At 42.5% G+C, this 72,089-nt stretch overlaps 3 protein-coding genes and 1 pseudogene across 3 annotated transcripts in view; all 4 read right to left on the bottom strand.

Annotated features, from left to right (window-relative positions):
* The window catches only part of LOC109875682 (SH3 and multiple ankyrin repeat domains protein 1), a 59,452-nt gene extending 58,230 nt beyond the window's left edge, over positions 1–1,222 (bottom strand). The window contains exon 1 of the mRNA XM_031805106.1: positions 647–1,222. The gene's annotated coding sequence lies outside the window, so the exon portion shown is untranslated. The remainder of the gene's footprint in view (positions 1–646) is intronic.
* Positions 1,223–14,465: 13,243 nt separating this feature from the next.
* LOC109875703 (vesicular glutamate transporter 1-like) lies at positions 14,466–42,174 on the bottom strand. Its single transcript, XM_031804535.1, has 13 exons — positions 41,634–42,174; positions 31,481–31,733; positions 30,752–30,870; positions 30,544–30,658; positions 30,093–30,180; positions 29,675–29,761; positions 26,328–26,470; positions 21,976–22,125; positions 20,173–20,305; positions 18,368–18,478; positions 17,924–18,051; positions 17,508–17,577; positions 14,466–17,101 (listed from the first exon to the last, which is right to left on the bottom strand). Exons 1-13 carry the CDS (start codon positions 41,693–41,695, stop codon positions 16,806–16,808), a joined length of 1,755 nt encoding a protein of 584 aa, XP_031660395.1. The 5' UTR covers positions 41,696–42,174; the 3' UTR covers positions 14,466–16,805.
* Positions 42,175–42,654: 480 nt separating this feature from the next.
* LOC116352869 (uncharacterized) lies at positions 42,655–44,461 on the bottom strand. The gene is made up of 4 exons (XM_031804594.1): positions 44,357–44,461; positions 43,692–43,916; positions 43,196–43,345; positions 42,655–43,028 (listed from the first exon to the last, which is right to left on the bottom strand). The coding sequence occupies exons 2-4, from the start codon at positions 43,900–43,902 to the stop codon at positions 42,784–42,786; spliced, it is 606 nt and encodes a 201-aa protein (XP_031660454.1). The 5' UTR covers positions 43,903–43,916; positions 44,357–44,461; the 3' UTR covers positions 42,655–42,783.
* Positions 44,462–46,363: 1,902 nt separating this feature from the next.
* On the bottom strand, positions 46,364–70,290 carry LOC109875683 (sodium-dependent neutral amino acid transporter B(0)AT2-like; annotated as a pseudogene).
* Between the last annotated feature and the right edge of the window lie 1,799 nt (positions 70,291–72,089).

Raw genomic sequence — 72,089 nt, 5'->3', positions numbered from 1 at the left:
CAGGGTATAGAAGTCACAATTTATCTATGACAAATCTGTTCTATTGTCTATTTCTTGAGGAATACTAATCTACTCTTAAGTGATGTGCCCAATTACACGAGTGTTGGCTTTGAAGAAGCCTCTGTGATCGTGTAATCCCTGTACTGTCCCACTTTGCACCTATCCCCCTCCCCATCTACATAAAACATGTGAATTAGACCTCTTCACCATCATACACACCCCTCTGCTCTCTACAACACGGATACCAGCGCTGTTCTCTCTCACTTTCTTCTCTGAAGAACACTGCGACTTTCCAGCTCACACCCCTCTCTGTATGAAACATGCATCGCTGAGACTGAGACCGATTTGATTTGATTGCTGAGACGACACCTCTCGTATATATCCAAGCTTGCTTCTAGATGTTATCTTATCTTTGTCTTCTTGCACAGTGGGTCTCTGTCACCAAACGATCGCCCTTTTCCTATTGGTTACTGTGCCTTTGACTTTCAGACACCTTTTCTGTCACTTATCATGGTCGGTCCCCAAACACCAAAACCTGCTCTCCATTCAGTTACTCTTCTGAGTTAACTACTAATGTTACTCTATTAAACATTCTTTAAAACAATACATCAGTATATAACAAACACAAAAACTAAAGAATAAATACCTTCTACAGTGTTGTTTGGACTGTGCTCCGTTACTTTGTATCCGCAGTGACCTCCTTCATACAACCACAAAGAGAGCAAGGAGGACCAGATTGGAGATGAGTAAAGATCCAGAAGGAAAAATAAGGAGAGAGAAAAAAAAGAAAACATGTTTTTTTTCTCCTTTCAAAATTACATTTTCAGCTCTTCCCACTCTACAAATGGGTATCAATGGGACCCAGAGCAACTGCACTGAGCAGCAGCCTCTACTTCGATGGGGGTCTGACAACCTCTCTCTCTCTCAGACACACACCCTTTCACCTACCCTACCCCCTCAACAGCTCTATCTATCTATCCCTCGCACACACACACACACACACTCTCCTTCGCCACTGTGGCTCATTCAAACAACCCTGCTCGCTCTCTCTACAGCTGGTAGGTTGATCTTACTCCATCACTCTCCTCCCTTTCTCTTTATGTTCCACTTACTTACTCTAGCTACTCCTGTGACTCTCCATTCTGTCTTTCTATCCCACTCCCTCTCACTCACATACACTCTCATATTCCCTCGTCCCCCAATATTCAACCTCCCTCTTAACACACTCTCCTTCTCCTTGTCGCTTGCCATTCTCCCTCCCTGCCTCCACCCCTCTCTCACACACATTCTTCTCTCATGATATTATGCCACCCTTCTCCCCTCCTGTGGTCTATCTACCACTGACACTGTCTAACACTGACAGCAGCCAGATTCAGGTCATCTCTCTCCTGGTCTCTTTGATGTTCAGTGGGGATCAAAATCACAGCCTGCAAGACCTCTCTCCATTGACCAAATTCAAAGGTTATTCTCTCTCATCACATTGGTGGGGAATCGGAAGCTTCAAGTGATCGCCGCAGTGCAAGGTGTTGGGAGAGGTACACTGTCGTAATTAACGTTCACTTCCCAATGGGACAGGGTTTATGGAGCTATGTAAGGATGTGTCACATACTGCTGATCCCCACTTCCTATTTGGGTTGACCCAGAGTGTAAGACAGGCTGGCAGCTGGAAGAAAGGTCGCTGGAAAAAGCAGGTACCAATTTACTGATGCATCCTACTAGAAACATGACATGTAAATCATCTGCATGATTGGCCTTCAAGCCATAAGCGACAACAGATAAACAATTTATAATTGATTACCCTCAATATGATTGATTGTGGTAGTACTGAATATTTAATTACTTTGGAAGCCGGGTTGTGTCTGTAAGAACCACTAATGCCATGTTTACAGTCTTAATAAAAGGTCAATGTATTTTTTGTTGAAACGGAACTCCAGCAGGATTTATGTACTGAATTATTTCCTTTGATCTTGAGAAAGAGGGCCTGTCCACAGGAAGCTGGACAACAGACCATGAGCAGCACACTAACGAGTCGGCTGGATCTGCGTTGGATGTGTTTCCATTAACATGAAAGGAAAGATTCACCCATTTTGAATGTTATATCATATCACTGTGCGATGTTCTATTGATTCCCAGGGTCATTTCATCTTTATCTGAGCTATGAAACAGGTAAAAATACAAAACGGGAAGAAATACTAAACACTATATTTCTGTATGCTTGAACAGTGAACAGCTCAGATACACATGAAAACATGAAATGACCCCGGAGAATCAACAGAACATCACTCAGAGATGCACAAATACAATATAAGAGGGGTCTTCAATCTTTTCTTGCCCAGGGACCCCCTCCTACAAAATCCAGCGACCTATGGACTAGCTCAGATAAACATGAAATGATCCTGGGAATCGATAGAACATCGCACAGTGATATGATACTTGTGGTTGTGCTTTTACTTAATTCTCTGTGCTGGCAAACGATTATAACCGCGATTCTAATCCAACAATTAATTTATACAATGTTGTGCCTGTCACCTGAGAGGATGGAAGTTTAATATGTACAGTCAAAAGTTTGGACACACCTACTCATTCCGGGGTTTTTATAGATTTTTTACTATTTTCTACATTGTAGAATAATAGTGAAGAAATCAAAACTATGAAATCACACATATGGAATAATTTAGTAACCAAAAGTGTTAAACTAATTCAAATATATTTAATATCTTGGCATTCTCTCAACTAGCTTCATGAGGTAGTCACCTGGAAAGCATTTCAATTAACAGGTGAGTCAAGATGTTTTTCGACTTGCACGAATGCGCACACAAGAACACAGAAATCCGAACCATAGACAGCCACATCATATTTAGCTTTTTTACCCACGTACCGCGATGGCACACTTCTTCTCTTTAATACACTATACTCCAGGCCTATATTGGTGTGCTCTCTGGTTTTGCTGTCCTATGTCCTGATTCTGAAAGACAAGCTTTCCTCTTGCCTTCCGAGTTAACCATTCACATCCCAATGGGAAGGAGAAAAAGTGGGTCATGGGCAGATGGAGGAGAGAGTAGGGATTTTGTGTGTGTGTGTGTGTGTGTGTGTGTGTGTGTGTGTGTGTGTGTGTGTGTGTGTGTGTGTGTGTGTGTGTGTGTGTGTGTGTGTGTGTGTGTGTGTGTGTGTGTGTGTGTGTGTGTGTGTGTGTGTGTGTGCGTGCGTGTGTGCGCGTGTGCGTGCGTGCGTAAAGGGGAGGAGAAAATGATTTAATGAATGGGATGAAAGGAAGAGTGCGCTTATATAGTGCTGTATATACAGTGCCTTTGGAAAGTATTCAGGCCCCTTGACTTTTTTCACATTTTGTTACGTTCCAGCCTTATTCTAAAAGGGATTAAATGTATATTTGAATCCACAGCAATCTACACTCAATATCCAATAATGACAATGCGTGAACAGGTTTTTGAACTTTTTGCAAATGTATTCAAATTAAAAAACAGAAATACCTTATTTACTTAAGTATTCAGACTCTTTGCTATGAGACTTGAAATTGATGCAGATGCATCCTGTTTCCATTGATCATCCTTGAGATGTTTCTACAACTTGATTGGAGTCCACCTGTGATAAATTAAATTGATGATTTGGAAAGGCACACACCTGTCTATATAAGGTACCACAGTTGACAGTGCATGTCAGAGCAAAAACCAAGCCATGAGGTCGAAGGAATTGTCCGTAGAGCTTAGGGACAAAATTGTGCCAAGACACAGATCTGGGGAAGGATACCAAAACGTTTCTGCAGCATTGAAGGTCCCCAAGAACACAGTGGCCTCCATCATTCTAAAATGGAAGAAGTTTGGAACCACCAAGACTCTTCCTAGAGCTGGCCGCCCGACCAACCTGAGCAATCGGGGGAGAAGGGCCTTGGTCAGGGAGGTGACCAAGAACCCGATGGTCACTCTGATAGAGCTCTAAAGTTCCTCTGTGGAGATGGGAGAACCTTCCAGAACGACAATCATCTCTGCAGCACTCCTACAATCAGTCCTTTATGGTAGAGTGACCAGACGGAAGCCACTCCTCTGTAAAGGGCCCACTGGGAGTTTGCCAAATGGCACCTAAAGTCACTCAGACCATGAGTAACAAGATTCTCTGGCCTGATGAAACCAAGATTGAACTCTTTGACCTGAACGCCAAGCATCACGTCTGGAGGAAACCTGGCACTATCCCTAAGGTGAAGCATGGTGGTGGCAGCATCATGCTGTGGGGATGTTTTTCAGTGGCAGGGACTGGGAGACTAGTCAGGATCGAGGGAAAGATGGACAGAGCAAAGTTCAGAGAGATCCTTGATGAAAACCTGCTCCAGAGCGATCAGGACAATAACCGTAAGCACACAGCCAAGACAATGCAGGAGTGGCTCTGGGACAAGTCTCTGAATGTCATTGAGAGGCCCAGCCAGAGCCCGGACATGAACCCGATCGAACATCTCTGGAGAGAACTGAAAATAGCTGTGCAGCAACGATCCCCATCCAACCTGACAGAGATTGAGAGGATCTGCAGAGAAGAATGGGAGAAACTCCCCAAATACAAGTGTGTCAAGCTTGTAGCGTCATACCGAAGAAGACTTGAGGCTGTAATCGCTGCCGAAGGTACTTCAACAAAGGACTGAGTAAAGGGTCTGTGTTCTTATGTAAATGTGATATTTAAGTTTTTGCTTTGTCATTATGGGGTATTGTGATGTCATTATGGGGTATTGTGTGTGGATTGATGAGTAAAAAAAAACGATTTGATCAATTTTAGAATAAAGTTGTAACTTAACAAAATGTGGAAAAAGACAAGGGGTCTGAACACTTTCCGACGGCACTGTATAGCTCATGGAACGAAATGGAAAGAATAGCATTCATTATGTGGGCACAATACATAGTACGTTATAATATAAAAGTGCTTTTGACTATCTATCAATTCATTACAAACACATGTCATGGAAGCAATTGCCACCATACTGTTTAATTAAATTTCTTCAGTGACAAAGGAGAGCAGAAAAGATACATGTGTCCAGGTTGGTCATTTCTACACCTAACCTTGACCTCAGATCACAGTGCCATCTGGTTTATGGAAGAAACTACACAACTTATTTAGTGATAAATAACACAGTAGTGAACTCTAGTGACAGTTATGAGTAATTGAAAGAACATTAGCTGCGTGTCCGCCAATGGACTGGGGGTAATAATTTATCATGACTGAATAACTGAGAAGCATACAACTTGCTTACAGGCACTTAAGTTACTAAATTCCTGTCATCTAGGTGAGTAAGCGCATGACAACATCTTTCATTGACTGCCTTTCTATTTCTCCCCAAGACATTGGGTTATACTAACCAGTATAATACTACTACTAACCAGTATAACCCAATGTCCAGTGCCCTAAAATAAATGACACTGAATGGCTGTGAAAAGCTTTTATCACTTCCATCAATGATTACAGTAGGTCATCAGATGATAAGCTAATGCTTTTCACATGCAGAATATATAAAATAATTCAATAAGATGAGAAGATTTTTTAAAAATATGATTAATGACAAGCGCGTAAAACATTATCCTAAAACATTATCCTAAAACATTATCCTAAAACATTATCCTAAAACATTATCCTAAAACATTATCCTAAAACATTATCCTAGAACATTATCCTAAAACAATATCCTAAAACATTATCCTAAAACATTATCCTAAAACATTATCCTAAAACATTATCCTAAAACATTATCCTAAAACATTATCCTAAAACATTACCCTAAAACATTATCCTAAAACATTATCCTAGAACATTATCATAAACCATTATCCTAAAACATTACCATAAAGCATTATCCTAAACATTATCCTAAAACATTATCCTAAAACATTATCCTAAAACATTATCCTAAAACATTACCCTAAAACATTATCCTAAAACATTATCCTAAAACATTATCCTAGAACATTATCCTAAACCATTATCCTAAAACATTACCCTAAAGCATTATCCTAAACATTATCCTAAAACATTATCCTAAAACATTATCCTAAAACATTATCCTAAACATTACCCTAAAACATTATCCTAAACATTATCCTAAAACATTATCCTAAAACATTACCCTAAAGCATTATCCTAAAACATTATCCTAAAACATTATCCTAAACATTATCCTAAAACATTATCCTAAAACATTACCCTAAAACATTATCCTAAATGATTATCCTAAATGATTATCCTAAATATGAACCATTAACTTGAATACCTGTTTAATATGAGAGTTTCAGCATGAAAAAGGCTTTATATGTATTTGTTTTCAACGTTTTGGCATCAAACTGGTAGCAGTTGTGAAAAACATAAATAGTTGGAAGAGTTTGCAGAGTTAACAGAAACTAATAATGTCATTAGATGCTTTTTTCATTAACTAGGCTATTTTCTTTCCGACCATATGGTCTATCTACTAAAAACACATGGAAAATATGGAAACTGATATAATAAATGAATACTAAATAAGAAGAAAAATATATATTCAGGTATAAATTACCAACTTTATGATAGATTTTCTGTTAATTAAATGGTAGTAAACCCAAAATGGCTTTGTAAATAAAAGTATACCAGTGACTGAGCCTACGAGTGACTAGAGAAGGCCAGCCAACCCTGGTATACAAAGTGCAGTGGTGCGTAAGGGCGCAGTTTAAAATACATCTCAAGGTGCCATGGTAAAGGGTGTCAATTGATCTCAAACACTGAGGGGGAGCATTCATATATAAAATATCCCCATAATCTAGTAAAGGCATAAATATAGCTGATACTAGCCTCCTTCTGGCTTCAAAAGAAAAACAGGCCTTATTCCTAAAATAAAATCCCAATTTCAGCTTCAATTTTTTTGTAAATTGTTGAATATGCAATTTAAAAGAGAGGCCGTCATCAATTAAAATTCCAAGATATTTATATGAGGTTACAGTCTCAATCTCAATGCCCTGACGGGTAATAATAGGTGAAAAGTTCAGAGGTCTATTTCTTGCTTTAGAAAACACCATTAGTTTTGTCAGTATTGAGGATAAGCTTCAATTGACACAAGGTATGTGGAACAGTATAAAAAGCAGTTTGCAAGTTCTGGAAAGCTTTTGTAAGAGACGAGCTAGGGACAATGTGCTGGGGACAATAAAAGGCCACTCTAAAATGTGCAGTTTTGTCACATAATACAATGCCACAGATGTCTCAAGTTGAGGGAGCGTGCAATTGGCATGCTGACTGCAAGAATGGTCACCAGAGCTGTTGCCAGATAATTTAATGTTCATTTCTTTACTATAAGCCACCTTCGTTTTAGAGAATTTGGCAGTACGTCCAACAGGCCTCGCAAACGAAGACCATGTGTATGGCGTCGTGTGGGCGAGCGGTTTGCTGGTGTCAATATTGTAAACAGAGTACCCCATGGTGGCAGTGGGATGATGGTATGGGCAGGCATAAGCTACGGACAACGAACACAATTGCATTGGAATGCACAGAGATACCGTGAAGAGATCCTGAAGCCCATTGTCATGCCTTTCATCCGCCGCCATCACCTCATGTTTCAGCAGGATTTTGTTTATTATCTATGCATAGTCACTTTACCCTTACCTTCATGTACAAATTAGCTAGACTAACCTGTACCCCCGCACATTGACTAGGTACTGGTTCCCCCTGTATATAGCCTTGTTATTGTTATTTTATTGTGTTACTTTTTATTTTATTTTTTTAGTTTATTAGTTTATTTAGTAAATATTTTTTAAACTCTATTTCTTGAACTTCAGTGTTGGTTAAGGGCTTGTAAGTAAGCATTTTACGGTAAGGTTGTATTCGTTGCATGTGACAAATACAATTGAATTTGATTTGTGATAATGCACAGCCTCATGTCGCAAGGATCTGTAAACAATTCCCGGAAGCTGAAAATGTCCCAGTTCTTCCATTGCCTGCATACTCACCAGACATGTCACCCACTGAACATATTTGGGATGCTCTGGGTCGACATGTAAGACAGCGTGTTCCAGTTCCCGTCAATATCCAGCAACTTCTCACAGCAATTGAAGAGGAGTGGGACAACATTCTACAGGCCACAATCAACAGCCTGATCAACTCTGTGCGAAGGAGATGTGTTGCGCTACATGAGGTAAATGGTGGTCACACCAGATACTGACTGGTTTTCTGATCCACGCCCCTACCTTTTTTTAATGTGAATTCCATAGATTAGGGCCTAATGAATTTAAATTGACTGATTTCCTTATATGAACTGAAACTCATCTTTGAAATTGTTGCATGTTGTGTTTATATTTTTGTTCAGTATAGACATCAATAATAAGTGATATCTGTATTGCCTCGCCCATAGGCTACACCACTGCTGTCATCCTTACCTCCAAGTGTTTATTCAAGTTGGATCATCTTTAAATACCGACTACAGTCACACCAGTGGAAGATATAGCTAGCCTACAAAATTCCTATTCCTGCTCTTTTCCAGTGATCTATCAAACACATTTGGATGTTGGCCAGGTCACATGACCATATAGGTCATATGAATGTCTGCACCATAAACGCCTAGTTGCTTACTGTACTGCAGGACAAGGATTGTCCTGACTATCAAGAATGTCTGAATTGCTTCGCCTTGCATTTCTGGTTGTCTGCAGTGTTGCCCCTGTATTAATTTAACAGAAGTGAATGAGTAGAAAGGTAAGAAGAAAAAGGGTTTAATTGACAGAAATCTCGAACTATCCCTTTAAAATCAGATTAACAACGAATATTTCTAGCAAATAAGAGCCAGGAGCAAACAGACATTGCTTGCTCCTCCTCATCTCCCTGGCGCTTATCAGTTTATTTATTTTGACGTCATTACGTCCAGGTGTTTTTATCTACACAAGAGATCTACATGGAAACGCACCTTAGCAGGCAAATGTCGCAACTCTTTTCTATGCGAACTTTCTAAATGTCAATAACAACAACAAAAAATCGCTACAAAAGTGAATGGAATCATAGCTACTCTTAACCTGTACAATACATCAACGCTAGAGTGTTGGACAGAGTTCTTTGTGCAGAGGGACAATACATGACTTGAACCAATTACGGAATGACTCGGAATGTTCCTCTCTTGCCTTAATTAATGCATCTTTAAAATAGCCTTTTAATTAGGCTACTTCTTGAGTAATCTTGGTGAGCCCAGAACTAAAATCTTATGTAATTTGGGAAAATGTTTTACGTAGTCTGTCCACGAGATAATTGTACCTTAGTTGATTCCCCGTCACTAAGTGAAATCCCACAGATAACAATTTAACCACCATAGCAATTTTCATATCACTTATCAAGTGTGACGTCTCAAATGCCGCTGTTTGCAATCTACCGCTAGATGGCAGCATAAACCTAACCTCTGAGACTGCAGTTGGCCACTTCAGCCAAATATTGTGAGAATTCCTATTTACACTAAGAGACAAAAGCCTCTCTAATTGTTCTCTCTCCTTTTTTTCAATCTCTTTTCAGTTTCCATGTCCCCCTCAGTCAAGCAAGTATACTCTGGGGATACAATTAAGCTGAGTGGTGACAACAGCGCAGGTACTATAAAATATTTATTTAACAAAAATGAGATTCAAGAGCAAGTCTTGCTGCATGTCTGGCTGTCTTGCTCTTGAACCATTTTATCGTACCTGTGCTGTTGTCACAGCTCAGCTTAAATGTATCCCCAGAGTAGAGACTCTGTGAGAGCAATGGACAGAAGAGTAACAGCTACACCATCTCAGTTCTGGGTAAATATAACATGCCAATTTCCAAATGCATAAGCTTCATTGACATATAATTTCAATTTAGTGGCAAAAAATGTGGGTAGTTTAAATCAAGGGGGTTAGGTAGGACTGACCTTCATGTCTGAAAGTAATGATGGTAATAAGTTTTCATGTACCAAATTGAAATCTACATTTCAATGTGTTTCCATCGCATTTTCAAATCGACCTATAGTTTTGCCCCCAAAGTATGGTACAGATTCTGTCCCCCCCCCCCACCCATCTTTGGACTTTTTCTAAACGTCATACAACATAATCTCCCCATCCCTATCTTTAGCCCCCTCGTCACCTAAGGTGACGTACACCTCTCTTCCTTCACCTTCAGGGTGTCTCCCCCACTTTTCTCTCCCCCTGCTGCTGCTGCTGGAGTTGTGTTCCGGGTGTCGTACTCTCCCTCTCTCTCAGCTCCTCATACCGTCCGTCTCCTCCACCCTGAGGCTTATTGAAGAATATAACTTAGAAATGCCTCGTGGGCTTAGCGCAACTATTTAACCCCATCAAAACCAAAAATATAAGCTTGTTTTACTATATTGTAATAAAATAAAAACAACTATAATTTTGATCTCATGGATGGTTAGTTATTGCATCTAGTCCTGTCTATGAATTTGAGAGTGGTTACATTTCTCCAGTCCCACCCCTAAGCTGTTTACCTAAGACCGTGGCTGGCTGGCCACTTTCTTGTGTTTGAACTGCAGATTGCCCCTTCAATCAAATTCAAATTACAGTGCGTTTGGAAAGTATTCAGAGGCATTTGGAAAGTATTCAGAGGCATTTGGAAAGTATTCAGAGGCATTTGGAAAGTATTCAGAGGCATTTGGAAAGTATTCAGAGGCATTTGGAAAGTATTCAGAGGCATTTGGAAAGTATTCAGAGGCGTTTGGAAAGTATTCAGAGGCATTTGGAAAGTATTCAGATGCATTTGGAAAGTATTCAGAGGCATTTGGAAAGTATTCAGAGGCATTTGGAAAGTATTCAGAGGCATTTGGAAAGTATTCAGATGCATTTGGAAAGTATTCAGAGGCATTTGGAAAGTATTCAGAGGAATTTGGAAAGTATTCAGATGCATTAGGAAAGTATTCAGAGGCATTTGGAAAGTATTCAGAGGCATTTGGAAAGTATTCAGAGGCATTTGGAAAGTATTCAGAGGCATTTGGAAAGTATTCAGAGGCATTTGAAAAGTATTCAGAGGCATTTGGAAAGTATTCAGATGCATTTGGAAAGTATTCAGAGGCATTTGAAAAGTATTCAGAGGCATTTGGAAAGTATTCAGATGCATTTGGAAAGTATTCAGAGGCATTTGGAAAGTATTCAGAGGCATTTGGAAAGTATTCAGATGCATTTGGAAAGTATTCAGAGGCATTTGAAAAGTATTCAGAGGCATTTGGAAAGTATTCAGATGCATTTGGAAAGTATTCAGAGGCATTTGAAAAGTATTCAGATGCATTTGGAAAGTATTCAGAGGCATTTGAAAAGTATTCAGACCCATTTACTTTTTTTTCTTCTAATGTTGTTACGTTAGACTTATTCTAAAATGTATTTCAAAAATAATATAATCAATCTACACACAATACCTCATGACGAAGCAAGAACAGTTTAGACATTTTTACAAACATTTAAATGTACATTTGCGTAAGTATTCAGACTCTTTACTCCGTACTCTGTTGAAGCACCTTTGGCAGAGATTACAGCCTTGACTCTACGTGGGTATGGGGCTACAAGCTTGGCACACCTGTATTTGGAGAGTTTCTCCCATTATTCTCTGCAGGATAAACTTAAACTCCCCACTCAAACTTGGATGGTGCTGCTGCACAGCGATTTTCAGGTCTCTCTAGAAATGTTAGATCGGGTTCAAGACCAGGCTCTGGCTGAGCCACTCAAGGACATTGAGACTTCTTCCAAAGCCACTCCACATTGTATTGGCTGTGTACGTAGGGTTGTGGTCCTTCTGAAAGGTTCTCCCGCTTCCAGAGTTCCTATGTGGAGCTATCAGAGTGACCAACAGATTCTTGGTCACCTCCCTGGTTGGCAGGGCTGCCAACTCTAGGAAGAGTCTTGGTGGTTCCAAACTTCTTCCATTTAAGAATGATGGAGGCCACGGTGTTCTTGGGGACCTTCAATTCTGCAGAAATCTTTTGGTACCCTTCCCCAGATCTGTGCCTTGACACAATCCTGTCTGAGCTCTACGGACAATTCCGTCGACCTCGTGGCTTGGTTTTTGCTATGACATGCACTGTCAACTGTGGGACGTTATATAGACCGGTGTGTGCCTTTTCAAATCATGTCCAATTGAATCAACCAATCAAGTTGTAGAGGAGGGATGATCTCAAGGATGATCAATGGAAACGGGATGCATCCTAGCTCAATTTCAAGTCTCATAGCAAAGAGTCTGAATACTTATGGAAATAAGGTATGTTTATTTAATACATTTGCAAAAAATAGAATAAAACCTGTGGTGTGTATATTGATGAGGATTTTGTTTATTTAATACATTTTAGAATAAGGCAGTAATGTAACAATGTGGAAAAAGTCAAGGGGTCTGAATATTTTCCAGATGCACTGTATACAGAGCCTGCATTGAGATATCAATATGTTTACTATACATTATATCCCAAAGCGATACTCCAGACTGTATATTGTGGCGGTTTCGGCACTATGATCTTGGTAAGGCAGGGTTTACACATAGAAACGCACACCACCAGTCCACGTGAAGGGTTAACATGGTTTATTTATCTATCAGGTACCGGCAGTGTTCCTGATATATACAGAACTCAAATAAAGTAAATATGTCTTTGGGGTTATTCCGGTAAACCTCCTTCATATGACTTTTAGCCTAATTACAACTGGAGACAGGTGTGGCTGTTTTGCTGTAGTCTGGTATTTTCCCTTGAGCTGTCCATGGTCCTGCCTCTAGGGAATACTGGCAGCCAGAAAACACAGAAACCTTGCAGGCACATACCGTCCATCCACCACACAACCCCTGAAACTGCTACAATATATATATTAGTTATAGTGGGCAGCAGTGGAATATGGGTATTATCATTATGATCATTTAGTTTGCTGAAATAAAGTATTTGCATAATAAATTGTTTTATGGAAACTATGGCTCCCGAGTGGCGCAGCAGTCTCAGGCACTGCATCTTAGTGCTAGATGCATCATTACAGACCCTGGTTCGATTCCAGGCTGTATCACAACCGGCATGATTGGGAGTCCCATAGAGCGACACACAATTGGCCCAGCATCGTGAGGGTTTGACCAGGGTAGGCTGTCATTGTAAATAAGAATTTGTTCTTAACTGACTTGCCTAGTTAAATAAAGGTTTAAAAAGATATAAAATTTAGATCAGTTTAATCAGTTTAATCAGTTTAATCAGTTTAATCAGTTGTTTGGGCCCCAAACAACTGATTGAGTGGGTCCCACACTCAACCAGACACAGATTGAGTCAATATTATTATACCATTGCACTTTGGTGTACCTTGGTGCGGGATCACCCTGTGCTGGAATAATTATATTAAAATGAGGTCTGAGAACAATAGTATGAGCAGCAGGGTTTAATATTACCATAGGGATGGGTGATTAACACTGTCTACAACTGGTTACTGTTCTGGGGCTGTATTCACACAGCGCTCCTACAGTAAGATTGCTGATCTAAGTTCCTCTGTCCATGTAATCTTATTCATAAAGATCTAAGGCAAAACTGATCCTAGAGCAGCGTCTCGCTTTGTGAATACGCACCTTGGTCTTTACAACATTGAAGCCATTATCTTTGAACCAAGAAATACCTTTGAGTGGTCAGAGAAGAGGGAAGCTGTGGGAGGAGTCCCAGGGCTGGCAGAGGAGGAGGGGTGGAATCCTCCTGCACTACACTCATCCATCTCGACTATAATTACCTGAACCTGCTGTTCCCACCAGGAATCTCCTCAGCCCAGCCAAGTGTGTCAGAAAGACTTCAGCTAACCTGACAGCTTCTCTTTCCTCCATTTCCCTCCCTCTTTCCTTCCCTCCTTGTCTCTCTCCTTCACCCCCTCACAGAACAATGCCAAGAGAATGCACAGTGCACAGCTAGAAATCAGGTGTCATAATATAATACCATTATCAAATATCACTTACCAATGTCTCTCCCTTCCCCCTTCCTTTTCGCTCTCTCTCAGGCAGATGGATGCAGGATTATTAATGATTAGAGAGGGCAGAGAAAGAGAGTGTTTTCTACACTGGTCATAAGGACTATCTCTGTCTGACATGATGACATAGACCCTCCACGTGCTCCCTGGACAGTGACAAAGCCCATCAAAATCTCTATTTCTCTCTCCCATTTTCTCTAGGGTGATATCTGAAGCCCAGTGATCAATAGATGGGAAAGGGATATGGCAGAGAAATATGACACCTCGTATCTGGAGAGAAGGGTTCTTTGCCCATTAGCAGCCCAACCAGAGGCAGAGGGAAGAATGGGGTGTTCGAAGGGAAAGATGTGGGCAGATAAAGTGGGAACCAGACAAGCAGGAGGCTTTGTGTATTATACAGTTTGTTCACAATTCACATACCATCCACAAGTATAGAAAACTGAACAGGTTCATAGACAAAAATAGAATGTGATGTTCCAAAATAATGTTGAATAATTTGTAATAATGTTGATAATAGCAGTAGTAATGATAATAGTAATAATATAGTGATAATAATATTGTCCTCCAGCTTTTATTACACAATATTATTTTCACATGTACATGTTTTTTTACATACACAATTTTACATTTTACAGTAAAGAAGAAAACAAAAGTGTTAAAGAATGAAAGCAGCTGACAGTCTATAAAAAAGAAACAAAAACACAACCACAGCAAAAACCCAAACAGTAAATATTCATCCTTTCCAGGACTGTGAAAGACTAATATTGTTTATCGCCAATGACTGAAACAAACTCGTCAGTCAAAGTGATCAGACCTGGGTGAAATATGTAGGTAAAAACGTTTAAATACTTAAGCTGCACTTGATTTAGTTTGCCTGGTACAGAAGAGCCAATGGAATTGTCCCAAAAGTGCAAAATCAAGTGTACCTCAAAATACGTTTTTGCCATATTTGATCTAAGTCTGAAAGTGAGACACCACTCTGCTTTAGCAAAGAAAACATGGGTTTTATCTTAGGGCTCTAAGGCTAACTTAACAACTCAAAAAGCTTACCAGTAAAGTTATTATTTATGTACAGAAATTCAACATTTTCAGTGACATACATAATTCATTAGTTATTGCTTTTTGACTAAGTGCGTAAAAATATAGCCTACCGACGTTTCTAAGTATATCCAGAGTTACACTTCAGTGCAGACTATATAAGTAAAGGGAGGGGTTGGTGAGAGGGATATTCCTCCATAGGAGAGAGAGAGAGATCTCCGGTTCCCCTTCTCTGCTCTGTATGGACACCAGGGTCGTGTATTTCATAAGTCGAGGTAGTCCCTCCCTGTTTCAGTCAGTTTTTCTTCTTCTGGTGCTTAATGAACACGACCCTGCATTGGAGGGAGCCAGCGGCTACATCAATATCATGTTTGAAATGTACTGTCAACCATTGACTGGTATATAGCTTCATGCACCATTTTGCCCTTCAAAGCAGTCACTATTTGACTGGTTTGGATGAGTGATTGATAGGGTCGTGGTGGGCGCTCTTTGGGATCATGACCCCACAGCCTCTCTCCCTCCGTGTGTTATTGCTTAGTCACTGTGACGGTGGGCACAGGCTGGCGTGTGTTGGTTTTTTTGGGACTCCTTGGTGCCTGCAAACTGGTTCTTCGGGCACGAGCGCACTGACATCACAATATATCAAGCGTGACCGGCAAGACAAACAGTGGAAATCAATACAAAGCTACAATAACATAGGTACGAGTCTATTGGAGGTGGAGAATACAGTGTATATACGGAATCCAGACTTGTTACAGAACAATACTATTATGTTTTATGCGATTCTCCATTTTCCTTTCCCAAAACACCTTCATACATACAGTCTTATATAAAGTAAAACCGAAGAGTCTAACAACTGTATGTGAAATATATACCAGTATACCTGTCAAATACCAGTATTACCTGTCAATAAACGTCACTATATTTTGCAGAACTTGGATTGGGTGATGTTTCTGAGTTGGTCTTTGGCGCAACTATTTTTCTCATCCTTCTGACTGTTTTTCTAAAACCACATCCCTTGTAATTATTTCCAAGGCAACATCGCAACAGACAATCCTTTTCAACCAGGCAGACAGGTTCGAGGCCTAATGTATACATTTCGTTGACATGCTAGAATTGAAAATTGTACTCATTGAACTGATACTGTAGAAGGAATAGTGAACAGACTACAGATAAACTGGTAGTCACAATGCTGTAAGTCAATAACTTCTGAATTTTTGGACTGCATCTCTCCAGATTAAGCCAACCAATACTACTTATTGGCACAAGTAAGATGCTTTTTCTTAAAAGTGTGAACGTTATCATGGATTGAATTAACATGTTGATGTTAGCCACCAGACTGTGATATAGTATATGGCATTCAGTTGTAGATCTACAGGTAGTCTTGTGACAAACATGGTAACAAAAATCAGGCTCATCCTCATGATGGAATATATTCAAACAACCCATATGGTGGGTTATAATAAACGCACTGTTAATGAAAGCAACCAAACTAGGCCTAAAAATATCCCTCTTCATTAAGAGGTGTACCTGTATCGACAAAGAAGCTTTGGTGTCCTAAAATACTCTTAGTGAGAATGTCTCACACACGGTACACAAATGCAAAAACACACTCACATACACACGCTTAGTACAGCTATGGCTCATCCTCTTTCCACTTTTGTACAATCATTTTCAGTTCCCCATAAATAATACTATGGACATGCTGGCTTTTCTTCCTCCTCCTCCCCCTCTTCCGCTCCTTGCCCTCATCCCATCTACCTAATCCACCCCTTTCCAAGATCCTGTGCCACAAGGAAACTTTTCACTCTTTTACGTACTCGTTCTGTCTGCTACCCCACCCTGTAACTTCCTCTATGTTAGCTCCCTGTCTTCCTCTCCTCCATGTAGGTAACTATTGGTTCCTGGTGGTTGTACTAGCTCTTCAGTCTTGTCCCAGTCTGAAACCCAGGTTCCTGCACCTCCTCCTCCTCCTCCTCCTCCATTGGGATCCGGGGCTTGGCTCGTTGCTCCGTAGCCTCCTCCTCCACTAGTACGGTACAACTCCTCCGTCTCGTTGGCCAGCTCATCCTCATCCAGAATTCCACACTTGTCATCGCTAAGTTGCTCAGGCTCTGCCCACCACTGCTTTTCTCCGGAGGCAAAAAGTCCTGGAATACAAAAGACAAACAAAAACATTCTGCCCAAAGCTGTACTTACTTGGCTTGGATCTAGATGATTTAGTTCTACACTAAAGGGTTGCATTAACACACGGAAAGTAGGACCAAAATGATCAAAATGATATCAGATATAATCATATCTGAATATTATTACGAAAGGCAATGCAATAGTGCAAAAGGGGAGAGCGATATGAGAATGCATGTTTGATTTTCAATGAAGGATCTAGCTTGTGTGGCATGAAATGAGTTTGATACAAATGAAACCCGTTTATTTACTTCAGGGTCAATTCAAGAGTAAATGGCAAACAATTGTTGTGAAACGGAGCATCATTATACAGCTTCATTAGGATGTGCGAAGAAGAGGGATGGGGGGAGGGGATTGAGAGAGAATACACACCATAGAATATAACACCGCCGTAATGAACAAGTGCAGCAATGAGAAACACATACTGCCACTCTTCCCGCGTCTAAGGCGAGAGAGGGAGGGAGAAAGATAAAGATGAGAGTGATTGTTAGACCGAGTGAAAGAGAGATTGTGTGTCCGTGTGTGTGAGAGAGAGGGAGGGAGAGAGAGAGAGAGAGAGAGAAAGTAAAAAAGAGAGAGAATGGGGTGAGAAAAATCGATTAAAACAAGTGATAAAAGAAGAAAGTCCTGAAAGGATGAATTTTGAGTAAGAATCTGTCTCTTACTCCTCCATCAGTGTCTTGCTGTGTTATGATAGATAATGGTTTATATGATGTGTAGAAGTCAGTAATGAATGCAATAAGCAGTGTGATGTTACTATATTGTGTAGAAGTAGAGTCATTTTGTACCTTATGTTTGGTCATGGCTCCAACAATGAGTGGGCACACCATGCCAGACAAAGTGCCCACACCGTTGGAGATGCCCATGAGGATACTGGCATAGCGGGGAGCAATGTCCAGATGGTTCACATTAAAGCCTAATGGGGAAACAGAGAGAAAGGTCACCATGTTGTTGTTGTAAACTACACAGACGATCCATTTCCAAGAATATTATATATTAGTAGCCAAACTCTATGCCAGATACGGACAATCCCCTAAATAACTGAGCTTGAGAGATTATGCAATTCTCTATGGACAGATCAGGTTTAGTTGTTCTGCTGACAGAGCTTATTCGTTTCTGTGAGGTGCTGCAGTGAACTCTTTTTCTTCTGCTGTGTGAGAATGCCAAAAAGTGTCTTGAGGAGAGAATAGCAGAGGTATGAGAGACATAAAATATAACAAACCAAGTCTCACCTGAAATAGCGAACCCACTGAAGCCCACAGCCAAAACCAAAAAGGTGATAGCCACAGCTTTCGTATGAGAAAACCCGACCACTAGCAGTAGGGTGGCTTCCATTCCGAAACCTAATACAAGGAAATAAAGACCCATAAACATATATGGAGGAGGTCAAGAATCAAATGAGCTTTGAATACACAGGTAAATGAATGGGGATTGATTTCTGTTGCAGATAAAACAGAATATTTTTCTTTAAGACATTATTTCCTTTGTTTCCTTCTAGTTAAAGGGTATTGAGGAAAGTATAACCTAACTGTGGCTCTACATGGTGCAGCTTCACACAGTGAGATATAGATATATATACACGCTTCTCATTCCCCTCACTCCTCTATCGATTTCTCTGCAGTTCAAAAATAGTCTACAGTGGCAAGCAATGCTGCGTTACGGTGAGTCATCGTTTGCCTTATGCAGTGATCATTTTCTCACGCATCGACTGGACTCCGTGGTTACCACAAAACAAGGTGTTGTATTTTCCAGGTCAATATCTTTCCTGAATCTTTTAGTTCAGATTAGTTTTTTTACCTGCTATTTCTCCTTGTAGTTGTAGTTTTTCTCATGTAAAAGTAGAGGTCATGTATGACAAAACTGGCACAAGCTGACTGATAGCTCAGTACAGGTGCATCAAAGTTGGGACCGAGAGACTGAAAAACAGCTTCTATCTCAAGGCCATCAGACTGTTAAATAGCCATCACTAACACAGAGAGACTGCTGCTTACATACAGACTTGAAATCATTGGCACCCAGTACCCTGCCCTTAACTTAGTCACTGTCAATAGCCGGCCTCCACCCAGTACCCTGCCCTGAACTTAGTCACTGTCACTAGCCGGCCTCCACCCAGTACCATGCCCTGAACTTAGTCACCGTCAATAGCCGGCCTCCACCCAGTACCCTGCCCTGAACTTAGTCACTGTCACTAGCCGGCCTCCACCCAGTACCCTGCCCTGAACTTAGTCACTGTCACTAGCCGGCTACAACCCGGTTACTCAACCCTGCACCTTAGATGCTGCTGCACTATGAACATAGACATGGAAAACGGGTCACTTTAATAATGGAACACTAGTCACTTTAATAATGTGTACATACTGTTTTACTCATTTCGTATGTATAATACTGTATTCTAGTCAATAGCATCCTATTCAACTATTGCTGTACATATACTATTATATCCTACTTATTCTACAGATATACTACATATTCTATCCACATTCTGTCCATAATGTCTATACATCCCATAACACGCACGCACTCACTCACTCACTCAACTCACTCACTCACTCAACTCACTCACTCAATTCACTCACTCAACTCACTCACTCACTCAACTCTCTCAACTCACTCAACTCTCTCTCCGGACTCTGACATTGCTTGTCCTAATATTTCTTAATTCCATTATTTTACTTTTAGATTTGTGTGTACTGATTTGTGTATTGTTAGATACTACTGCACTGTTGGAGCTAGGAACACAAGCATTTCGCTACACCTGCAATTACGTCTGTATGTGTATGCGTCCATAAAAATGTAGTTTGATTTGATACAAATCAACCAATAATCTTTTATGATTCATGGATACAAACACTTGTTAGCAAATCTCTAAATCAATGACACCTCTTGCCCTTCCGCCTGCTCCCGCTCTGCCCCTAAACAAGGCAGTTAACCCCGCTGTTCCTAGGCCGTCATTGTAAATAAGAATTTGTTCTTAACTGACTTGCCTAGTTAAGGTAAAATATATTTCCTACCTCCCCTTTTCACCCTCCTCACTTACCTCCACAGTTCATCATCTTCCTGACATTGGTGGTGCTCATGATTTTGTTTGTGCGCAGGTAGTCAGCCAGCTGGCCCCCGATCGGCACGATGATGGTCATCACTAGATGGGGGAGCGCCGACACCAAGCCCACCTGTGATGAGGGGTGGAGGGGTGGATATGTGAGCAGAAGTTTGGAAAAAGGAGAGGGAAGATATTTTTGAGTACTGTACGACAAATAAGACAATATTTAGACTAGCATAACTTGTTTGAAGTCCTCAAAAGAAAAGATACAAATACAATTTGTGTACCCCGGGATCACACGACCCCGGGATCACACAACCCCGGGATCACACAACCCTGGGATCACACAACCCCGGGATCACACAACCCCGGGATCACACAACCCCGGGATCACACAACCCTGGGATCACACAACCCCGGGATCACACAACCCCGGGATCACACAACCCCGGGATCACACAACCCCGGGATCACACAACCCTGGGATCACACAACCCTGGGATCACACAACCCTGGGATCACACAACCCTGGGATCACACAACCCTGGGATCACACAACCCTGGGATCACACAACCCTGGGATCACACAACCCTGGGATCACACAACCCTGGGATCACACAACCCCGGGATCACACAACCCCGGGATCACACAACCCCGGGATCACACAACCCCGGGATCACACAACTCCGGGATCACACAACCCCAGGATCAAACAACCCTGGGATCACACAACCCTGGGATCACACAACCCTGGGATCGCACAACCCTGGGATCGCACAACCCTGGGATCGCACAACCCCGGGATCGCACAACCCCGGGATCACACAACCCCGGGATCACACAACCCCGGGATCACACAACCCCGGGATCACACAACCCCGGGATCAAACAACCCTGGGATCACACAACCCTGGGATCACACAACCCTGGGATCAAACAACCCTGGGATCACACAACCCTGGGATCACACAACCCTGGGATCACACAACCCTGGGATCACACAACCCTGGGATCGCACAACCCTGGGATCGCACAACCCTGGGATCGCACAACCCCGGGATCGCACAACCCCGGGATCACACAACCCCGGGATCACACAACCCCGGGATCACACAACCCCGGGATCACACAACCCCGGGATCAAACAACCCTGGGATCACACAACCCTGGGATCACACAACCCTGGGATCAAACAACCCTGGGATCACACAACCCTGGGATCACACAACCCTGGGATCAAACAACCCCGGGATCACACAACCCCGGGATCACACAACCCCGGGATCACACAACCCCGGGATCACACAACCCTGGGATCACACAACCCCGGGATCACACAACCCCGGGATCACACAACCCCGGGATCACACAACCCCGGGATCACACAACCCCGGGATCACACAACCCTGGGATCACACAACCCCGGGATCACACAACCCCGGGATCACACAACCCCGGGATCACACAAAGCCAGATAAACCTGTACTAGTACAGCACTACACTCTTAGCAAAAAAGGTGCTATCTAGAACCTAAAAGGGTTCTTCGGCTGTCCCCATAGGAGAACCCTTTAAATAACTATTTTTGGCTCCAAGTAGAACCCTTTTGTGTTCCATGAAGAACCCTTTCCACAGAGGGTTTTACATGGAACCGAAAAGGGATCTACCTGGAACCATAAAAGGTTCTACCTGGAACCAAAAATGGTTATCCTATGGGGACAGCAGAAGAACCCTTTTGGAACCCTTTTTTCTGAATGTGGCTCTATGCCAGCTCTACATGGATATTCCTCGTCTTAGACACCTTGCTGATCTCGAACCCGAACACTTCCTCAAAATATGCAGGTTGGCTGATGAGGAGCAAGTAGAAGGTCCAGCTTCTACAGAAATTGGCCACGATGATGGCGTAGACCGGCATCGAAGTGAAAAAGGCTCTCCAAGGCGTGTTCCATTTCTAGAGGAAAACATCCAGTGTCAGGTTGCAGGCAAATGTGCACAGTAAAATAAAACCAAAAACCTACTGAATAGATTTGAATAGAGTTGTTTAAAAATGACACAGATTTAGAGCTTTTGTAACAGCCACCACATGGAGACCTGGGTTGATCATGTTATCATGACTCTATTGTGTGCTCTAAAAGACACTGCTTTTGGCCCGAGCAGTGTTCATTTTGGCACTTTTTTGTTGTTGATTTAGGCTAGTCTTAGTCATTTGGACTCAAATATTCTTATGTTTTAGTCACACTTTTGTCATTATTGTAGTCTAGTTATTGTAAAAATTACGAAAACAGTAGGCCATTTTAGTCAACTAAATGCCCTTTCATTTTAGTCACATCACATTTGTATTGCCTCATTAACCTATAGTAAACATACAGTAACATCCTATTCTCTTCCCAAAAGCAGAAATATAACAAATATATATAAGAATTATCTGGCCATGTAAATTCGAAATTCAGCCTACATAGATACAACACAAAACTACACAAAACAGACAAGCTGAGAGAGGCAGAGAGAGAGAGAGAGGCAGAGAGAGAGAGTGACAGAGAGACACAGACAGAGACTGAGACAGAGACTGAGAGACACAGACAGAGACACAGAGAGACAGAGACAGAGAGACAGAGACTGACAGAGACAGAGACACACAGAGACACAGGCACACAGGCGGAGAGACAGAGATACACAGACAGAGAGACAGAGATACACAGACACAGAGACTGAGAGACACAGACAGAAACTGAGAGACACAGACAGACTGAGAGACACAGACACAGACTGAGAGACACAGACAGAGACTGAGAGACACAGACAGAGACAGAGACAGACAGAGAGACACAGACAGAGATAGAGACTGAGAGACACAGACAGAGAGACAGAGAGAGATAGAAGCACAACCACCAGATGGTGCTGCAAAGTAGTATAGGTTGCACCTCTGTCACTCTGTCATTGTTATCAAAGTTCTACAGACGCCGCAGCCACATTGGTGTCCAAACGTAGAACGGGTTCTAATGACTTTGAACAGAAGCTAATGACCGTTTCACCCAGTGATGTGACTTAAATCTCGAGTCCAAATCGAGACCAAAGTCCAATGGTCGCGTCTAGGGTCGAGTCACGAGTCCCTATTGCTGAAGTCCGAGTCCCAGTGCTCGAGTCCTGGTCCAAGTGCTCAATTCTGAGTCACTGGATTCCCATTAACTCAAAAAGTTATTTAACCAGACAGATATAGTGTAGTGGCAAGATGAATTTAGTAAATACATTTTTGCTATTCCTTTCCCTTTATTTCTGTGCCACCAAATGTTTGCATATACAGTAAGCTGCTGGTAATGTTACCAGGGCCACGTTCAGTTGCAAAACGTTCTCGGACATTGCAGATAGAAATTCCATGAATGTGCCATGATTAGAGTAGGCTGACTTTGAATTTGTAGTCACATTCAACTCTCCCACTTTCCACTCTCCGCTTGTCCTCAGAGAAAACGGCTTGATTCTAGCCCATACCATTCAAAAAGCTAACAACCTGGTGGAGCGTTCAGTAGGACGCATTATTCCTTATTCAACATGTCAGAGGGGCATGTTTGTTCCATCTGAACATTCCAAAACAAATCATTAAAATCCAGACAGAAAATATTTACACAAGAAGCAATCTAATATCACACAGTCAAAACTCTCCATCGTTTTTAGTTAAGTTCACCATTCTGCGATTCTCACTGTTAATAAACATCAGGCGATTCAACACAACGGCTCTCCTGCTGAATGCGCCCCAGGTTTTTACCTCAAAAATCCTGTTATACCCACTGACAAACCATCAAACAGGCAAAGCGTCAATAAAGGACTAAGACTGAATCCTACTACACCGGCTCCGACGATCGTCGGATGTTGCAGAGCTTGAAAAATATTACGGACTGGAAATGGAAACCCAGCTGCGAGCTGCCCAGTGATGCGAGCCTACCAGAGCCTTTTATGCTCACTTCGAGGCAAGCAACACTGAAGCATGCATGAGAGCACCAGCTGTTCTGGACAACTGTGCTACGCGCTCCGTAGCAGATGTAAGCAAGACCTTTAAACAGGTCAACATTCACAAAGTAGCAGGGCCCGACGGATTACCAGGACGTGTACTCAACGCAACGCGGACAAACTGGCAAGTGTCTTCACTGACATTTTCAACCTCTCCCTGACGGAGTCTGTAATACCTACATGTTTCAAACAGACCACCATAGACCCTGTGCCCAAGAAAGCTCACATCGGTAGTCATGAAGTGCTTTAAAAGGCTGGTCATGGCTCACGACACCATCGGGCAGGAAACTGGAGACCCATTACAATTCGCATACTGCCCCAACAGATACACAGATGTGAGATTGAGTCTCCACACTGCCCTTTCCCACCTGGACAAAAGGAACACCTACAGTGCCTTGCGAAAGTATTCGGCCCCCTTGAACTTTGCGACCTTTTGCCACATTTCAGGCTTCAAACAAAAATATATAAAACTGTATTTTTTGGTGAAGAATCAACAACAAGTGGGACACAATCATGAAGTGGAACGACATTTATTGGATATTTCAAACTTTTTTAACAAATCAAAAACTGAAAAATTGGGCGTGCAAAATTATTCAGCCCCTTTACTTTCAGTGCAGCAAACTCTCTCCAGAAGTTCAGTGAGGATCTCTGAATGATCCAATGTTGACCTAAATGACTAATGATGATAAATACAATCCACCTGTGTGTAATCAAGTCTCCGTATTTGGATACAAAAAGAATTCCCAAGCTTTAAACATCCCAAGGAGCACTGTGCAAGCGATAATATTGAAATGGAAGGAGTATCAGACCACTGCAAATCTACCAAGACCTGGCCGTCCCTCTAAACTTTCAGCTCATACAAGGAGAAGACTGATCAGAGATGCAGCCAAGAGGCCCATGATCACTCTGGATGAACTGCAGAGATCTACAGCTGAGGTGGGAGACTCTGTCCATAGGACAACAATCAGTCGTATATTGCACAAATCTGTCCTTTATGGAAGAGTGGCAAGAAGAAAGCCATTTCTTAAAGATATCCATAAAAAGTGTCGTTTAAGTATGCCACAAGCCACCTGGGAGACACACCAAACATGTGGAAGAAGGTGCTCTGGTCAGATGAAACCAAAATTGAACTTTTTGGCAACAATGCAAAACATTATGTTTGGCGTAAAAGCAACACAGCGCATCACCCTGAACACACCATCCCCACTGTCAAACATGGTGGTGGCAGCATCATGGTTTGGGCCTGCTTTTCTTCAAATTGATGGGAAGATGGATGGAGCCAAATACAGGACCATTCTGGAAGAAAACCTGATGGAGTCTGCAAAAGACCTGAGACTGGGACGGAGATTTGTCTTCCAACAAGACAATGATCCAAAACATAAAGCAAAATCTACAATGGAATGGTTCAAAAATAAACATATCCAGGTGTTAGAATGGCCAAGTCAAAGTCCAGACCTGAATCCAATCGAGAATCTGTGGAAAGAACTGAAAACTGCTGTTCACAAATGCTCTCCATCCAACCTCACTGAGCTCGAGCTGTTCTGCAAGGAGGAATGGGAAAAGAAATTGGTCTCTCGATGTGCAAAACTGATAGAGACATACCCCAAGTGACTTACAGCTGTAATCGCAGCAAAAGGTGGCGCTACAAAGTATTAACTTAAGGGGGCTGAATAATTTTGCACGCCCAATTTTTCTGTTTTTGATTTGTTAAAAAAGTTTGAAATATCCAATAAATGTCGTTCCACTTCATGATTGTGTCCCACTTGTTGATTCTTCACAAAAAAATACAGTTTTATATCTTTATGTTTGAAGCCATTGACTACAGCTCAGCGTTCAACACCATAGTGCCCACGAAGCTAATCAATAAGCTAAGGACCCTGGGTCTAAACACCTCCCTCTACAACTGGATCCTGGACTTCGAGCACCTGTTGTATTCTGTGCATGTGACAAATAACATTTGATATAGGGAAAAGTGTGCCAATTTCAGACGCAGGCACTTAACTAAAAAAATAAATGTCAAAGGATCAAAAACGCTAAATTACACCATAAGAACACGACAAGGAGGGCCATGAAAAGTGGATCTGGAGAAGAAGTGAAGGTTAATTCAGAAGTGAGTGAGTGAATAGAGGAATTGGTGTATTGTTGACTAACCGTAACAGGTGTGGCATTAGCGGCTGACATTCCGATTGCCTCCTCAATGTATTTCTGCTCCTCTTCTGTGATGGTAGGGTGGGCTGCCGGACTCTCGTATGACACCAGGATCCAGAAGAGATACCAGAAGATCCCAAAGCTGCCTGGGAGGTGGAAGGAAGAGTGAAAAGAGTGGGGAGAAAATAGGAAGAATAGAGGAAGTGTAAAAGTGGGGAACTGATGGAAGATGAGGAAAAGGGAAAAGGATATTTTTAAAACAAGGACAGACTAAGAGTCAGAGCTACAGTACATACGTTTGACAGCCAATTCATAAGCCTTTTTTGAATTTGCATACTTGAAGTGAACTGAGGGATTGTTCACTTTTGCTAACAGATTGATAAGGGAATTTATATGTTTAAGGTAATGACTAAAGAATTCCACCCTGAAATGTAATTATTAGATTTTGTAACACGTATAAGAATAATTAGACCAACGTAATTATTAGACTATGTAAACTGTATTAAGGATAATTCAACTAAAGTCCAATAAGGTTTGGTCGAGACAAGTAAGGGAGAGAAATGTGTGTGTGTGACTAAGAAAACACAGAGGACAATTAAACTATACATGATCTGACCTGGTTGGAACTTTGAAAAACTTACGACAGGAAAGAGACACTGTCAAGTTCCCTCCTAATCTCAGGAGGGAGGGAGGGAATGGTATGGAACTGCCTGCTTGGTAGTGATATACGAGGAATGTGGACTGTGGGGAGAGATACAGCCCATCTACTGTTTGTGTGTGTGTATGTGCAGGAAAGTAGGTGGGGGGGAGAGTTATAAAATTACATTTCTTTGCATTTTTTTACTTTAGAATGTTCTCTGAATAAACTTTATGGACCTCTTGCAGAAGTGGAGTCTTTGCCTAATTATTATTCAACCCAGGGTCTTACAAACCTCGGGGATTGGTCAAAGCCTAAATAATTGTTTAGTTATCATCATTCGGATTGAAAATTCTTGTGACACAGAGACAGTAGCATTGCTACATTCTCAAAAAAATCTAGCCAGGTGATTCTGGACTTTGCTAAATAACCAGCAAACACATTTTTTTTAAAGATTTGGAATAAACTACAATACCCTAGGGAAGTCGTAAAAAATAACTCAAATTTTGCATGAATGTGAACTATCACCAGAGCCGGCGCCAGAACGAATCTGTCAGACGGGCCTTTGATTTCCAAAGGCGGGCACGTTTCTTTTCACGGGACCTCTTGTGTGTGCATGCGCTTGTGTGTTCACAATTTTTTTTTAATGAGTAAAGACCATAGGCAGCTCATAAGTTTCAAGTTTGGGGAAGCTTTTCATTTCTACTGATCTGAGAGACAGTTATGATTATTCTTTATATGAGCCTTCTAGTTGAACAGTTTAATTTCAACAATAACGTTTTTGTTTCTCAAAATCATTGTCACGAGGTTAATCATAAAAAAGTAGTAAAATGTAAAGTAAAATGATAAAAATGCAAAAGTTCAAATGAAACTAAGGCGAGAGCACCAGCCTCAGCTCTGCCATATGGAGCACCACACCGTGGTGCATTGGAGGCTAAAGACATGAGCGCATAGAACTCAGAGATAGCCTATAGGCCAATGCAGCAGTAGGCCACGTCAACTAAGTAAAATACATAGGCCTAAACCCGAAAAATAAAAACAGCAGAAAATATCCTGATGAAAATTCTGCTTCTTTCAATCACATTAATCTCTATACTCTGCCTCCCTTTCTATATGTCTTGACTTGAGCTATTGAATTGCAACATTGTATCAACTAGCCTATTCCAGGCCCTCAGCGTTTCCTGCGCCAGTGAGCTTGGGACAGACAGCTGCTTTTTATGACGTTTCCAGTAGATACTATATATGGAATCATCAGATCATGATATTTTGCTCTTTCACACCAAAGCCTGGTGATTATGGAGGCCGGGAGTGTTGGAAACATTTTCATGATATTGCTTTCAAATCATTCGAAATGGATGTTTAAAAAAACAGACTGACTTAGTGTGAGGTGAAGAAAAAATTACTGAAAAGCTCAGCTTATTAGTGGTGGACGTGGTGAGTTAAGACAATCAGAAATCAGACATTGCCAAATGGGCACTTTTCTACATGAACTTGTTTCTCACAAGTGTAGCAGGTTGTAGACTTTACAAACAACGTTTCCACTCCAAGAATGAGACCGGTAAATAACTGTAATCAATAGATGCATTAACAGAAATGAATGTAATAAAATGATTGGGGAATAATGGTACATTTACTAGACCTACTGGTGACATATGTAATGGGGAATTGATCAAAGGGTAAACAATTCACATAATGAAACAATGAATGTGCAAGAATTGTCAGGAGACCACTGAGCGCATTCTGGAAAGCTGAGTGCGTGCATTCTGGAGAGAGACATGCCATATCTTCGCCACACATCCCTCCCCTCCTTCTTGTTGCAACATTTTATAATATATTCAGACATCATCTTCACACATATTTTAGATGCTTTTCACTGACAGCTGCAATTCAAATCAGCTAAACATATTGCAATTCACGCTGCCAAAATTTGCAGGATTCCCAAATAAGCATAGGCTCGCACACTTGTGATTTGCAATAATCCACGACAAAAAAATGTGAACAAGCTCTGTGGCCAAGTCATGCTCTCTGGTGAAGTATTTTAATATTTTTATTCAGACAGTAGTAAGTATATCATTTTGGCAAAAAACATAAATTGACTATAGGGGAAGCCATTATCTTAACAGTGCACTGTGCACCCACCAACTTTCCTTTCCAATTCGCAAGAGTCTGAAATCAGAGATCTGTATATAATGACGAGAGGCTCTTGTTTCCACCCCAACAATGGTAATCGTTGTCCCAAGCCAGGAAGGCAGGCGACAAGCTTAGGTCTGCATATTAGCATTGGGCTTATTCTGGACAGATTTTGGCGAGAGTGAGCCCTCTTGCATCGCCTTTTCCGCTCTGCTGAAACTCTCTCACAGGACAGAGCATCCGAGTGAGCGAAACAGCGCCCCTCTGCCTTACTATATGTAGCCCATGTATCTGATTCTGTCTGGCTAGAAATAGTATGACATGCCATACTCTTTTGGTCCATACAGAATCAGATACATGGTCCACGCATTCTGAGACAGAAGGGCACTGTTTCGCTCGCTCGGATGCATTGAAGCGTCTTTCGCGCCTCTTGGTCAAATAAATTATCAATATTATTTGGATGTTATTTGGATGGGCAAGGAGGTACGGCAGGGCGGGCCAGGCCCCCTAACGGCCGCCCATAACGCCGGCCCTGACTATCACTTTAAGTTGGGAACATTTATGACAAACAGATGTCACTAACCGTAGACATAGAAGACAGACGACCACCCTGAGTACTGGACTAGCACTCCAGCCAGTGGCATGGCTATCACGGCTCCTGCATAGGACCCTGAGATACAGAGGCAGACACACTCAAACATGAGGGAGACCGAAAGGTCATTAATATGGAAATCAACAGCATTAAACACATTGCTGTGGAACTAGAACTACGATCTTAAGCAATCACAGTATGATTATTAATTATTATAATGGTCAAAATAGTCACAGTAGATGATGAAATGGTTCTAGTCATGTAGAAAACATCAGTTTTACAAGAAGAATTATGGAGAAATACGTCATCACAATAAGTTATATTAATTGTAGTCTAAACTTTGTCCCTTTATAGTGTCCAGACAAAGACGGGAGACAGAGAGGATGACAGAAAAGAAAGATGACCTCACCACAAAAGGCTGTTGTGGCCAATCGACTTCTTTCAAGAGGCGGGGCCCATTTTGCCCAGATGCCGTGGCATGCTGGGTATGAAACACCCTATGAGAGAAAGAGATACATTAGGAGAACAACAACTTTTTATATTTGCAGTTGTACTGAAAGGTTGCTGACAGCTGTTTTCTCTATGGTGGACTGGCCATGTGTCATACTTGACGAGAACGTTTTCTTTCTCATATGAAAAGTTGATCTCCTAAAATCAATGACGTAACTTCCTGGTGTAACTCTTTCTCTCATAGGGTGTTTCAGGTGAAATGCATTTTACACTTTAGAAAGAAAACATTCTAGTCAAAGAATGACACATGGCCGGGCAGTGGCCAGTTCGCCATAGAGAAAACAATCCGTTATCAGCATAGTGCCAGTGTGAACTCTGATGTATGCTAGGGATTGGATGTAGCCAAGCACCTCCACGAGTCCTTGACATATCCTGACAAGGATAACGCATCCAATGTGAGTTCGTGCTGCCGATGGGATCAACATATTCAGGCATGAGGTGGCCACTATGGCAAAACCAAAGACTCTGTGTGATAGAGGGGAAAAGAATCAGATATCTACCTAAAGTAATAGTTATTGAAATAGTCACATTATTTACATACAAGTAAAAGCAGCTGACCTGTTGGCTGCAAATTTTTGACAGATGAATCCCCCGGGTATTTGGGTTACTATGTATCCCCAGAAAAATGACCCATGGATCATTCCGACCGTTTCTGGTTCCCAGTTGAACTGAGCTTTCTGTGGAGAGAGTGAGAAAAACGAAAGAAGAGTTCAAGGCAAAAAAAGGTGAGGAAAATATTTTCTGGGATGGTGGGAAAAAATGATTTAGATAGCTAAAGTAAGTGACCGTAATATCACCCTTCTACAGTAATCATGAATCAAAGTATTAATTCAACAAAAGACAAAGCCGCAGTTGACAATCAAACTATTTAATTGCGATCATAGGGACCTAGCAACTTTGATAGCCACCACATTTCAACTGGCAGTAACAATCCTCTTTCAGCTAGTGCAACAAGGCATGAGTCTCGTGTTTGTTGGTCATTACAACCAATAAGGTAATTATCCATTTAGGAGAAGGAGGTAAAGCCAAAGCAACCTGATTGGTCCAACTCTGACCCTTTGAGAGCATACATAGCACCACTGACAATAGGGATACATTCTCCCCTCACTGGTTACCAACAAGTCACACATATCACTCTTGGAAACAAAACAGGTAGAATGTTTTCCCTCAACAACCCTTTTTCAGACATATAGTGTTATTTAGATGAAAAGATTCCACGTAGAACCCTACCTGTCCTGAAAGAACCCTTTTAGAACCCTTTGTTCTAAGACAATATCTCTGACTCACCACAAGAATCGGCTTGTCGCCCTTGTAGATGGTTTGGTTGTTGACCATGCTGACGATGGCAACGCCCAAGTTGCATCGGATACCGAAGGAGATGCAGAAGCCCAGGCCGGAGAGGATGGCGATGATGTAGCGTCGGGGCAGGCCGAAACAGGTGCAGTCCACCACGGGCATCTCCTTCTCCTCCACGATAACTGCCTGACCCTCATCGGTGAGCTCGATTGTCTCGCCATTTTCCTGCCGCTTCTCTAGGATTCTGAGAACGAAAAGGAGAGGATAGATTATATATGATATATAAAATCAGCAAAAAAAGAATGTCCCTTTTTCAGGACCTTGTCTTTCAAAAATTATTCGTAAAATCCAAATAGCTTCACAGATCTTCATTGTAAAGGGTTTAAACACTGTTTCCCATGCTTGTTCAATGTACCATAAATAATTAATGACCATGCACCTGTGGAACGAGGTTTAAGACACTAACAGCTTACAGACGGTAGGCAATTAAGGTCACAGTAATGAAAACTTAGGACACCAAAGATGACTTTCTACTGAAAAACACCAAAAGAAAGATGCCCAGTGTCCCTGCTCATCTGCGTGAACATGCCTTAGGCATGCTGCAAGGAGGCATGAGGACTGCAGATGTGGCCAGGGAAATAAATTGCAATGTCTGTACTGTGAGACGCCTAGGATAGCGCTACAGGGAGACAGCTGATTGTCCTCGCTGTGGCAGACCACGTGTAACAACACCTGCACAGAATCGGTACATCCGAACATCGCACCTGCGGGACAGGTACAGGATGGCAACAACTGCCTGAGTTACACCAGGAAAGCACAATCCCTCCATCAGTGCTCAGACTATTGCAGACAGAGGTTGGACTGAGGGCTTGTAGGCCTGTTGTAAGGAAGGTCCTCACCAGATATCACCAGCAACAACGTCGCCTATAGGCACAAACCCACCATTGCTGGACCAGACAGGACCGGCAAAAAGTGCTCTTCACTGAAGAGTGGTGGTTTTGTTGGTCAGATTCGTGTTTATCGTCGAAGGAATGAGCGTTACACCGAGGCCTGTACTCTGGAGCAGGATCGATTTGGAGGTGGAGGGTCCGTCACGGTCTGGGTGTGTCACAGCATCATCGGACTGAGCTTGTTGTCAATGCAGGCAATCTCAACGCTGTGTGTTACAGGGAAGATATCCTACTCCCTCATGTGGTACCCTTCCTGCAGGCTCATTCTGACATGACCCTCCAGCATGACAATGCCACCAGCCATACTGCTCGTTCTGTGCATGATTTCCTGCAAGACAGGAATGTCAGTGTTCTGCCATGGCCATTGAAGAGCCCGGATCTCAATCCCATTGAGCACATCTGGGACCTGTTGGATCAGAGAGTGAGGGCTAGGGCCATTCCCCCAGAAATGTCCGGGAACTTGCAGGTGCCTTGGTGGAAGAGTGGAGTAACATCTCAAAGCAAGAACTGGAAAATCTGGTGCAGTCCAAGAGGAGATGCACTGCAGTACTTAATGCAGCTGGTGGCCACATCAGATACTGACTGTTACTTTTGATTTTGACCCCCCTTTATTCAGGCATACAATATTCCATTTCTGTTTGTCACATGTCTGTGGAACTAGTTCCGTTTATATCTCAGTTGTTGAATCTTATGTTCATACAAATATTTACACGTTAAGTTTGCTGAAAATAAACACAGTTGACAGTGAGAGGATGTTTCTTTTTTTGCTTATATATAGAGTTGGCTTAGGACTTGTATAGACACCGCCTTTAACATACAGACGTTAAAGGTGGTGCAAAGACTGGTCCTTTGTAGCTCAGTCAGTAGAGCACGGCACTTGTAATGCCAGAGGAGTGGGTTTGATTCCAGGGACCACCCATATGTTAAATATATGCGCTCATGATGTCGTGACTAAGTCGCTTGGATAAAAGTGTCTGCTAAATGGCACATGGCGGTAGGTAGCCTAACGGATAAGTGCATTGGGCTAGTAACTGAAAGGTTGCTGGTTTGAATCCCCAAACCGACTTGGTGAAAAATCTGTCAATGCTGCAGCGACTTTCTTCCATGCAGCCACAAAAGCATTAGTGAGGTCAGGTACTGATGTTGGGTGAATAGGTATGGCATAGCTTCACCCCAAAGGTGTCCAATATGGTTGAGGTCAGGGCTCTGTCTAGGCCAGTCAAGTTCTTCCACAACAATCTCGACAACCCATTTCTATATGGACCTCGCTTTGTGCATGTGGGCATTGCAGAAACAGGAAAAGGACTTCCCCAAACTGTTGCCACAAAATCAAAAGCACATAATCATCCAGATTATCATTGTATGCTGTAGCGTTAAGATTTCCCTTCACTGGAATTAAGGGACCTAGCCAGAACCATGAAACTAGCCCCAGGCCATTTTTTCTCCTCCACCAAACTTGACAGTTGGCACTATGAATTGGAGTAGCGTCTCCTGGCATCCACCAAACCCAGATCCGTTCGTCGGACTGCCAGATGGTGAAGCACGATTCATTACTCCAGAGAACGCATTTCCACTGCTCCATAGTCCAATGGCGGCGAGCTTTACACCACTCCAGCCGACGCTTTGCATTACGCATGGTGATATTGTGTGCGGCTGTGCTGCCATGGAAACCCATCTCATGAAACTCCAGACGAACAGTTATTGTGCTGATGTTGCTTCCAGCGATAGTTTGGAACTTGGTAGTGAGTGTTGCAAATTAGGACAGACGATTTGTATGTGATACTTGTCACGCCCTGACCTTAGAGAGCCGTTTTATTTCTCTATTTGGTTAGGTCAGGGTGTGATGTGGGGTGGGCATTCTATGTTTTGTTTTCTAGGTTTCTTTATTTCTATGTTTTGGCCGGGTATGGTTCTCAATCAGAGACAGCTGTCTATCGTTGTCTCTGATTGGTTAGGTCAGGGTGTGATGTGGGGTGGGTATTCTATCTTTTGTTTTCTATGTTTCTTTATTTCTATGTTTTGGCCGGGTTCTCAATCAGGGACAGCTGTCTATCGTTGTCTCTGATTGGTTAGGTCAGGGTGTGATGTGGGGTGGGCATTCTATCTTTTGTTTTCTATGTTTCTTTATTTCTATGTTTTGGCCGGGTTCTCAATCAGGGACAGCTGTCTATCGTTGTCTCTGATTGGTTATGTCAGGGTGTGATGTGGGGTGGGCATTCTATGTTTTGTTTTCTATGTTTCTTTATTTCTATGTTTTGGCCGGGTATGGTTCTCAATCAGGGACAGCTGTCATACTTAGGTAGCCCTTTTTCCCTCCTTTCGGTGTGGGTAGTTAACTTTGTTTGTGTCACTAATGCCCTGATTGTTCACGGTTGTTTCTTTCGTTTGTTGTTTTGTTGGCGACATTTCTAAAATAAAAGGAAAATGTACGCTGACCACGCTGCACCTTGGTCCACTTCTTTTGACGGCCGTGACAGCGCATCAGCGGTTCAGTTCTGTGAGTTTGTGCAGCCTACCACTTCGCGGCTGAGCCGTTGTTGCTCCTAGACGTCTCCACTTCACAATATTAGCACTTACATTTGACCGGGGTAGCTCTAACAGGGCAGAAATTGACGAACTGACTTGTTGGAAAGGTGGCATCCTTTGACGGTGCCACGTTGAAAGTCACTGAGCTCTTCAGTACGGGCCATTCTACTGCCAATGTTTGTCAGCAACGGGTGTGTCTGAAATGGCCAAATCCATTAATTTGAAGGAGTGTCCACATACTTGTGTCTCAATAGTATATCTTCTTGTAAGCACCAGTCAGCAATGCAGGTTTGTGTGTGGGTCTTCCATGCATTAATTATGTATTTTGCATGGTATTAAACTTACATGAGATTTTATTCATTGCTAATGTATTTTAATTGCTATGCTTGACTTCTACAACCCAAACAGACTCTTCCAAGACAGACATTCATTCCTGTAAACCTGAAAACAATGTCAACCACCTCGGTACACTTCAATGTCACCTTGGTCAAACCCCGGCCTGCAGTGAGTTATTTTTTTCGAATAGGTTTTTTGCTGACATTACCAATCTGACAGGCCTCGGCAGGTAGGCTGTAACACAGTAGAGCTAAAACCGTACGGTGAAAACAGCACTTGTCTCTTTGGCACATCTCTGGCCGAATCTCTTCACCTCGCTCTCTCCTGCTCTCTCCCGACCTATCCAGCTCACTGAGCAAACATGCTAACGACCTGCGCCAGCCTCCAGTCTAGGAAACATCAAATATGTATTCAGCTGAGGCACATCATCCATTAAGCATGAGATCAGCTCGGCCCCAATGTGAGGCTGTGCTGAGTTCACAGGCCATGCTTTATTCCTCTGCTGCAAGGCCAATGGATATGGTGGGTTGTGGGGGAGACTTAGGTTTCACATGCCCTTGTTTCACTTCCTGTTTGGGCAGATGTTTTTAATGCTCAAGTGATTAGGGTGGAAGGAGAGCCAATCATATCATCTCTGCTTTGGAAGTAAAGATTTCACATTGGTTTAGAGCAGACGAGGAGGCAGAAGAATACAAAACTGTCAATCAGTCAATGTTGAAGCCAGTATTGTTTGAACTGCGAAGTTGACCGTTTCTCATCCAAGGAATAAGACTATTGGTCTTCCATAGTTATTCGCTAGTTGGGCATAGTCCTTGGGAATGGTAACAAATGAGTACTCCTTTGAACCACACTGTGCTGTGTTATAATTATTTTTCCCACAGACCTTTTCATCCCTCCAAAATTGAACTATTGTCATTTTACAGACATCAGAAACAATAGAGTATGAGGTGGAATGAGGAAACTGCTAATTAAGATACAAAAGTTTCACAAGAACCAGGGAAAGGTGATGGTTAGATGGGATTATAAACCAATATAATCCCTGAAAGCACAAGGTGTTTGTCACCCCCCATCAACATGCAAGGCCATTTTACAAGGTGACTTGCCATGTGGAGGCTAGAGAATGATAAGAAAGTAAAATCAAGACATTTGAATTACGCCTACACTTTTGACAGCAAACTTTATACCTTATTTGGCATCCAACTACAGTTTGCTTCCAACTACAATTTACAAACTGCATTGTGGCAAGTCGAAAACTGCTGTGGTATCCGGAAACTATGTACACCAATACGTGACAAAGCAATATCCACAAAATGGGTGCCACTACGATGCCCATACCAAAGACAGTGCACACAAGCAATGGCTCCAGCATTCTCTGACATGAAGTATTAATGACTTTCGCTGAGGATGAATTATTAATACCGCTTCGTACTATTTCTGTATTTGTGCGCCTCTCTTTCCCTCTATTCTTCCTGTCCCTCGTTCATCTCTCTAGTTTTGTCTCAGTCCCTGCCTTTCATCGTCAATTCCCTCTCTTCTCACATCGTCACACCCATCTTGCACCACTGTTCTTTTAACACCAACCCCCCTTTCTGCGTCCTGAGAAATATCTTTCTGTCTGAACAGGATTGCATATGGAAGTGCACATCTGTACTGGCGACACAATGTCCTTCTGATAACCGTCAGGTGTTTATGAAATGTGTTAAAAGTGAAATGCTCAACACTGTTGCCTTGCAAACAGCTGAAAACGGGCTAGGAGCCAACTGTCCCATGGTAATGACATAGATATGCCAGCATCCACTTGATATCATTGCAGCAGATACTTTGAAATGTTTTTTTCATGTATTTCGATCTCTGTCTTAGAGAGTTTTAACTCTGGTTCATTTTCCTCCATGTCTCAACTTTCGGTTGGCTTTGTCTGACCCTGAGACGTTATATCCCTTTTAATCCTTAGCGCTATACTAACCCCTCGTTTTCACTCTAAGTAATGTCACACAAACAGACAGACTGACACATACTTGTGTAGTAAATGTGGAAGTCTGTCTGCACAATACTCAGACATATTACAGTGTAACAAATTAAATAGAGGTCAGTGACCCTTAATCCTTGCTCATTGGCTTGTCAAATGAGTATAGTGGGTTCTCCCTCCAACATAATCTCTTAATTCTTTCGTCAAGGACATAGGTGTGAGAACAGTTCAGCAGTGCAGTTCACAGTTCAATCAACAGGTGAAGATTATTGATTGAAGAATAAATTGGACATGAGGAATAGGACTGGATCTGGGAAGCAATACCACCTGAATATGACACTTTTGACACAGACTGTCTTGAACAACTACATCACTTAGGTCTCATCAGAATAAAGAGATGGAGGTTGCAGACTAGTCAACACACAAAGGAATAGTTGAGAGAATGATAAATGGCTACCATAGGAAAACCTTTCACCACAGAGTGAGAAGTCAGCTAAGGGCACTGGAACTCTCTTGAATAATACAATAACCAAATGCCAAATTCTCTAAATAATCCACACACTGGACTGGACCAAAATGAGCTTTAGAAACATGAATAAATGTTGTACTTGGATTACAAAAAGCTCTAAATTTAGACTGGTGACTGATATTTTGTTGAAATGTCATGACATGTCATTATCAATATGATGGTGGCAGGTAGCCTAGCGGTTAGACCATTGGGCCAGTAACTGAAAGGTTACTAGTTTGAATCCCTGAGCTGACAAGGTGACAAATCTGCCGATGTGCCCTTGAACAAGGCACTTAACCCTAATTGCTCCAGGGTCACCGTTGATAATTGCTGAACCTGGCCACGACCCCCTTGAAACACCATTGGAGAGTGGGGAGTTGGGATATGAAAATAAATAAATAATTATATATAAAAAAACATTTCCAATTCAAACATGCTTATTAAACCACTTGTACACGTTTGAAATAGGACAAATATAAGCACCCCCAAATTATAATAATACATTTTAAATGCATCACACGCTCAAAAACAGTGGCTACATGTGTAAATAAGACACTATACCACAGACAAGTTCACGTGTGGTGAATTTCTCCAGTTTTATCATGTGGGCAAAGGGCCCAACCATAAGAATATGAATTGCATTCAGCTAAATTCGTTTTTGTTACGACCTCAACGCATGACCAAACAGCTGGATCGAAATATCTACTCCCTGTTTTAGGGACAATGCCTTTCCAGAGTATCTGAAAAATCTGATTGCAGTTAAAGATAAGTAATTATGCAACTGTTTATAACATGTTTACATAAGTCATTTGTTATTGTGAGTTATGAAGGCCCGAGCACAATCATCGCAACAATAAGTTATTAATCATTGAACAACAAGTGTCAGAGTTGGTTATTCATCTGACAGATATCAAAGAAGTTAAGGAAGAGGAGCATATTAAAAGGCCCAGTACAGTCAAATGTGATTTCCTGTGTTTTATACACTCACTGGACAGTTTATTAGGTACACCCATCTCATACCAGATCAGACCCCCTTTTTGTCTCCAGAAAAGCCTGACTTCTTCGGGGCATTCTACAAAGTGCCACAGGAAACGTTCCACAGGGATGTCGGTCCAAGCTGACGCGACTGTAACACGCAGTTGCTGCAGATTGGACGGCGGTGCATTTATGCCATCAACAGCTCGTGCCATCTCATCCCATCTCATCCCAAAGATGCACTATTAGGCTGAGGTCTGGGGGACTGCGCAGGCCCCTCAAGTAAACTGTCAAGTGTTGGTGATCGCAGGCCCACCGCTTCTTCTTGGGTTTAGCTGCAAAGAGTGGTACCCGGTGTGATCGTTTGCTGCAATATCAATCAGTGACAAGGATCGAGGAGTTGTGCGTTGCGAAATGTTGTACTGCGTCGTTATTGATGTTTGTGGGCCGCTTGTTAGCTTGCACGATTCTTGACATTCTCCTTCAACGAGCTGTTTTCGCCCACTGGACTGCCGCTGACTATGCTTTTTGTTTGTCGCACCCCAGTGATTTGACGGTTGTGCAAGAAAAGCCCAGAAGGGTGGCAAGTTTCGGAAATAGTGGCTCTGGCGTGCCTGGCACCGACGATCATACCCTGCTCAAAGTCGCTTAGGTCACTTGTTTCGGAGGACGCATGACTCTACCTTCGCCTCCCGAGCCCTTTGGGTAGTTGCAGCGATGAGACAAGATCGAAATTCGGGTTTAAAAAAGCCCTGAAATTTCAGCCTGTTTTCGTGGGAAGGAATTTTGTCCTGCCTGCTGCCATCACCTGGCGGAAAAATAATTAATAGACCTATAAGAGAGTACCAGACCTCTATGAAGAAAAATGGGCCTAACTATTTACATGTCATATAAGGCTAAATGTCACAAAAATTCACACAACATAGGTTCGTAACAGCAGCCACAAACCAAGGCACCATATTACGCACTGGGGAACACCTCAGCGCACGCATGTGATAAGGAAGTGAAGGTTTGGTAACTATCGCGTAGGGCAGGTAGGTACAGTAATCCCTGCCTTTGGGGGAGGGGAGCAGACGATGACGAGTTATTAAACCGTAGACCGGGAGAACCTGGAGAGGTAGGCTACCTACAGAGAGAGCGAGAGAGAGGTGTATAGGGATTTACGTGGGCCGACAGCTTGGAGGGGGGAGAGGGCTATTTCGGGAGAGGATTTATGTCTTCAGACGCTTCTTCAAATCCCAAGAGAAGGGAGATCGCGAACTATTTGCGCTCCGATATCCATCAATGTTTCTGCAGATTAATCACCCATTTTCTTTTTGCATCGTGGCCGCACCAAATAAACGTTATGTTCCCTTATTAAAGTATAAATGTCTTCCACATTTCTTGAGCAGAATAGCCAGCACTTGCTCTCTCAAGTGGCCACACACTGTATCTCATTAGGCAAATGAGATGCTGATCTAACTTTCACTGCTTTTACAAAGTGCCAATATTTAGTTGACCAGCTGGCCTGGACACGTTTTTTTTTAATGCAAAAGAATGTTCAACTAAAGCGCATAGCCTACAAAACCCCCGGGGCACAAAGATCAGTTCTTATCATGTAGTTATCCCCCCGCCCAATAATGATTTGACTGTAGGCTAGGTAAAATATGAACCAAGCATGAACATCAGACAGAGATACTTCTCTTGGATATACACATTTTGATGCCACCTCCTCATTTTTTAAACATGTAGAGCAATGTCACATTTTAGACACATTTTTCCAGTAGGTATATTTACCTCAGAGTCTTTTCCCCTTTATCAACATGTTAATATACATTAATTATGGCCTGATTATAAATGATTCGTACACCATTTAGTGTGGCTTACCTTTGTAAACAATGGATGCTGTTAACACTCATCGTAGCATCGCTAAGAAATTCATTGTTCAGGTGTTATAATAATACATTGACAATGAAAAATGTTAGATGGGCCCCATTTTATTTCTAAAGCAAAAAAAATGGTTTTATTTCTATGAGAAAGAGTCATAACAAACATAAAATAGTCTAGCACCGCATCACTGCCTATAGAGAACAAATGGACAGTTTTGATGTCCACATTTACTCCCACAGAAAACATTAATTCACTCTACGCCTTCAGTAAATCATTTCAGTTAGGCTATTTATAGACTTTAGAATGGCCGGAACGGCAACTGTCTCAAGTTCTCTGGTAAAGAAAGGATGAGGACAGCATTCCGAGGTGGGCCTATACGTCAATTTATAGGGCCTGAATTAAGTTAATCTAGGTATCCATGACACAGAGCACACGCTACGATAACATAGTGGAAATCAAATATTTTAACATCAAAACAACCATAACCCACCCACTCCTTTACAATTGCAATTTACCATACAATTGAATTAAAGCAGCCTACATGTAAAAACAACAACATCACATTCACTGGGATCAAAGGAATTTCTGAGCATGCATTTATGTATGTAGCCTATATCTTCCATGTCTTATTTGAAGTAAGATATTATAACGACGGTTTTACTAAATTGACTGTTCTATTGATAAGGGTTTTGGGCATGAGGATTTTAGGTGTCAAGGCCGATCCGTTCGTTTTTTAAACAAAAGTTCGGAGAAAAGTCATAGCCTACTTTATATCTTATAAACATAAATGGCCCTAGGCTAATATTGAATAGGCCTATATATTTGTTTAAACTTTTATAAACTTAGTGCCGGGATGACAAGTGGGTAGGTAGCCTAATACTGTCACAAACAAGACCTTGATCTGGATTGCGTGCGCTACGCGAACAAGGTATAGTTTAGGCTACACAACTTTAACAAATACACCGCACAAAAAATGTAAGCTATGAGCTAGCCACAGCTGTTGTTTTAACTTACTTGTGTAATTTACCAAGGGTCTTGCCCGCGACGATCTTAAACCTATCTGGTCGGATCTCCATCCTCCCGGCTCCAAGCTCCGACCGATTTGCTTCCCGCGCGCACTCCCGCTTGAGCGCGTAACTCTCTTCCCTATCACCTTCTCCCTCCGCCCTTAACCTTTCACTCACACACCATTAAACCTCGCTTTCCTTTCTCAACCAGCTGGTCCACACCGTTTTTACGCACAGAGTTATGAACACAGACATCCACACCCTCCTAATACCCTCTGATTATTCTAGTCTAAATCAAACCAAAGTGAGCCGCAAGTAAATATTCAAGAAAAAAGCACTAACACTTCCCATGCCCACATTTCCCAAAATTGAGATTAGACAATAGCCTACGTTGTTTTAGCAGTGCTTTAGCAAGTTACAAATAATTTATAAAACAAATCCAAATGTGTATCTCGAATGAACGGTCGGCCGCTGTCTGGCTGCGAGTGTCGCTATCCATGGTGCTGAAACCAGATTACTGCCCCCAACGCTAATCTGCCCGATTGTGTAGCGAGGTATGGTGTCACTTCCTTTCCTGCAGCCCGGTGTGTTAAGTAGCCTGGCTATTCTTGTACCACACAAACACTGAATGAAGGGCATTAGATTAGTCTATTCTGACAAACATGTACTGGAGAAACAGGTCATTTAGGGCCAGAGTGGTCCCCAGAGATTGGAAGTATAACCAATATCTTAGGTTAAAGCTCACCATAATAACTGTACATCCACAAACATGGATGTGCTCTGATCTCGCCACATTATGAGTACTATTGGCTACTATTTCAGGCTATGTTGATTTTATTGATGAGAGTCTTATTCCAATCCATCATAAAATCACCCTACTGTATCACCAGTGTTCTAGCACCTACTGGCCTGAATATGACATGGCATGTGATCTACAGTAGGCTACTCAACTACTATAGTACTGCAGACAAAAACAAAGTTCAGTTGTTGAATTTTTCAATTTCCAAAAACCACAGGATCACAGGAAATGCACAGTGAGAGTCCATTTTATTATGAGTTCAACAGCACCAACTTCAGTTAATTTAGTTAAGAGAAAAAACATTGTTCTTAATGATCAGGTTAATATGTCTCCAGTCACTGGTGATAAGTACCTCATTTCAGACAAAGCTTCTCTCCAGATCTCTAACAGATATGGTCCTGAGAGGGTAAGAGGTGAGGAAGAGGGGAAGGTAGGGCACAGCGGAGGGAGGAGGGGACAGCCTGGGTGGTACAGAGATGGTGGAGGGTGTGTTAGAGATGAAAGATCCATTACCAGATCCCCGCACCTCTCCCTTTCTGTCCATTGCACCGACGGAACCGTGGAAGAAAACAGGAGGTGCCTCTGGGAGGTCAAGGGTCAACTCTTTGGCGAGAGAAGGTAAGAACGAGAAAAAGAGACGGACAGAGAAAGAGTCAACAATAAGAGAGATCACAAGTGCAGTAATTTCTATATAGTTTCCAATGGTTCCAAAACTAGCCCAACATGTGTAAAATGATGTATTAGTATTGAAAAGGAGTTAGTTCTATTACCAGAGTCATCGTGGAGCTGGGTGTGCAGGTACTGGTGCTTGGTGTAAAACTGCATGTAGATGCAGTAGACCATGCCCATCAGCGCCACGGTTCCCAGGGCAGCAGCTATGAACAGGCCCAGTTTGGCGTTGTCGTGGCCCACATTCGCATCTGATGGGAAACAGTGACACATTGTTACCCATCTCTGAATATCATATCAAAACAAGTAAAAGTGAATTCTTTGTATATTCATACATCCCTTCATACACCAGCCTTTCAGATGGACTATAACCCACCCTCAAACTGTACTACGTACAGTATTATTTGTGAACAAAAGCCACAACATAAGTAGCCCAGAACTACAAATAAACAACAAATGAACCCCACCCCTTCCGCTCTCTCCATTTCTCCCAACAGCTGCCCGTCAGTGATTTCTTTCCCCTCTAACGTGAATTCAACATTTGTCTCTCACAGACCCTGTATCTATGAACATTTCCCCGTTGTGACTCTCACTCACACATTTGTTTTGAAGTGATCTCGGTCTCCTCTTTACTCTTCAGCACATCCTGGATGTGTGCTGCTGCAGGAGCCAGTTGTGGTAGTACTCCAGGGGCAGGTTGAGGCTGGGTATTGATAAACTCCTCTGACTTGTGTGTGCTCTGGGACCAGCTCACTGGGAGGACCAGACAGAGACACATGGCCACCAGGCAGGCCATGAGGGCATCCATACTAGCAGGTTCACCTTAAAAAAAAAGAGGACATCTTTGGAGATCAGAACTGAAATTACTTCCATGTTGCTACTTTATCACGCTCTGAGTGCACACAGTTAAGATGTATCCCTTTCATCGTTGAGTTCTACATTAGGATATTTAGAGTAGTCACAGAGAAGCTCCTGTAATTACTGTTCTTATTATGAGCATCCAACTACCACACAGCTCAAAAGACAACTTTTTGTTGCAACATTTACCTTTTGGCTCCACAAGCATTTCGCTACACCTACAATAACATCTGCTAAATATGTGTATGCGACCAATACAATGCCATGTCTTGAAATTAAGCTTAGTAATCACAATTTACTATTTATTTAAATTCTCATGCATTTCCATGTATATTTAGGTTGTTACTCTCCCATTCAATTATATAATTAGATATACAAATCAGATATAGGAATATGTACATTACCAGTTCTTTAGCTGGTTTGGTAGCCACTCCCGTGTGTCAGGTGTGTTCACTCAGCTGTTCTTTCCCTCCTCTCGCTTTATCTGTACTCTCGGATTCCGCTCCCTGTGTCCCTAGATAATTGACAAAACTGCATCCAAGACAACTACTGTCCCCAGCCACCCATATATCCAAACAGAGAATACACACACATACAGTATGAAAGGGACATGCGATGCATAAATGCATGGAGTGAATTCGGAAAGTATTCAGACACCCTTGACTTTTCCCACATTTTCTTACAGCTTTATTCTAAAATGGATAAACACAATTCCTCATCAATCTACACACAAGAACCCATAATGATGAAGCAAAAACGGTTTAGATTTTTTTTCAAATGTATATATAAAAAAGAAAATCTGAAACACCTTATTTACATAAGTATTCAGACCCTTTTCTATGAAACTCGAAACTAAGCGCAGGCGCATCCTGTTTCCATTGATCATCCTTGAGATGTTTCTACAACTTGGACTCCACCTGTGATAAATTCAATTGATTTGACAAGGCACACACCTGTGTATATAATGTCCCAAAGTCGACAGTGCATGTCAGAGCAAAAACCAAGCCATGAGGTCGAAGGATTTATCTGTAGAGCTCCGAGAAAGGATTGCACAGATCTGGGGAAGGGTACCAAAATATTTCTGCAGCATTGAAGGTCCCCAAGAACACAGTGGCCTCCATCATTCTTAAAAGGAAGAACCACCGTGACTCTTCCTAGAGCTGACCCCCGGCAAATGTGAGCAATCGGGGGAGATGGGCCTTGGTCAGGGAGGTGATCAACAACCTGATGGTCACTCTGACAGAGATCCAGAGTTCCTCTGTGGAGATGGGAGAACCTTCCAGAAGGACAACCATCTCTGCAGCACTCCACCAACCAGGCCTTTATGGTAGTGGCCAGACGGAAGCCACTCCTCAGTAAAAGGTACGACAGCCCACTTGGAGTTTGCCAAAAGGCACCTAAAGGACTCTCAAACCATGAAAAACAAGATTCTCTGGTCTGATGAAACCAACATTGAACTCTTTGACCTGAAGAGAATGCCAATTGTGTGCAAAGCTGTCATCAAGGAAAAGGGTGGCTACTTTGAAGAATCTAAAACATATTTTGATTTGTTAAACACTTTTTTTGGTTACTACATCATTCTTAAATGGAAGAAGTTTGAAACCACCAAGACTCTTCCTAGAGTTGGCCGCCCGGCCAAACTGAGCAATCGGGGGAAAAGGGCCTTGGTCAGGGAGGTGATCACTCTGGGGGACGGCCACTCTGACAGAGATCCAGAGTTCCTCTGTTGAGATGGGAGAACCTTCCAGAAGGACAACCATCTCTGCAGCACTCCTCCAATCAGGCCATTATGGTAGACTGGCCAGACGGAAGCCACTTCTCAGTAAAAGGTACGACAGCCTGCTTGGAGTTTGCCAAAAGGACTCTCAAACCATGAAAACAAGATTCTCTGGTCTGATGAAACCAACATTGAACTCTTTGGCCTGAATGCCAAGCGTCATGTCTGGAGAAAACCTGGCACCATCCCTACAGTGAAGCATGGTGGTGGCAGCATCATGCTGTGGGGATGTTTTTCAGCGGTAGGGACTGGGAAACTGGTTAGAATTGAGGGAAAGATGAACAGAGCAAAGTACAGAGATCCTTGATGAAAACCTGATCCAGAGCGCTCAGAACTGCAGACTGGAGTGAAGAGGACAATGACCCTAAGCACACAGCCACGACAATGCAGGAGTGTCTTCGGGATAAGTCTCTGAATGTCCTTGAGTGGCCGAGCCAGAGCCCGCACTTGAACCCGATCGAACATCTCTGGAGAGACCTGAAAATAGCTGTGCAGCGACGCTCCCCATCCAACCTGACAGAGCTTGAGAGGATCTACAGAGAAGGGGAGAAACTCCCCAAATACAGTTGTGCCAAAATGTGGAAAAAGTCAAAGGGTCTGAATACTTTCCGAATGCACGGTATATGGTCGTATATCAACCATGGTGAGGCCGCCTCCTTACCGTTTCTCTGTTCCAGGCGGTGTAGGGGGCCCGTTTGAAGCACATCCTCAGCAGGCTAGCTCCCAGCAGCCCCAGCATGGCCAGCAGACACACGTACTTCCACAGGTACTTATACATCACAGGGGGGCGCCCGTGCATCATCTTCTCTACGTCATCAAGAAACCTGGACATTCAGATACACAAGACAATGATCAGTGACAATGGGGAACAAACACAGCAAGTCGACCTGAAGGATCGATGCTGTGAATCACTGTTTGTAATCTAAATTTGCATTAATCCAAAAGTATGACTATTTCTTCATCAATGTAAAATTCCTCTTTCGGGAAAGGAATTGTCATCTAATTTCTGAGGGACATCATGTGATTTATGTGGTCAGTGTAGTTAATAGGTTCTTACCGGTCAGCGCCGTATACCCAGGACACGCTGAAACACTGAAACACCACCACGATGATGAGGGGCAGGGTTGCGGAGTAGTCGTCAAACATCATTACACAGTAGTTCCCACAGCGCTGCGTGAACAGCATGTCAATCAGAAAGCTGGTGATGCAGCTAAACACTGGGGAAGGGAGAGAACATTACAGACCCCACACAGATACACTTGGCATATTTAGTAAAGAGGAGTGAGGACTAACACTCAGACCCCATTATGATGCCATTTTATTTTCTATATGAAATATTGAATTCAAATGTTTATACAAATGAATAGTTTCATCCAGTGGTTTCCAAACTTAGGGTCAGAAACCCAAGATGGGCCACCTGATAGAAAAAGGGTCTTGTGAGCAAAAACATGGACACAGACACCATCTCTCTCTCTCTTTACCTGTGAGCTTGGTCTTGTGGCACTTCAGCACTTTGAAGTTGTCGGTGAGGGGTGTGAGCATGCCCTCCAAGGTGCCGAACATGGTGCTGAGGCCCAGGTTGAGCAGCATGAGGAAGAACAAGGCCGACCAGAAGGGACAGCCCGGGAACAGAGTCATGGCCTCTGTGAAGGCTATGAATGCCAGCCCTGTGCCCTCCACACCCTGAAAGAGAGGGACAAGGAGAGAGGGAAGGGGACATTTACATGTATCATGATATAGCTCAACAGATCCTAACTATCTTAACATATTTCAATTTGAGCAATAAACCTGCTAAAATTACATTACTAATTTACAAGGAGTGGGTGGAAGAGCATACTCTAGGCTGCAGGGCTGGTTGGTTTTCAAATAAAGAGGGCAAAGCTGTAACAAAGAATACAGAGTTGAGATGCTGTAAAAGAAAAGGCAGGCTAGAGTGCAAGATCAACCATTTACCTTGTTCACCTCCTCCTCTAGGCTGCAGTCGGTGAGGTTGCCAGGGACCATGGCTCCGTGAGCCGTGAACCAATCCCTGTCGGCCTCCAGTGGTACCGAACTGGGGTCAGAGATGTTAAACCTGGGTAGCAGGTCCCGGTCTAGGGGCCCCATGGAAAACTGCTCAGACAGCTTCTCCAAGTTACTGAGAGAGGGGAGTGTGGAGAACAACCAGTCAGTTTATTATGTACTATCGCTACGACCAAGTATTTGTTTTTAATGACAGAGTAGATATGCATGTAGATATATAATAATATCTAACTAAACATAGCACCAGAAACAGTCCCGAAGACAGGGCATTTCAATATAGCCCCTTTTCATCCCAACACACACACATACACACACACACACACACACACACACACACACACACACACACACACACACACACACACACACACACACAGAGAGTACAAAGAGATCAAAAACAATACCCTTTCCCCGTCCAAACACACACCGCGTCACGCAGCGCATGGCGACTTCCCTGGCGCGGAAGCCCAGCATGGCGAACACCACCAGCGAGGCGAGGACAGAGGTGAGGAAGTTGATGGTGGAAACGGTGAGGGCGTCACGGTGGCAGTTGTTGCTGGTTGTAGGAGGAATAGGCCATGACTGAGCCAAAGCCCAGGCCAAAAGCAAAGAAGACCTGCGTAGCCACCTGGCGCCATACCTACACCTCACCCCAGATCTCCAGCTGGATTGGGGGGAGAGAGAGAAGGGGCAGTCAGTGGCTAGACACTGGCACAGTGCACTGAATCCTACCATGATAGATACAGTATCTAGGCCTAGTGCATTATTGATCGCAAGGAGTTTGTGTGTGAATTGCCATGGTTGCAAAAAAACGGAATAATTCTGAACCACATACCCCTTTAGAACAATCAGGATCCCACAGTTAAAAAAATACAATAAAAGGGTTTCTTTGTCAGTGTGTGCTTAAGCAGTCCCAGTATTAGGCTGTATGTAGTAATATTTGCCAGGTTATCATATTTACTTCCGGAACCAGAAGTAGGTGGTGGGACTACTGGCTGTGCATTCCTCCACTGAGATGAAAGACAAAGACAATGGTCAGGTTCACATCAGGCTTCTATTGTGTTTGTACTTGGACAACATTACTGAAAGGCAATGAATGAGTGATGGTTGTGTCCTAAATGGAATCCTATTCCTTATATAGTAGTGTTAGGTTCTAATTTTGAATAAATAACTCACGGACACTAGAGAAGCTTAACCAAGTTCAATTCTTCCCAACGGGTCGTTACAGCTGTAATTCAGACACAGACACGGCTTCCCCCATGGAGGTATTCATACCCCACTTTGGGTGTCGTCTCCTCCTTATCGCTAAACATTGCATTATTCTTGCTAAGCAGGGAACTAAGTGATATGAGCCTTCAACAGTATCTTATCAGTACTGTCACATGCGATTGTTTTCCCTGCACTCAGCTCCTCCCAAACTTCATTATGACACTCCTCATGTCTCTTATGTAACTTGTGTTGTGGTACCATGTTCAGGACTCTCTTCCCAAGGTAAAGGGTACTGGGAAGAGTTCCCTAAGTAGAACAGGCTTCAGCCTATGATCACACTGTAGTAGAGAGCAACAAAGCAACACACCTGAAAGGAGAAGAGCTTAGATCAAATCCAATTTTAAATTGGTGACTTTAAAACAGAGTTGAATGGCTGTGATAGAAGTAAACTGAGGATGGATCAACAACATTGTAGAAAATCCTTCATTTCTCTTAATGTTTACAATTAATTACAGTGCCTTGCGAAAGTATTCGGCCCCCTTTGAACTTTGCGAACTTTTGCCACATTTCAGGCTTCAAAAATAAAGATATAAAACTGTATTTTTTTGTGAAGAATCAACAACAAGTGGGACACAATCATGACGTGGAACGACATTTATTGGATATTTCAAACTTTTTTAACAAATCAAAAACTGAAAAATTGGGCGTGCAAAATTATTCAGCCTCCTTAAGTTAATACTTTGTAGCGCCACCTTTTGCTGCGATTACAGCTGTAAGTCGCTTGGGGTATGTCTCTATCAGTTTTGCACATCGAGAGACTGAAATTGCAAAACAGCTTGAGCTCAGTGAGGTTGGATGGAGAGCATTTGTGAACAGCAGTTTTCAGTTCTTTCCACAGATTCTCGATTGGATTCAGGTCTGGACTTTGACTTGGCCATTCTAACACCTGGATATGTTTATTTTTTAACCATTCCATTGTAGATTTTGCTTTATGTTTTGGATCATTGTCTTGTTGGAAGACAAATCTCCGTCCCAGTCTCAGGTCTTTTGCAGACTCCATCAGGTTTTCTTCCAGAATGGTCCTGTTTTTGGCTCCATCCATCTTCCCATCAATTTTAACCATCTTCCCTGTCCCTGCTGAAGAAAAGCAGGCCCAAACCATGATGCTGCCACCACCATGTTTGACAGTGGGGATGGTGTATTCAAGGTGATGAGCTGTGTTGCTTTTACACCAAACATAACGTTTTGCATTGTTGCCAAAAAGTTCAATTTTGGTTTCATCTGACCAGAGCACCTTCTTCCACATGTTTGGTGTGTCTCCCAGGTGGCTTGTGGCAAACTTTAAACAACACTTTTTATGGATATCTTTAAGAAATGGCTTTCTTCTTGCCACTCTTCCATAAAGGCCAGATTTGTGCAATATACGACTGATTGTTGTCCTATGGACAGAGTCTCCCACCTCAGCTGTAGATCTCTGCAGTTCATCCAGAGTGATCATGGGCCTCTTGGCTGCATCTCTGATCAGTCTTCTCCTTGTATGAGCTGAAAGTTTAGAGGGACGGCCAGGTCTTGGTAGATTTGCAGTGGTCTGATACTCCTTCCATTTCAATATTATCGCTTGCACAGTGCTCCTTGGGATGTTTAAAGCTTGGGAAATCTTTTTGTATCCAAATCCGGCTTTAAACTTCTTCACAACAGTATCTCGGACCTGCCTGGTGTGTTCCTTGTTCTTCATGATGCTCTCTGCGCTTTTAACGGACCTCTGAGACTATCACAGTGCAGGTGCATTTATACGGAGACTTGATTACACACAGGTGGATTGTATTTATCATCATTAGTCATTTAGGTCAACATTGGATCATTCAGAGATCCTCACTGAACTTCTGGAGAGAGTTTGCTGCACTGAAAGTAAAGGGGCTGAATAATTTTGCACGCCCAATTTTTCAGTTTTTGATGTGTTAAAAAAGTTTGAAATATCCAATAAATGTCGTTCCATTTCATGATTGTGTCCCACTTGTTGATTCTTCACAAAAAAATACAGTTTTATATCTTTATGTTTGAAGCCTGAAATGTGGCAAAAGGTCGCAAAGTTCAAGGGGGCCGAATACTTTCGCAAGGCACTGTATATTGGAAATACAACAAAAAACCTTCATATTGTCACGTTCTGACCTTAGTTCTGTTGTTATGTCTTTGTTTTAGTATGGTGAGTGCGTGAGTTGGGTGGGTTGTCTATGTTCCTTTTTCTATGTTTTGGGATTTCTGTGTTTGGCCTGGTATGGTTCTCAATCAGAGGCAGCTGTCAATCGTTGTCCCTGATTGAGAACCATACTTAGGTAGCCTGGTTTCACTTTTGAGTTGTGGGTGATTGTTTCCTGTTGTAATGTTTGTTTCACATTTCAGGACTGTTTCGGTTTTCATTTGTATCATTCACTTTCACTTTCATTCACTGTTATTTTGTATTCTTTAGTGTTCAGTTGAATAAATTAAATGGACACTTAGCACGCTGCACAGTGGTCCGATCTCTCCTACTCCTCCTCAGAGGAGGAAGATGAAACCCGTTACACATATCAATCATACATTTTCAGAATCCATTGCTTGTGTCAACTTATTTTTATTTTTTATGTTGGTTTAATCTTAATTCACTGAAAAACAATGCAAGGAAACCTGTACAGAATAACAATATTACAAAACATGAATGTGTGGCAAAGATATTAACTTTAAGTCCTGAAAACAAAGTGTTATGTTTGGGGCAAATCCAACAACACATCACGGAGTACCACTCTTCATATCTTCAAGCATGGTGGTGGCTGCATAATGTTATGGGTATGTTTGTCATCGGCAAGGACTGGGGAGTATATGATTAAAAAAATTAAGAAATAAAGCTAAGCACAGGCAAAATTCTAGAGGAAAACCTGCTTCAGTCTGCTTTCTAACAGACACTGGGAGACAAATTCACCTTTAGGCAGGACAATTAACCTCAAACACAAGGCCAAATATGCACTAGAGTTGCTTACCAAGACGACATTGAATGTTTCTGAGTGGCCTGGTTACAGCTTTGAGTTAAATCGTCTTGAAATCTATGGCAAGACTTGATAAATAGCTGTCTAGCAAATGATCACAACCAATTTGAACTGAGCTTGAATAATTTTTTAAAGAATAATTGCAAACATTGCACAACCCAAGTGTGCAAAGCTCTTAGAGACTTTCCCAGAAAGACTCACAGCTGTAATCGCCGCCAAAAGGTGATTCTAACTTGAGGTCGACCGATTATGATTTTTCAACGCCGATACCGATTATTGGATGACCAAAGTTCCTTGCTCAGAACATGATAACAAATGAAAGCTGGTGGTTCTTTTTAACACGAGTCTTCAATATTCCCAGGTAAGAAGTTTTAGGTTGTAGTTATTATAGGAATTATAGGACTATTTCGCTCTATACCATTTGTATGCCATAGACCTTTGACTATTGGATGTTCTTATAGGCACTATAGTATTGCCAGCCTAATCTCGGGAGTTGATATGCTTGAAGTCATAAACAGCGCTGTGCTTCAAGCATTGCGAAAGCTGCTGGAAAACGCATTGAATGAATGCTTACGAGCCTGCTGCTACCTACCACCGCTCAGTCAGACTGCTGTATCAAATCATAGACTTAATTATAATGAAATAAACACTCAGAAATACGAGCCTTATGTCATTAAATATGGTAAAATCCAGAAACTATCATTTCGAAAACAAAACATTTATTTTTTTCTGTGAAATACAGAACTGTTCCGTATTTTATCGAACGGTTGGCAACCCTAAGTCTAAATATTGCTGTTATATTGCACAACCTTCAATGTTATGTCATAGTTATGTACAATTCTGGCAAATTAATTATGGTCTTTGTTAGGAAGAAATGGTCTTCACACAGTTCGCAACGAGCCAGGCGTCCCAAACTACTGCATATACCCTGACTATGCTTACACTGAACACAGTGTAAGCAGTCAGTGTGACACAATTTCAGGCACTGCATTGATTATATGCAACGCAGGACAAGCTAGTAAAACTGGCAATATCATCAACCATGTGTAGTTAACTAGTGATTATGTTAAGATTGATTGTTTTTTATAGGATAAGTTTAATGCTAGCTAGCAACTTACCATGGCTCCTTGCTGCCTGCACTCGCATAACAGGTGGTCAGTCTGCCACGCAGTCTCCTCATGGATTGCAATATAAATCGGCCATAATCAGCGTCCAAAAATGCAGATTACTGATTGTTATGAGAACTTGAAATCGGCCCTAATTAAATCGGCCATTCCGATTAATCGGTCGACCTCTAATTCTAACATGTTTTGACTCAGGGGGTTGAATACTTAAGTAAATTATTTTTATTTTTTTCATTCATTTGTTAGAATTCTTCCACTTTGACAGTAGAGTATTTTGTGTAGATTGGTTTTATTTGTAAATTGTAAACATTTTAATCCCACTTTCAAATTGTGGAAAAAGGGGTGTGAATATTGTATAGTTGTTAACTAACATGAATTGGACAGACAAGTGTAGGGCACGAGACGCAACTGAAATTTTGCTGGTCGGGCGACGAAGAGGGTGGAGGAGCCTTGAATTGAAGTGCTGACATTATCTGAATTAGGCCCAGAGAATTATACCTACGGAGGAGCGGTTTCTATGGAGGAACTTTGAATGTCTTTGAACTTCCGAGAGTTGGATTAACGTTGGACCAGAGCTAGCTAGCTAACAAGCTTGTGTGTGCAGAGCGTTACCAGAATTCAAATAAAAACACGCCTTAGTAGTTAATAAATCCAATGTGAAACATTATAGCTATACAGCAATGGTCAAACCTGAATCTATCACAGGTCAAACAGTCATTTGAGGTATGGCCTGTTGAAAAAGCGAAAAACCTGCCTTTGGGCGGGGCGATGGTGGTCTGTCAAAGCTGTGGCGACATCAACTTCACACCCCATGTGACGTAGTTTCGATGTTACCATCACTACTTCAAAGAGAACATATCTTGGCATGCCGATGGCATTTGTGGATGGCTGTTCTTACCGTAATCTAGACCACTTGCAAACTGGTGTGTGGGTCAAGGCTACATGTGAAACATTGCGAAAGGTGGCCCACCTGCCTCACATAAAACAAGACGTGGCACAATACGTGAGGGGGTGTCTAGCTTGCTGCCAATTTCAGCCCTCCAAGCCACTTCACAGAGCACCAGTGTCTTACCTCTGGAGCCCGATCAGAATCGACTGGGTCGGCCCAGTTGCCAGGTCGGCAAGAGGCAACAAGTATCTCCTCACAGTGACTTGCGCATTCACCAAGTGGGTGGAGTGCCTGCCCGGAACCAATGAAACAGCAGAAACCACGGCAGTTCTTTTGCTCAACCACATTTTCAGTTGTTTTGGCCTGCCAAAAGAAATCGTGGACAGCGACAGAGGAACCCATGTTTAGGCAGTTGTAATGACCGAACTCTGGAGGCTCCTGGGAGTCAAAGCTAAACTCCACATCACGTACCACCCTAGGAGCTCCGACTAGGTAGAAAGGAGCAACAAGACAATCGTCAGAATCCTGAGGAAATATTGGGACCTCAAAAATTGGGACCTCAAACTCCCACTGGTACTGATGGCGATCAGAGCCACACGCAACAGGTCTACGGAAAAAACACCATTCGAGATGACGGGACAACAAATGACACTTCCACTGCAACTCCTATACAAACCAGGAGATGTCACTGCAGCCACCGCCAACACGGCTCATCAATACGTGACGGACTTGCGAACCCACCTCCAGACTACCATTGCGTGCGCTCAAGGAAAGTTGGAAAGAAGTGCAAAGGTGACAAGACCCATTACGACAAAAAGGCTAATGTACATCATTTGAGTCAACTGGAGGTGTATATATGGATGTATTTCATGGCCTACCTTCAAACTCAGTGCCTCTTTGCTTGCCATCATGGGAATATCAAAAGAAATCAGCCAAGACCTCAGAAAAACAATTGTAGACCTCCACAAGTCTGGTTCATCCTGGCGTTCAATTTCCAAACACCTGAATGTACCACGTTCATCTGTACAAACAATAGTACGCAAGTATAAACACCATGGGATCACACAGCCATCATGCCGCTCAGCACGGAGACGCGTTCTGTCTCCTAGAGATGAACGTACTTTGGTGGGAAAGTGCAAATCAATCCCAGAACAGCAAGATGCTGGAGGAAACAGGTATAAAAGTATCTATATCCACAGTAAAACAAGTCCTATGTCAACATAACCAGAAAGGCCGCTCAGCAAGGAAGAAGCCACTGCTCCAAAACCACCATAAAAAAGCCAGACTACAGTTTACAACTGCACATGGGGAAAAAGATTGTACTTTTTGGAGAAATATCCCCTGGTCTGATGAAACAAAAATAGAACTGTTTGGCCACAATGACCATCGTTATGTTTGGAGGAAAGAGGGGATGCTTGCAAGTCGAAGAACACGATCCCAACTGTGAAGAACGGTGGTGGCAGCATCATGTTGTGGGGGTGCTTTGCTGCAGAAGGGACTGGTGCACTTCACAAAATTTTGTGGATATATTGAAGCAACATTTCAAGACATCAGTGAGGACGTTAAAGCTTGTCATGAACAATGACCCCAAGCATACTTCCAAAGTTGTGGCAAAATTAAGGACAACAAAGTCAAGGTATTGGAGTGGCCATCACAAATCCCTGACCTCAATCCCATAGAAAATTTGTGGGCTGAACTGAAAAAGCGTGTGCGAGCAAGGGGGCCTACAAACCTTACTCCAGCTCTATCAGGAGGAATGGGCCAAAATTCCAAAAACGTATTGTGGGAAGCTTGTGGAAGGCCACCCGAAAGATTTGACCCAAGTTAACCTCACTAGGGAAGGGGGCACTATTTTCACCTCCGGATGAAAAGCGTGCCCAAAGTAAACTGCCTGCTACTCAGGCCCCGAAGTTAGGATATGCATATAATTAGTTGATTTGGATAGAACACTCCAAAGTTTCTAAAACTGTTAAAATAATGTCTGAGTATAACAGAACTGACATTCTAGGCGAAAACCTGAGAAAAATCCATCCAGGAAGTGGGATTTTTTTATGTTTGTAGTTTTCCATTGACTGCCTATATAGATTCCATTGACTTAGGACTCAAATTGCACTTCCTACGGCTTCCACTAGATGTCAACAGTCTTTAGAAATTGTTTCAGGCTTGTATTCTGAAAAAATTAGGGAGTAAGACCACTCTGAATGAGTGGACACTGCAGTGTCCCAGAGGTTTTTTCATGCACACGACCGAGAGCGCGCCTTTCTTGTTTTCCTTTTATATTGACAAAGCTTTTGTCCGGTTGAAATATTATTGATTATTATGAATAAAAACAACCTGAGGATTTATTATAAACATCGTTTGACATGTTTCTACAAACTTTACGGATACTGCCTACTGCCTGTTGTGACTGCCTTTGAGCCTGTGGATTACTGAACAAAACGCGTGAACAAAAAGGAGGCTTTTGGATATAAAGAGGGACTTTATCGAACAAAACAAACATTTGAGTAAATGGGAGTCTCGTGAGTGCAACCATATGAAGATCATCAAAGGTAAGTGATTAATTTTACCGCTATTTCTGACTTGTGTAACTCCTCTACTTGGCTGGTAACTGTTTGTAATGATATGTCTGCTGGGCGCTTTTCTCAGATAATAGCATGGTATGCTTTTTCCGTTAAGCCTTTTTGAAATCTGACACTGTGGTTGGATTAACAAGAAGTTAATCTTTAAACCAATGTATAACACTTGTATGTTTTATGAATTTTTATAATGAGTATTTCTGTTTTTGAATTTGGTGCTCTGCAATTTCACTGGATGTTGACCAGGTGGGACGCTAATCATCCCACACCCCCTAGAGAGGTTAAGCAATTTAAAGGCAATGCTACCAAATACTAATTGAGTGTATGTTAACTTCTGACCCACTGGGAATGTGATGAAAGAAATAAAAGCTGAAAATAAATCATTCTCTCTACTATTATTCTAACATTTCACATTCTTAAAATAAAGTGGTGATCCTAAATGACCGAAGACAGAGAATTTTTACTAGGATTAAATGACAGGAATTTTGAAAAACTGAGATTAAATGTATTTAGCTTAGGTGTATGGAAACGTCAGACTTCAAATGTATACCCCAAACCCGTAGGCGTCGGGACAAAGTTCCTGCCCCACTGGACGGGGCCACACAAGATTGTGGTGAAGCTGTCACCTGTAGTTGATCAGAAATCAGAATCAGCAAAGGTTGACAAAACACCATGTTCAAGTGGGTCCACAGGAACCAAATCAAGTTGTACACAACCCCCATGGGAACAGAAGGGGTGCAGGCCAGCACAGAATAGATAGAAACCTAGCAAAGTCAAAGGTACTAAGAAAATTCTTAAATATACTCAGCTGATCCCTTCCAGTAGATCAGTAGGTTGCATCTAACATCTTACCTTCTCTTCCTAGCTACAAGATATACGTTCGTTGTCACTGTTGATATTGTCCTGCGCTGCGCTGTTCGAAATAGGAAAATAAGTTACATTTTCGTTTACAAATACCAAACCACTGAAATAATCAAACAACGTCTCTAATTATGCGTTTTTGTAGGATGGAGTTCCTTTGGCTGATCCTGACTCTGCGCCCTGGTCAAAACCAACCCAACAGATGTACTCACGAGCAGACCCCCTACAGGTATCGTTCTTTGTGATGATCCAGGACTCCTTTTAACCAACTGTAGAGTAGACACACAGGGTGTATGTCCGCCTAGATGCAGAGAACGTATACCACCAACACATTCCACCTGTGGCACATTTTAGTTGGGCCGGGGCTGACTGGACCACCCAGCTAGGCACTGCCCATATGTTGGCCCAACTCCAAAAGTTCACAGTCAACTAGTCAGAACTAGTAGAGCGAAGGCGAGAAAAACGATTCTCGATAGGTGCAGCCGTAGGGTCACTGTTTGCTCTAAGTACCACTGCCGTCCACGCAGTCAGTCTAGCCATAGTCAAGAGAAATGCTAGGGAGATAACTGAAGAGATGCCACTTATTTAGCAACAGATCAAATCACAGGAACTCAGGTTGCAACATCTAGGAAAGTTTCTCCGCGATACTGTTCTGGTGGTAAACACACACGCTACTCTCCTGAACAAAACCCTCCTGTCGGTAGGAAAGCTAGTAGACCTCATGAACCATGACTATGCCTATGTCCAATTGGTTAGATTGTTATTGGAGGATTTTCTATGTGAAGTTAGCTCTTCTATGGACCACTTGTCCACGAATTGAATCCCCTCTGTCGTGACTTATTTATCATTAATGTGATGACACGCTATTTATCTGATCATTACGTGATTTTAATTCATTATGTAACAATCAACTCATTAGTAATCTGGGGCACCACGGTTAAAGTTTGTTTAATGAGTTACCGTTTCCTGAATTAACTTAAGAATAAATCAGGATCTCAATATCATAGCAGTCAGTCATTTCCTCATATCAGTCTCATTCTGAACGTCTCATAATCCTTTAAATCTGAACAAACCCAGGTCTCACTAATCATTCCGTACTACACAAATTGAGTTGATTATTCATTTACTAACATGCTAAATGATAACATAAGACACACACACACAGTCTAGGTTATTGATTAGAATTTAATACAAGGACAACAGGTCCCTAGCGGACCAACACAATATGACACGTGTTACACAAGATGGGGATTTAGAGAGGGAGAGCGGCCGCGAGGAAGAGAGAGTGAAAAGCAACACTTGGATACATAGGGCTGAATTAAGCATAGTTAACCTAACACCTTGCCCCGAACTGCCGCTCTTATGGGTAAGAATTGTAATGCATGTATTTAGTGGTCTGCTTCATTCTCGGGTGTAAGTCTCAGTCCACAAGATGTCAATGTCCTTTCTCTTAGTTTCCTTGCACCCGTTCTTTGAGAGTGATCTTCTGAGGAGGGTAGGAGAGCCATGTAGACAACTGGTGACTTGAAGAGAATAACAAGGTGGTCCTGCTTGAATTCACCTTCTTAGATACAGTATTCAACCGTAGGATGGATTGTTAAGAAGCTCCTTCGTCCTTTTCAACCTTGTGTTGCGTTTGTGGGGTCGCGACAATCTTAGATCACGCTGCAGCGGTGGGCCGTTTTAGTCTAGTATGTTAATTCTCAACTCACGTTTTACACCCTCTGGTAAGAAAGGGTGTATCCGTCTTTATGACACGCTCTCTGGGTTCCCTGGGTCGTAACTAGTTACGAGGCAAGGTATTACAATTGACTATGATCTTGTTTAGACAACTAAAATCAGTCTTATCGTCACCAAAACATTCTCTTCCATCTGGATATTTTCTACACAACATACAGTATGTAAACATCGCATACACATTATGAAAACTCTTCATGTTACAATGTTTGTCATAACATCTTCATTTAACTTTTACTCACATAAAATAGACATTCATTTTCATATTCCATCTATCATTATTCCTACCCATTTGGCAGATCAAATATATCGTCCCAATGTTGACGTTTTAGTTTTGGACAGTAAACTCATATGGCAAATAGACATTCCGATCTCTCACATTAGACCAGAAAGGAGTTGGTCTGCTGTCTTACAATTTACGATGGGTGTGAGGTCATAAAAAAACCACCTCCATACCTCTCCCCCTCTGCGGGAGGAAGAGATCGCTCTCTCAATGGTACATAACATATTGACCTCAGTTACATTTGGCCTATAGTCTGGGGACAGCAATCCCAATACACGTTGATGTTGTTCGTAATTAAGTGGGATTTTGACTGACGCTGCCAGTTGTTGAACTGCAGAATATCTATAGATTGAAAGCGGTTCTAAATGTAGGATTTTGGCGCGACAGCACCCATGTGAAAATTGCCACACTCCGAGTCGTAGCTTATCCAGATCTCTCTCTCACCCCTAACCTGTTACTGTGTACTCTAACCAAAGATGTCCACTCCCTCTGTCTTAGCAAATTATGTGTCAGGGATAACACTGAATGTCTTTGTAGTCTTAAGCCTACCACCATCGAAGAACGATGTAGAGCCAAACTAACAGCAAGGGATGGTGTCACCACCACACAAGTGGAGGTTGTAGGGAATTGATGGTTGGTTAACACCTTGTTTGCGTCCACCACTATGACTTAGGAACGCCATGACTCAACCACCCAAATGAACCAACCACCTTTAAGTTAAGGTACCCGAGGGGGCGATTATTCACATAGACGACCTCGCTCTATACCAACTTCCCAACGACAGGATAGACAGAGATATTGAAATGTCTGACGCTTTTGCTAAACGTTCCCTTGAATTACCACAAGCCATTCAAAACCAAATCCAGTGCGAGGGACCAATGACTGTTGATCTTAGCATACTGGAGGAGGCACTTTTAGTTGACCCAACTGACTACAAGCCAAAAGATTGGTCTGTCACCCGCTCTTGGACGGTGCCGGACATTATCCTGACTGTTACCATGATCCTTGTTCTTATTGCCCTTGGTGTGTGCACCTACTATATACACAGACCTAATGAGGTCTTATACTAGGATCCCTGCAATAGATCCTGAAACCCCATTAGGTGTTCCATCCACAGCATCCCCAGCCTCCTCTCCCGAATTCACTAGGTCAGCCTTTTAATGTCCACAGTGTAATCTTTGTCATTCAGGGTGCCACTTTTCTAAGTGCCTTAACTACCCAGCTTCAAGTAGGATGACCCTAGAAATGACAGAGACAATGCCATGATAGAGTCACTTAGCCAAGACCTTGGATGTATATAGAACATAGTCCAATTAGATTATTAAGATGTGGTAGCTATATCTTACATATTTCGTTTGTTTTTATTCATTTTTGTTTTATTCGTTTTGACACCTAGGAAGTGATATAGCCACAAACCCGTTCCCTATACAGCCACCAGTTAGTGCCATGACGCCGCTAATTTGGGGAAGAAATGTAATGATGTATTGTGTTGTGTGTTATTAACGTCTGCCTAAGATACTGCCTAGAGCCACTAGCTGGGACAACGGGCCCGGAACGCAGAGCCACAGCCGGACCTCCCCTGTCCATTCTGGTGGTGGTCTGCAGCCTGCAGAAATCCTACCAGGTTAAACCACCAGGGGGAGACTGCTATGGACATCCAATAATCATTCTTATGGTGGGTTGCAACTTGCAGGATCCTTCCAAGGTTGAATCCACCAGAGGGGGACTGTCATGACTCTCCTGTGAGGATCCAAAGGATCAGGTTACAATGGTTCAGCTCTACAGAGCTCTCTCTCCCACAGAGGGAAAGAGGGATGGATATGGGGTTTTTATGACACCGCATGTCGATTGTAAACCATGGGCAGCAGACGATTCATTTTGGGGCCTAATTTGGGCAAATGGAATGTCTCTGTGTTAGATGAGTTTACTTCCCAAACTACAACATCAAACAAATGGACACCGGGACAATATATTTCATCCTCCGAATGTTGATAATGATGAGAGATGGAAAATTGAAAATGTATGTCTATTTTGTGATGTCATTTAAAGTTGCATGAAGACATAACGAAAACATTGTAACTTGGAAGGGTTTTCGTACGGTGTACACTGCCGGTCACAAGTTTTAGAACACCTGCTCATTCAAGGGTTTTTCTTTATTTGGACTATTTTCTACATTGTAGAATAATGCAATAACACATATGGAATCATGTAGAAACCAAAAAAAAAGTGTTAAACAAATCAAAATATATTTTATGTTTGAGGTTCTTCAAATAGCTACACTTTGCCTTGATGACAGCTTTACCGTGGCATTCTTCTCAACGAGCTTCACCTGGAATGTTTTCCAACAGTCTTGAAGGAGTTCCCACATAAGCTGAGCACTTGTTGGCTGCTTTTCCTTCACTCCACTGTCCAACTCATCCCAAACCATCTCAATTGGGTTGAGGTCAGGTGATTGTGGAGGCCAGGTCATCTGATACAGCACAACATCACTCTCGTTCATGGTCAAATGGCCCTTACACAGCCTGGAGGTGTGTTGGATCATTGTCTTGTTGAAAAACAAATGATAGTGGGGCTAAGTTATGCTGCAGAATGTTGTGGTAGCCATGCTGGTTAAGTGTGCCTTGAATTCTAAATAGATCACAGACAGTGTCACCAGCAAAGCACCCCCACACCATAACACCACCTCCTCCATGCTTTACAGTGGGAAATACACATGGAGATCATCTGTTCACCCACAACGCATCTCACAAAGACCCAAGCAAGTCTTCTTCATCTTCTTATTGGTGACCTTTAGTAGTGGTTTCTTTGTAGCAATTCAACCATGAAGGCCTGATTCACACAGTCTGCTCTGAACAGTTGATTGAGGTGTGTCTGTTACTTGAACTGCAATTTCTGAGGTGCAGTTGACTCTAATGAACTTTTCCTCTGCAGCAGAGGCAATTCTGGGTCTTCCATTCCTGTGGCGGTCCTTATGAGAACCAGTTTCATCATTGCGCTTGATGGGTTTTTGCAACTGTACTTGACTTCCACATTGACTGACTTCATGTCTTAAAGTAATGATGGACTGTTGTTTCTTTTTGCTTATTTGAGCTGTTCTTGCCATAATATGGACTTGCTCTTTTATCAAATAAGGGTATCTCCTGTATACCCCCTACCTTGTTACAACACAACTGATTGGCTCAAACACATTGAGGAAAGAAATTCCACAAATTCACTTTTAAGAAAGCACACCTGTTAATTTAAATGCATTCCAGGTGACTACCTCATCATACTGGTTGAGAGAATGCCAATTGTGCAAAGCTGTCATCAAGGCAAAGGGTGGCTATTTGAATAATCTGACATATTTTGATTTGTATAACACTTTTTTGGTTACAACATGATTACATGTGTGTTATTTCATAGTTTTGATTCACTATTATTATTATACAATGTAGAAAATAGTAAAAATAATGTAAAAACCTTGAATGAGTAGGTGTCCTAAAACCTTTCACCGGTAGTGTGTCATGTTTACATGCTTTGTGTTGTGTGGAAAATATCCAGGATAAAGAAAATATTTTTGTGAAGGTAAGATTTGTGATTTGTTTCTCTAACGAGATCGTAGTAAATTCTGATACCTTGCCTTGTAACTAGCTACAGCCTCAGGGAACCCAGAGAGCGTGTCAGCAAGACAGAAACTCCCCCTTTCTTTCAGAGGGTATAAAGCATTTGAGTTAGGAATTAACATATCAGACTAGAAGGGCCACAAGCTGTAGCCGAGGTCTACGATTAGTCACGACCCCAAAACGCAACACGGGTTTGAAGACAAAGGAACCTCTTAACAATCAATTCTACGGTTGAGTAGCTGTTCCAAGTAATGTATCAAAGAAGGTGAATTTAAGCAGGACCAGCCGGTTATTCTCTTCAAATCATTTTTTTCACCACTCTAAGATCATCGACACGGCTTATTAGCCGTCCTCTAAGAGACCACTCATCCAGAAAGAATGCAAGTAAACAGACAACTAAGAAGGACAGTGTGACATCTTGTGGACAATCAGAGACTTACACCTGTGAACGAAGGAGAAGGCCATCCAAAGAACAAGGCCTCCGTCGAACCTTTCTCACCAAGCGGGACACAGCCCACGAAGGCCTGGGCCCAACAGGGATACCCAACGAAGCCCTTCCACACGTAAATACATACATTACTTCTTACCCATAAAAGAGGCGGTTCGGGGAAAGGTATTAGGGCTAAACTAAGCGTAGTTTACAAATGTATCCAAGTGTTGTTTCTCTTTCTCTCTCTCTTTAAATCGCCATCTTGTGTAACCAGTGTCATATTGTATTAGTCTCTAGGGACTTGTCATCGTATTAAGTTTCTAATCAATAAACTATACCGTGTGTGTATCTTATGTCATCACTTAGCTTGTTAGTAAATAAATAATCAAATCAATGTGTCTGGTACGGAATGATCAGTGAGACCTGGGTTTGTGCAGATTTGCGGAGTCTATGACATTCAGAATGAGACTGATATGAGGAAATTATGAATTAATGAGTGGTATGATATCTACAGTAGCGAGAACAAGTATTTGATACAATGCCGATTTTGCAGGTTTTCCTACTTACAAAGCATGTAGAGGTCTGTAATTTGTATCATAGGTACACTTCAACTGTGGGAGACGGAATCAAAAACAAAAATCCAGAAAATCACATTGTATTATTTTTAAGTAATTCATTTGCATTTTATTGCATGACATAAGTATTTGATCACCTCCCAACCAGTAAGAATTCCGGCTCTCACAGACCTGTTCATTTTTCTTTAAGAAGCCCTCCTGTTCTCCACTCATTACCTGTATTAACTGCACCTGTTTGAACTCGTTACCTGTATAAAAGACACCTGTCCACACACTCAATCAAACAGACTCCAACCTCTCCACAATGGCCAAGACCAGGGAGCTGTGTAAGGACATCAGGGATACAATTGTAGACCTGCACAAGTCTGGGATAGGCTACAGGACAATAGGCAAGCAGCTTGGTGAGAAGGCAACAACTGTTGGCGCAATTATTAGAAAATGGAAGAAGTTCAAGATGACGGTCAATCACCCTCGGTCTGGGGCTCCATGCAAGATCTCACCTCGTGGGGCATCAATGATCATGAGGAAGATGAGGGATCATCCCAGAACTACACGGCAGGACCTCGTCAATGACCTGAAGAGAGCTGGGACCACAGTCTCAAGGAAAACCATTAGTAACACACTACGCCGTCATGGATTAAAATCCTGCAGCGCACGCAAGGTCCCCCTGCTCAAGCCAGCGCATGTCCAGGCCCATCTGAAGTTTGCCAATGACCATCTGGATGATCCAGAGGTGGAATGGGAGAAGGTCATGTGGTCTGATGAAACAAAAATAGAGCTTTTTGGTCTAAATTTCACTTGCTGTGTTTGGAGGAAGAAGGATGAGTAGAACCCCAAGAACACCATCCCAACCGTGAAGCATGGAGGTGGAAACATCATTCTTTGGGGATGCTTTTCTGCAAAGGGGACAGGACGACTGCACCGTATTGAGGGGAGGATGGATGGGGCCATGTATTGCGAGATCTTGGCCAACAACCTCCTTCCCTCAGTAAGAGCATTGAAGATGGGTCGTGGCTGGGTCTTCCAGCATGACAACGACCTGAAACACACAGCCAGGGCAACTAAGGAGTGGCTCCGTAAGAAGCATCTCAAGGTCCTGGAGTGGCCTAGCCAGTCTCCAGACCTGAACCCAATAGAAAATCTTTGGAGGGAGCTGATTTTTAAAAACATTTTTAAACACACACACACACACACACACACTACATGACCAAACGTATGTAGACACCTGCTCATCGAACATCTCATTCCAAAATCAATGGCATTGGCGTTGGTCCCTCCCTTTGCTGCTATATAACAGCCTCCACTCTTCTGGGAAGACTTTCCATTATATTGTAATGAAATTGGCAAGGAGCAGGCCTCGACCTTCTAGCCCAAAGTCCAGAGCGCTATCGACTGTGCCCCAAGGGCAACATGATCAAGCGGCAGAGTCGATATCCGCGCTTATAAACCCAGGATCATTACAATATGTTGGAATATTGCTGTGGGGACTTGCTTCCATTCAGCCACAAGAGCATTAGTGAGGTCAGGCATTGACGCTGGGCAATTTCTCTCTCTCGGAGGACCTGAGCCCTAGGACCATGCCTCAGGACTACCTGGCATGATGACTCCTTGTTCTCCCCAGTCCACCTGGCCGTGCTGCTGCTCCAGTTTCAATTGTTCTGCCTGTGGATATGGAATGACCTGTTTACTGTGATTACTATTATTTGACCATGCTGGTCATTTATGAACATTTGAACATCTTGGCCATGTTCTGTTATAATCTCCACCCGGCACAGCCAGAAGAGGACTGGCCACCCCTCATAGCCTGGTCCCTCTCTAGGTTTCTTCCTAGGTTTTGGTCTTTCTATGGAGTTTTTCCGAGCCACCGTGCTTCTACACCTGCATTGCTTGTTGTTTGGGGTTTTAGGCTGGGTTTCTGTACAGCACTTTGTGACATCGGCTGATGTAAGAAGGGCTATATAAATACATTTGATTTGATTTGATTAGGCCTGGCTCGCAGTCGGTGTTCCAATTCATCCCAAAGGTGTTCGATGGGGTTGAGCTCAGGGCTCTGTGCAGGCCAGTCAAGTTCTTCCACACCGATCTCAACAAACCATTTCTGTATGGACCTCGCTTTATGCACGGGGCATTGACATGCTGAAACAGGAAGGGGCCTTTCCGAAACTGTTACCACAAAGTTGGAGGGCACGGAATTTGTCTTGAATGTCATTGTATGCTGTAGCGTTAAGATTTCTCTTCATTGGATCCAAGGGGCCCGAAGAGTTTGCGAAACCCTGTTCTATTTAAGTATAAATCAAATCAAATTTATTTATATAGCCCTTCGTACATCAGCTGATATCTGTACAGAAACACAGCCTAAAACCCCAAACAGCAAGCAATGCAGGTGTAGAAGCACGGTGGCTAGGAAAAACTCCCTAGAAAGGCCAAAACCTAGGAAGAAACCTAGAGAGGAACCAGGCTATGTGGGATGGCCAGTCCTCTTCTGGCTGTGTTTTTCAAACATCCTCAAGTTTGACGCAAAAGCCATGTTGGGGCAATGTGAACTGTCAATCAATTCCAATTGGCTACGCCTATCTAGTCATTATTTGAAGAGAACAAGATGGAGCCCCACCCATATTTCTAACAGTCCAATCAGAAAGTGCTGCGATTTTAACCATGGGCCACAACTTGGCCAAGCACCAAGGTCATTGACAGACGTGAGCTCCTCTACTTTATTTTATTCAACAAGGGAAAGGGGGATACCTATTCCAACTGAATGTGTTCAACTGAAATGTGTCTTCTGCATTTAACCCAACCCCTCTGAATCACAGGTGTTGCTGCTAATCGACATCCACGTCTTCAGCCCCCTTGCTCAGGGGTAGAACAACAGATTTGTACCTTGTCAGCTCAGGGATTCAATCCAGCAACCTTCCGGTTACTGGTCCAACGCTCGAACCACTAGGCTACATGCCATCCTAGGCAAGTACGTTAAGAATTCTTATTACAATGACAGCCTACCCCAACGACGTGGGCCAATTTTGCACTGCCCTTTGGGACTCCCAATCATGGGCCGGTTGTGATACAGCCTGTAATCGAACCAGGGTCTGTAGTGATGCATTGAGTTGCAGTGCCTTAGACCGCTGCGTCACTCGAGAGCCTACAGCTGGGAAGCTTTTGACAAAATTGTTAGTGATGCATCTGAATTATCATAGCTATCATGTTGAATCCCATAGATATTTGTAGGTCTACACTAGGCTAATCATCAGAGAGTGAGCCACAAGCAAAAAAAGGTCAACAAAGGAGAAAATGCATCTTATGTCAAATTCACCTGAAAATAGTATTTGATTTCTTTAAAAGGACTCCAGGGGAATTTGTAATTACATTAAACGAACAGACCCTCGATATTCTTCTACCTGACAATCCTGGTTCACTTCTCACATCAAAAGTAACTCCATCACATTGTTGATAATCCAAAAAGGCCCATTGTGCGTGTGCGTAAATGTTATTATCCCTAGGTTGAGTGGGCTGGGCTGGGTTTATGTGACACCCCACTGGAAAGCCTTCCCTTACTGGGAAATACCAAGAGTAACAGAGAGGAAAGAGGATTAAGAAAGCTGCTGCCACAATGAAAGAGACACATTTGTCATCTTTGGTATATTTCAGACTTTTTGATTGACTAAATAAGCAAAAATTGAATTGAAGGCTAAACCTGAGAATGCTAGCTTTTCTCCTGATTTGGTTTGTTTACCTTTTTGTTTGGGAACCTGTGGATTTCAGGCCAAGGATTGTAAGCAAGTGATTAGAACAGACATAGCATGGTTCACAGATTTAATGCAACAACCATTATGTTGTAAAACTAATTAATTAATGATTTATTTTGAAGTATGGTCATGCACTCTCCCACTAAGATGAACCCCAACATTAATGAGTTGGAAATAAGATATTCTGGTAACTACATAATGCTTGTGTGAAATTTCACTCTAGGGGTATGATTGATTTCAGAAATGTTCTTGACAGTCAGTGGTGGACTTACCATTAGGCAACACAGGAAATTGCTTGAGGCTCACATCATCAGGGGCCCCATGAAGTTTGCATGTTTGTCTAATACATAATGTCTCCTATCTTGCCTTCCTCCTCCAATCGAGGCCCTTCTCTGATGTGCTCTATTTAGTGGTTGTGACTGTCTCGGGTTGTGACAAACAGAGCGGTTTCGGGTTTCTTCCTCAGAATTTTGCTCTAGCTTTTGGACTGTTAGCTATCATGACGATTAGCTATCATGACCCCATTCTTGAAAGCTAAGACTTCTATCTTCTAACTTGTTGGTAGATGTGTAAAAAAATAAAAGCAGACATTAAATATCCCTTTGAGCATGGTAAAGTTATTATTTACACTTTTGATGGCGTATCAATACACCCAGTCACTACAAAGATACAGGCGTCCTTCCTAACTCAGTTGCCAGATAAGATGCCAACATGCATCCTGTTGGCAATAAAGCACAAAAGTAAAATAGCTAAAAATGTGGCAAAGAAATAAAAACTGTGTCCTGAATACAAAGTGTTATGTTTGGGGCAAATCCTATATAACACATTACCAAGTACCACTCTTCATATGTTCTAGTATAGTGGTGGTTGCATCATGTTATTGGTATGCTTGTCATTGGCAAGGACTAGGGAGTTATTTTAGGATAAAAAGAAACGGAATAGGCAAAATCCTAAATCTGGTTCATTCTGCTTTCAAACAGACACGGGGAGACAAATTCAGCTTTCAGCAGGACAATAACCTAAAAGACAAGGCCAAATATACATTGGAGTTAGCTATCAAGACGACATTGAATGTTCCTGAGTGGCCAACTTGACAGAGCTTGAAGAATAAAAAAATAAAAAAATGTGCAAATTTTGTACAATCCAGGCGTGCAAAGCTCTTAGACACTTACCCAGAAAGACTCACAGCTGTAATCGTTGCCAAAGGTGATTCAAACATGTATTGACTCAGGGGTGTGAATACTTATGTAAATGAGATTACGCTATTTAATTTTCAATCCATTTGCAAAAATGTTTAAAAACATGTTTTCACTTTGTCACAATGGGGTATTGTGTGTAGATGTGTGAGAGAAAAAATTATCAATTTCATCCATTTTGAATTCAGGCTGAAACACAAAATGTATAATTAGTCACAGGGTATGAAAACTTTCTGAAGGCACTGTATATATATAGGAGAGTGTGTAGAGGAAGATTTGTGACTCCAACAGGTGGCCCTTAATAGTTCTTAAAGCATTGTTGGTTAAGAAAAATAAGTGTTAGGTAAAAATATATAATAAATTAATGTAAAACAAATTCAACAGCAGTAGTAAAATAACAATAGCGAGGCTATATACAGGGGGTACCGGGGCAAAGTCAAGGTGCGGGGGCACCAGTTAGTCGATTGAGGTAATATGTGCATGTAGGTAGAGTTAAAGTGACTATGCATAGATAATCAACAGAGAGTTGTAGCAGCATAAAAGAGGGGTCTGGGTAACTCTTTGATTAGCTCTTTTGGACCTAGACTTGGCGCTCCGGTAACGCTTGTCGTGTGGTAGCAGAGAGAACAGTCTATGACTAGGGTGGCTGGAGTCTTTGACAATGTTTAGGGCCTTCCTCTGACACCGCCTGGTATAGAGGTCCTGGTTGGCAGGAAGCTTGGCCCCAGTGATGTACTGGGCCGTACACACTACTCTCTGTAGTGCCTTGCGGTCAAGGCCGAGCAGTTAAAATACCAGGCAGTGATGCAACCAGTTAGGATGCTCTCGATGGTGCAGCTGTAGAACCTTTTGAGGATCCAGGCCTAATCTTTTCCGTCTCCTGAGGGGGAATAGGTTTTGTTGTGCCCTCTTCACGACTGTCTTGGTGTGTTTGGACCATGATAGTTCCTTGGTGATATGGACACCAAGGAACTTGAAGCTCTCAACCTACTCCACTACAGCCCCGTCGATGAGAATGGGGATGTGCTCAGTCCTCCTTTTCCTGTAGTCCACAATCATCTCCTTTGTCTTGATCACGTTGAGGGAGAGGTTGTTGTCTTAGCACCACACAGCCAGGTTTCTGACCTCCTCCCTATAGGTTGTCTCATCGTTGTCTGTGATAAGGCCTACCACTGTTGTGTCATCGGCAAACTTGATGGTGTTGGAGTCATACCTGGCCGTGCAGTCATGAGTAAACAGGGAGTACCGAAGGGGACTGAGCACACACCCGAGGGGCTGCCGTGTTGAGGATCAGCATGGCGGATGTGTTGTTACCTACCCTTGCCACCTGGGGGTGTCCAGGTGTTACGAATCCCTTTTGGCCCGACAGTCTAGGGGGGATGGTAATGAGAACCGTAACATAACTCATGCAATTTATAATAGTGACAAAGTAAAAGTGAGAACGAAATAACCACAACAACTGAAATCTCATGCAATTTATAATAGTGACAAAGTAAAAGTGAGAACGAAATAACCACAACAACTGAAATCTACCGTCAAACTCAGGGTTTATTAATAAACACACGGTAATGGGGGGAGCAGGAAAAGGGGCTGAGCTGGACCCAAGGAAAGAAACAATAAGTATTCAAAAACACCCCTAAGCTAGACTAGCCTACTTTAACAACAGCTAACTAACTAACCAAAAATACAGTGGGTGGTCCAACCAGTTTTAACTAGGGTATTTAACAAAGTTTACCTACGGGTAGTGTATGCCCATGGGCGACTTGTCTTGGTTCCCCCTTTTCCCACCAGCAAACAAACACAAACACCATAACCAAAAACAACACTCACAGGTGAGGACAAAGTGATATGGAGGTGCTCAAACAAAAGATAGCTAAATAAATAAAGAGAGTGAAACAGAGAGATCTACAGACATGGCATTTACAAAGAGATTGAGCTCCAGAGCAAACAACTGACAGGGTTTTTAAACAAAGGGAAAGGAACTGTGATTGGGTAGGAAACAGGAGGAGGTGTGTCTTCTGATTGATGATTGATTGGTGACTGATTGGGGAGTGATGATTTTCATCTGTGAGGGGAGAAGGAGAGAAAAGAAACACACACACAGGATACACACAGGATACTTGTATCCGTAACACCAGGATTCAGTTGGAGAGGGAGGTGTTTAGTCCCAGGGTCCTTAGCTTAGTGATGTGCTGTGAGGGCACTATGGTCTTGAACACTGAGCTGTAGTCAATTAATAGCATTCTCACATAGGTGTTACTTTTGTCCACTTAGGAGAGGGCAGTGTTGAGTGCAATAGAGATTGCATCATCTGTGGAACTGTTGTTGCGGTATGCAAATTGGAGTGGGTCTAGGGTCTCTGGGATAATAAATGTTGATGTGAGCCATGACCATTCTTTCAAAGCACTTCATGGCTACAGACATGAGTGCTACGGGTCTGTAGTCATTTAGACAGGTTACCTTAGTGTTCTTGGGCAAAGGGACTATGGTGGTCTGCTTGAAACATGTTGGTATTACAGACTCAGTAAGGGACCGTTTGAAAATGTCAGTGAAGACACTTGCCAGTTGGTCAGCGCATGTTCGGAGTACACGTCCTGGTAATCTGTCTGGCCCTTGTGACCTTGTGAATGTTGACCTGTTTAAAGGTCTAACTCACATTGGCTACTGAGAGCGTGATCACACAGTCGTCTGGAACAGCTGATGCTCTCATGCATGTTTCAGTGTTACTTTCCTCGAAGCGAGCATAGAAGTAATTTAGCTCGTCTGGTAGGCTCGTGTCACTGTTCAGCTCACGGCTGTGCTTCCCTTTGTAGTCTGTAATAGTTTGCAAGCCCTGCCACACCCGACGAGCGTCGGAGCCGGTGTAGTATGATTCAACCTAAGTCCTGTATTGACCCTTTGCCTGTTTGATGGCTTGTTGGAGGGCATAATGGAATTTCTTATAAGCTTCTGGGTTAGAGTCCTGCTCCTTGAAAGCGGCAGCTCTACCCTTTAGTTCAGTGCGGATGTTGCCTGTAATCCATTGGTTCTGGTTGGGGTATGTACGTACGGACACTGTGGGGACGACGTCATCGATACACTTATAGTGACTGATGT

This window comes from Oncorhynchus kisutch, linkage group LG25 (genome assembly GCF_002021735.2).
Source record: "Oncorhynchus kisutch isolate 150728-3 linkage group LG25, Okis_V2, whole genome shotgun sequence".
NCBI classification, from domain to species: domain Eukaryota; kingdom Metazoa; phylum Chordata; class Actinopteri; order Salmoniformes; family Salmonidae; genus Oncorhynchus; species Oncorhynchus kisutch.
This window is presented reverse-complemented; position numbering and strand designations above follow the sequence as displayed.

What these genes read in the sequence shown, in the direction of transcription:
- LOC109875703 (XM_031804535.1), bottom strand. Translation starts at nt 41,695, where the DNA reads ATGGAGATCCGACCAGATAGGTTTAAGATCGTCGCGGGCAAGACCCTT. An exon ending in TCGGGTTCGAGATCAGCAAG is followed by an intron (nt 20,306 to 21,975) that starts GTGTCTAAGACG and finishes CCCTCATCACAG; the next exon opens with GTGGGCTTGGTGTCGGCGCT. An exon ending in GAGCCATGACCAAACATAAG is followed by an intron (nt 17,578 to 17,923) that starts GTACAAAATGAC and finishes CTCTCGCCTTAG; the next exon opens with ACGCGGGAAGAGTGGCAGTA.
- LOC116352869 (XM_031804594.1), bottom strand. Translation starts at nt 43,902, where the DNA reads ATGGATGCCCTCATGGCCTGCCTGGTGGCCATGTGTCTCTGTCTGGTC. An exon ending in GATCACTTCAAAACAAATGT is followed by an intron (nt 43,346 to 43,691) that starts GTGAGTGAGAGT and finishes GTTTCCCATCAG; the next exon opens with ATGCGAATGTGGGCCACGAC. An exon ending in CCAGCTCCACGATGACTCTG is followed by an intron (nt 43,029 to 43,195) that starts GTAATAGAACTA and finishes CTCTCGCCAAAG; the next exon opens with AGTTGACCCTTGACCTCCCA.